The sequence below is a fragment of the Homarus americanus genome, unplaced genomic scaffold (genome assembly GCF_018991925.1).
Source record: "Homarus americanus isolate GMGI-L3 unplaced genomic scaffold, GMGI_Hamer_2.0 scaffold56333, whole genome shotgun sequence".
Classification (NCBI taxonomy): Eukaryota; Metazoa; Arthropoda; class Malacostraca; order Decapoda; family Nephropidae; genus Homarus; species Homarus americanus.
The window spans coordinates 6666135-6738223 of NW_024734940.1; the positions used below are offsets into that span (position 1 = coordinate 6666135).

The 72089-nt window shown below is 43.9% G+C and overlaps 1 protein-coding gene across 1 annotated transcript; it reads right to left on the reverse strand.

Moving 5' to 3' along the window:
* Positions 1 to 24787: 24787 nt before the first annotated feature.
* LOC121870563 (zinc finger MYM-type protein 6-like) lies at positions 24788 to 27840 on the reverse strand. The gene is made up of 3 exons (XM_042372394.1): positions 27825 to 27840; positions 25611 to 25881; positions 24788 to 25502 (listed from the first exon to the last, which is right to left on the reverse strand). Exons 1-3 carry the CDS (start codon positions 27838 to 27840, stop codon positions 24788 to 24790), a joined length of 1002 nt encoding a protein of 333 aa, XP_042228328.1.
* Between the last annotated feature and the right edge of the window lie 44249 nt (positions 27841 to 72089).

Here is a 72089-nt window from a genome sequence, read left to right on the forward strand (position 1 = left end):
TGGACGCAATATCAAGTTTAATTTCCAATATCCAGTCACAACCAAATGACGTAAAACTCAAGGCTTACATTCACACAACAAAAATTCCTTTAATACCCCCTCCCCCCCTCCCCCCAAAAAATAAAAAATAAAAAGAAAAAAACACACTAGACGGCATCCCTACAGAGGTCCCACATCTCTTCTCTTAACATCAGAAGATAAAGACGTTTTTCACCCTCAGTATTGAGAGTTTATGGCTACTGGGAGCTCTATAAGAACATAAGAATGGAGGAGCTCTATACACACACACACACACCATTAAGGGCACCAAAAACCAGACCTTCTATTCAGATTCAATCAAGTTTCCCCGAGATCCTGATTGTTGGGTCGTGGTCAACAAGCACATTGGAACAGAGATTACGAAAGCCAACTCACACAAAAGCTGGCAGGGTACAAATATACATACAAACCTACGCTGGTCGCTAATATACATACGCACACACAAACACGTTGGTCACATATATACATACACACAATAGCTGGTCACAAATAATAATAATAATAATAATGGTTACCCCTCGTGTAAAGGATGGCCGGCCAAAGGGCCGTCTGGGCGTGAATTTGTTTAAGGTGTAGAAGCTGTCGTCAACACAACAACCACACTCTAAGGTAACGAATTGTATGACCCAGTGTCAAGGAATTGTCCGAGAAGACCGGACAACTCGCCAACTGCACTGGCTAACCATTACCCCGGAACATAATCCGCAAATTGATTAACATCCAGGTTCCCAATTACTGCTGGGTAGACAGAGGCAAATGACGTAAAGAAACTTGCCCATAGTTTCACCCTGCCCGTGGATCGAACCCGGGTCCGCTTGCTTGCGAGGCGAGCATGTGGACCATTACACCACAAGACGCAAGTATACATAAACACACACGCTGGTTATAGATATACATACAAACATACAACACAAAAACACAATGGATAGATATGTACAAACAAACACACAAACACACCAATGGTCACACATAAAGGCGCTGCTGTTATGTTCTCCACCACTCACAAAGACAAGATGGCGGTGATGGTGGTGGTGGCGGGGAGGGTAGTGGTTGTGGGGGGAGGGTAAAGTTAGTGGGGGGGAGGGTAGTGGTTGTGGGGAGAGGGTAGTGGTTGTGGGAGGGGGGGAGGGAAGTGGGGGGGGAGGGTAAGTTGTGGGGGGGAGGGTAGTGGTTGTGGTGTTAATAATAGTGGTGGGAGGGTAGTGGTGGTGGCAGGATGGAGACGGTTGTGGTGATGGTTGTGGTGGGTAGTGATGGTGGTGGGGAAGGTGTTGGTGGTGGGTGGTGGTGGTGGTGGTGAGGAGGGTAGGAAGGAGATGGGGAGTGGTTATCGTGGTCCAACATCATCCGGAACAGCTGGACCGTCAACACTGAGAATTCTTGGACCAAATTGAGATAACAAGTGAGAGAGAGAGAGAGAGAGAGAGAGAGTGGAATAGAAAGATGGATAAAGAAGAAAAGAGTAAAACAGATAGACAGACAGATAGACAGACAGAGAGATAGACAGACAGACAGACAGACAGACTGAAGGATAGAGTATGAGAGAGAAAAACGGGAAATAAGTAGAGAGAAAGAAGGATGAATAGAAATATAAAGAGAAAAGGGGAGACGGAAGCAGGAAGAGGAATAAATATATAGACAAAGAGGGGACGAACGAAATGAGAAGAGAGAGAGAGAGAGAGAGAGCGAGAGAGAGAGAGAGAGAGAGAGAGCCTAACTTTAAGAAAGACACACTCTCCATCAGTGAAGACATACTGTTATACCTTCACCTAGAGCAGACAGCAAGGAGAGGGCCAGTAAACGAGGCAAGATGTAAGGGTGGTGGTGCAGCTCTCTTAAAGGCAGTCAACACAAGGGGGTGATAAGGTTACTGTATGTAACAACGGTGTAACCAAGAGTGAAATGAGTCTTTCTTTATTATCTCTCTTTCTCTCTCTCTCTTTCTCTCTCTGCTTCCTTCTCTCTCTCGATCTCTCTCTGTCTCTCTCACTCTGCCTCTCTCTCTCTCTCTCTCTCTCTCTCCTTTGTGTGGGGTGGATCAAGGGGTACAGAGACCTCAAGGAAGGGAGGAAATGAGAGGAGTGCAAGACAAGTATAGAAAGTCACAGTAAATTGTTAAAGTGAAGAATTAGAAATATCCATATTATATACTTGTCCTTATCCTCCAATAACATATAATTATAGGACAGACAGACAGACAGACAGAATCAGAGAGAGTGGGATAAAGGTAAAGAAAGGTAAAGGTAGAGAGGGAGACAGAGAACAATAAAAAAATATTAAAAGGGAGATATAAATAAAGAAATGAAAGAGAAGAAGGGGAGTGAGAGAGAGATAAGAATAAGCCAATGGGAAGAAATAAAAAGAAAGTGTTGCGATTCTGAAATGTAAATGGACGCATTGAAAACAACAGAGAGAGAAAGAAAGAAAGAAAGAAAGAAAGAAAGAAAGAAAAGCAACTAATCTGTCCAAGACGTGAGCGAAAGAGGAAAGAACCAACACGTTTCCCGACTACCTGTGTGTGTGTGTGTGTGTGTGTGTGTGTGTGTGTGTGTGTGTGTAATAATAATAAATAATAATAATAATAATAAACGGTATATTAATGGAGTTGCAGCCGGTGGCTGAAAATATACAAACTTACATGTGATTTAGACATAATGACATGCGTTGAATACATTTACAGGGCTGCACAGTACATAAATCAGGAGTTGTTTATTATTTTAACAATAGATGGGATGGTGCTATTCTTATATCTATCAGTGCGGGCTCTTATGGGCTGAATTTTGATGTAGTGGCGGACTGCGCGAGGTGGGCGGGAGACTACCGGTGGCAGGAGGTGGCGATGACGAGGATGGTGCAGTAGTCCACTGCCAATCCTTGCTAGTTCTTGGTGGTGGAGGTCACTGAGGGATGGCATTTCCAGGGTGGAGAGAGCGTTGTTGTAGCCGGAGTAGTCTGCGCCGAGCATGATTCTGCAGGCCCTTTTCTATACCTTCTCCAGCTGACGTTGTTTGGTAGAGTTGAGAGAAGACGACCAGGCTGGTGACGCACACGTTAATTTGGGGAGAATAAAGGCGTTGTAGATAGTCCTCAGCTGAGTCTCCTGAGTGACCTGAGTCGTCGTAGCATGTGTGTGTGTGTGTGTGTGTGTGTGTGTGTGTGTGTGTGTATGTGTGAGTGTGAGTATGTGTGTGTGTGGAAGGACAATAAGACATAAGGGAGATAAGAAAATAATAACTCACGTTAACTATCCTAATTCTCATTTCCTCGTATCACCTGCCACTATATACTGTAGATAACTTAAACGATTTGGGGCAACTCCTGAAACTGGTCTGTTGCGGATCTGCAACGCTTCCGCCAGGCTGGAGGAGATGAGGGGGAGACAATTGTTAAAACTAAGATCGCCAGCTTGAACGTACAAGTGCCTGTTACAACTCGCTAAAGTAAAAAAAAAAAAAATAACATGACCTAAACCATAACAACACGGAAATTGGAGAGAAATTTGCCACAAGGAGAATTGAAGGTTTTCTGGTAGCCCGCGTGTCGTTCCTGTAGCAGCCACGGCCCTTCCACGACCACCTCCACGACCACCTCCACGACCCCCTCCACACCTTCCTAATGTTACACCAACTTTGTGTTACGGCTACCTCGTTACACTCCTTGTCATCGTTACCAAAGGGAATTAGTGTTACTGCCTCTCCCGGTTTAAGGCGTCTCACTGTTTCTGCAACTTGCGGTGAGGAGGGAGGGAGGGAGGGAGGGAGGAAGGGAGGGAGAGGGAAACAAGAGAGGGATAAGGGTAATGAAGGATAAAGGAGGGAGGGAGGAGGGAGGGGGCAACGAGAGAGGGATAAGGGTAGGGAAGGATAAAGGAGGGAGGGAGGGTGGGAGAGAGGATAAGGGAAGGGAGGAAAACTTTCCAAGTCGTTCTCAGGTACAGTACAATATTATAAAGGACGTGCTGGAAACTCAAGGTGGTGTTTAAAAATCATTGAGAACCAAAACTCTTGTAAAACCATGATACATATTTTTTAACATGCACTAAACGTATACACTTGATTTAGAGGCCTGATACCGCTTCACTATATGGACACACTGGCTGACAAAAGGCTGATACTCGTTGTCACAGATACGCCAGACAACCACATGCCACATCACCACAATTCATTGTTTGATAGAAGGAAAAAAAAAGGTTAATCTAGAAGTCACAGAACAGATATAAAAAGCTGCAAATTATTTTGGGACACCCTTGTAAAAAATCATCTACAACAACAACAACAACAACAACAACAACAGTCTTTCTTAGTATATCAAAAGTTTATTTAGCGTTAAAACCCTCACTCTTATCCCTCTTGTTTACTCTTCTCCAATCTTTCTCTTTGATTTAAACAGTCTCAGCTATTGCATCAGTTCTTCTGTTACACCCACTCCCTTCTCCTATCCTCTTCTCTCTCTCTCTCTCTCTCTCTCTCTCTCTCTCTGTGTCGCCGCTGCCATCGTCTTACCTCCCAGACTTATCTTAACACACCGCCATTCACCACAGTCTTTCCTCCCAATTTTGTTCACTGTCTCCCAAAATGTCCGCTGTTTCCTCTCATATTTTGTCTCCTAAAACGTACATCTTTTTCTGTTCACCATCACTTGTTCACCATTATATTTACTCGCTGTTCACTATAACTTCTTCACCATTATATTTACTCGCTGTTCACTATAACTTGTTCACTATTATCTTTACTCACTCTTCACTATCACTGGGCTCACCATCAGCTTTACTATCTGACATTAGAGTATATTCTTCATTCTTCCTTTATTCTGTGTCATAGATAATCACCCAGTCCTTACCCTATCCTGTTCCTCTTTGTTTATACGCTTCTCTTGTCTCTTTTGTTGTTTTGTTTAGGTTTAGTTTGCACTCATTTACAGTTGTTCGCATATCCATATAAAACCACACACACACACACACACACACACACACACACAACCCCTCACACACACACACACACACACACACACACACACACACACACACACACACACAACACACAAAACCCTCACACACCCCACACACACCCACACACACACACACAGTAGTCCCTCTGACACACTTTCTTCCAGCCAGTGATGATCCTCCGTTTTTGCCCCTTCCCCATATCCCTGCTAGTAGACTCATTACTGTCGGATGAGGCCCTGGCACCTCTGAGCTAGGGAGGAGGAGGAGGAGGAGGAGGAGGAGGAGGAAGAGAAGGGGTGGAGGAGGAGGATGGGGAGGAAGAGGATAGGGAAAATGAGGAGGAATAGGGATAGGAGGAGGAAAAGAGGAGGAGGAGGAAGGGAGGGGAAGAGGTGGAGGAAGGGAGATGGAGAAGAGTAGTGGAGAAGGAGGGAGGGCGAATGGGAGAGGGAAGATGGGTGGTGAGGAAGGCAGTAGCAACGATGGGGTGAGGAGGAACTGGAGAAGGAGCAGGAGAAGAAGGAGGAGAAGGAGGAGAAGGAGGAGAAGGAGGAGAAGGAAAATAATTAGATGGATGGTGAAGAGGAAAGAGCGGAGGCAAAATTGTTGGTAGGAAGAATAGAAGGAGGAGAAAGAAGAGGGAGAGGAGGAGGAAGAGGAAGAGAAAGGGTAAAAGGAGAGAGAGGAAAATTATGACACACTAGGGTATGTTTTGACGTCTGGTCGAAAGACGAAGCGTAGCATCTTGGGAGAGTGTGAAAGGTTGGCAGTGTGAGAGGAGGACAGATGTTGGCAGTGTGAGAGGAGGACAGATGTTGGCAGTGTGAGAGGAGGGTAGATGTTGGTAGTGTGAGAGGAGGGTAGATGTTGGTAGTGTGAGAGGAGGGTAGATGTTGGTAGTGTGAGAGGAGGGTAGATGTTGGTAGTGTGAGAGGAGAGCAGATGTTGGTAGTGTGAGAGGGAGGCAGATGTTGGTAGTGTGAGGGAGGAGGTAGATGTTGGTAGTGTGAGAGGAGAGTAGATGTTGGTAGTGTGAGAGGAGGGTAGATGTTGGTAGTGTGAGAGGAGGGAGATGTTGGTAGTGTGAGAGAGAGCAGATGTTAGTGAGTGTGAGAGGAGAGCAGATGTTGGTAGTGTGAGAGGAGGCAGATGTTGGTAGGTGTGAGGGAGGTGAATGTTGGTAGTGTGAGAGGGGGAGGAGATGTTGGTAGTGTGAGAGGAGGCAGATGTTGGTAGTGTGAGGGGGGAGGAGGGCAGATGTTGGTGAGTGTGAGGGGAGGGTAGATGTTGGTAGTGTGGAGAGGGGAAGGGAGATGTTGGTAGTGTGAGAGGGAGAGCAGATGTTGGTAGTGTGGAAAGGAGAGCAGATGTTGGTGAGTGTGAGAGGGCAGATGTTGGTAATGTGTGAGTGGGGGCAAAGTTGATGAGAGAGGAGAGGCAGATGTTGGTAATGTGAGAGGGGGGCAGATGTTGGTAGTGTCAGAGGAGGCAGATGTTGGTAATGTGAGAGGGGCAGAGTGTTGGTAGTGAGAGGAGAGCAGATGTTGGTAGTGTGAGAAGAGAGAGCAGATGTTGGTAATGTGAGGGCAGATGTTGGTAGTGAGAGAGAGCAGATGTTGGTAGTGTGAGAGGAGGCAGATGTTGGTAGTGTGAAGAGAGCAGATGTTGGTAATGTCAGAGTGGGGCAGATGTTGGTAGTGTGAGAGGAGAGCAGATGTTGGTAGTGTGAGAGGGAGAGCAGATGTTGGTAGTGTGAGAGGAAGAGAGCAGATGTTGGTAATGTGAGGAGCAGATGTTGGTAGTGGAGAGAGGAGAGCAGATGTTGGTAGTGTGAAGAGCAGATGTTGGTAATGTGAGAGTGGGGGGCAGATGTTGGCAGTGAAAGAGGAGAGCAGATGTTGGTAGGTGTGAGAGGAGGAGGCAGATGTTGGTAATGTGAAGAGAGCAGATGTTGGTAATGTGAGGGGGCACAGATGTTGGTAGTGAGAGAGGAGAGCAGATGTTGGTAGTGGAGAAGAGTGCAGATGTTGGTAATGTGAGAGTGGGGGCAGATGTTGGCAGTGTGAGAGGGCAGATGTTGGTAGTGAGAGAGGAGAGCAGATGTTGGTAGTGTGAGAAGAGAGAGCAGATGTTGGTAATGTGAAGGAGGGGGCAGATGTTGCCAGTGTGAGAAAAGAGCAGATGATGGTAATGTGAGAGGGCAGATGTTGGTAGTGAGAGGAGAGCAGATGATGGTAATGTGAGAGGGTCAGATGTTGGTAGTGAAGAGAGAGCAGATGTTCGTAGTGTAAGAGGGGCAGATGTTGGTAGTGTGAAAGAGAGCAGATGTTGGTAATGTTAGGTTGGGGCAGATGTTGGCAGTGTGAGAGGAGGCAGATGTTGGTAATGTGAGAGAGGGCAGATGTTGGTAGTGAGAGAGAGCAGATGTTGGTAATGTGAGAGTGGGGGCAGAAGTTGATATTGAGAGAGGAGGCAGATGTTGGTAATGTGAGAGTGGGGGCAGATGTTGGTAGTGTGAGAGAGGCAGATGTTGGTATGTGAGAGGGGGCAGATGTTGGTAGTGTGAGAGGAGAGCAGATGTTGGTAGTGTAGAGTGGGGGCAGATGTTGGTAGTGTGAGAGGAGAGCAGATGATGGTAATTGTGAGAGGGGCAGATGTTGGTAGTGAGAGAGGAGAGCAGATGTTGGTAATGTGAGAGGAGAGCAGATGTTGGTAATGTGAGAGGGGCAGATGGTGGTGTGAGAGGAGCAGATGTTGGTAGTGTGGAGAGAGCAGATGTTGGTAGTGAGAGTGGGGGCAGATGTTGGTAGTGTGAGAGGGAGAGCAGATGATGGTAATGTGAGGGGGCAGATGTTGGTAGTGAGAGAGAGGCAGATGTTGGTATGTGAGAGGAGGAGGCAGATGTTGGTAATGAGGAGGAGAGCAGATGTTGGTAATGTGAGGGGGGACAGATGTTGGTAGTGAGAGAGGAGAGCAGATGTTGGTAGTGTGAGAAGAGGCAGATGTTGTGTGTGAGAGTGGGGGCAGATGTTGGCAGGTGAGAGGGGCAGATGTTGGTAGTGAGAGAGGAGAGCAGATGTTGGTAGTGTGAGAAGAGAGCAGATGTTGGTAATGTGAGAGTGGGGGCAGATGTTGGCAGTGTGAGAGGAGAGCAGATGATGGTAATGTGAGAGGGGGCAGATGTTGGTAGTGAGAGAGGAGAGCTGATGTTGGTAGTGTGAAAGGAGGAGGCAGATGTTGGTAGTGCGCGACAAGAACAGATGTTGGCAGTGTCAGACAAGAACATATGCTAGCAGTGTGAGAGGCAAGACCAGGTGTTGGCAGTGTGAAAGACAAGAAGAGATGTTGGCAGTATGAGGAGCAAGATGGTTCACGTGTAACAGCGAGTCGCTTCTTGGCTTAAACGCCGCCTCAAGGACCACTTTTCTCAGGATGAAGACTTGAAAAACTAAAAACAAGAGCCAGTCCCATCATAAACTCGTTCTTAAAAAAAATGGGTAGACAAAAAATCGGAATAACCCCACAACTGAGCCTCGGGAGTGATGCCACACATAATGGTCGAGAACAACAAGAGGACCACAAGACGCAAGACGGCATAGACTGACGCAACATTGAGAGACAACCAAAGGAACATTTTTGCTTTAATATATAAGAATATTATTGAGCCGGCAGCTTCAGACAAGAAATTTATTTATTTAATTATTTACTTATTTTGCTAACTGTAGACAATATAGATGATATCTGCTGAAATTTAGACTCAATTCTAAAAGAATATTATTCAGGGAGCGTGCCCGTGAAGCTTCCCCAAAACTTAAACTATAGATTTTGAAAAAAAAAAAAATGACTCACCACAACCGTCCAGATACAGTATTTGAACGATGATTTACGGAAATGTTTGTCATGTTAGTTTATGCTGGATCAACCTATGAAATTTGCCATCAAAATGTTGTCATGTTTCACCACTAAATTATCCTAAAACAAAAATAAAATGGGAATAGACTGATCAGTTTCCTCTTTCATTTAATCATATATCAATTATTCACATCAAAGACAATTTTATTTACCACAGCCAAACTAATTATCGATAATAATCAGTGTTGCATTACCAAGCAGTTTATATCTAAATTGAATTGTACAGTACATAACGAGTTTGTACACGTGAACAATTATTGTATCGTACATAATAGATCTTAAGAGTTAAGACAAACACACACACACACACACACACACACACACACTTTGCAGTCACTCGGAATGGAATATTACGATGATCCAGCTATGATACAATGGTATGAGTTATTAGGGATGTCACCTAAGATGGTAAATTCTGAGGTGACTATAGAGACCGATAGGGGACCAGCAGAGTCGTTCACAGATGTTGCGCATACAGTATGTATCGCTCCATCAAATGCGGGAGGGGCGGCGGCAGCGTCTTTCAGGCGCTGACGCTTGTCTGCCTCGGTTTGCAGTCGAGCTAATTCAAAAGTATTGACTCCTTTTCGTGTGGTGATCTTCCAAGCGTTACGGTGTGGAGTGATCGTCACCCAGGTGAGGGGTTCGATGTGTCACTTTTTCAGGTTTGTCTTAAGACTATCCTTTTCATTTGCCCGCCAGAGTTACGTTTGCTATTCGTTCGATGACTGTAAGGCAGCTGCTTTGGCAGTCTACTGTCGTCCATGCGGGTAACATGGCCAGTCTGACGTAGTTGTTCATGGATAATGGTAGCCTCGATGCTCCTATATAGGCATTTCTTCTCTTGTCTACACAGCGAATTCGGAAGATGGAGCGTAGACTACGCTGGTGAAAGTTTTCAAGTGCCTTGAGGTGCCTCCTGTATGTAACCCGCGTCTCACAGCCATATAACAGGGTGGAGAGGACCACTGCTCGATAAACGTGCAACTTTGTAAATAATCTCAGCTTCTTACAGCTGCAGACATGAGTACGGAGTCTGCCAATGCCTTAAGATGCACATCTGATCCGATGTTGAATCTCTTCATCGATGTCTGTGGTGGTGGACAGGTGGGCGCCGAGATTCTGAAACTGGATAACATTAGAGAGAGTAGTACCATTGAGCTGTATGGATGGTGGAGGTGTGGGTGAACCAGGCGCCGGCAGGCTGAAAGAAAATCTGGGTCTTTTGTACATTCACCTCAAGGCCGAAGTGTGGTTACACATCTGAGTAGGTGTTCAGGATTTCCTGTAGGTTACGTTCAGTGGGAGCAACAAGGGTGAGGTCGTCTGCCTACTGAAGTTCAGTCATGGAGGCTGCTGACACTTTTGTTCCTGACAGGAGTCGTCTTATTTTGAAAAGATCCTTCATCCGGCACTCAATGTCCCCTCCACCGGCTAAATTGGCACTAGCACGAGTAAGGAAGGCAGCCAAGAAAATGGGAAAGAGAGTTGGCGCCAGTAAACATCCTTGTTATACCCCCGTTTGGATGGGGAGCAACTCAGACTGAGTGACATTGTGCAGGACACTGCCATTCATGCCGTCGTGGAGTTGCCTAACAATGGCGATGAATTTTGGTGGGCAGCCAAACCGGCAGTACGTGTTTGCTGTTCAACACCTCAGCACACAAGATCTACGTGACCTCCATTGTAAACATTAATCTGTAAGTTCACTGTATGTTCCTTTAACTCTCTCGAATGAAGGCTTTTGTTAAACCACCAATGTATGTAAGAAGTCATTTGTGTCCAATGTATATGTTCAGCCTTCAGACTGCAGAACGTTTTCAATAAACCGTTAATTATTATTATTATTATTATTATTATTATTATTATTATTATTATTATTATTATTATTATTATTATTATTAATTATTACACACACAAAAAAAAGTAAATAAAAAAATATGCATCCGTGTTTTCCTCAGGGTAATATGATTTGCGCTTTAATCAATTGTGTTTATTTTTCATGTTGTTATAGGAAGAGCCAGTCTGGACGGACCAGTCAATATCTTGTGTAAAAACTTCCGTCCTAGCAAGCTGCTCTTCCTCAACAAGCCAAACGACCCACACGCTTGTCACAGCTGAGCTCCGTCCTCTTGCCGGTGTTTGGCCCTATATAAGGAAAACTGGCTGGTTTAACAGCGATTATTCTCTATCAGAATTCGCATTGCTAAGAGGTCTGACGTGTAGAGCCTTTAAGTAGGGAGAATTAGCTGACGTATTTTCGACAATTGCGTATTTTGTGATACAGGCATCAAATTTGACTGAGTTATAGACCAATATATTGTGAACAGATCTGGATTTTCGAGGCATCGTGTCTTTGGTCCCCGACGACACTGGCAGCTATTTTAAAAAATGGCCGAAGGTTTCAATTAGTTTAGTCTGGTGTAACAGTTGCTCTTGAACTTTCTTATGTACACGATCAGGGAGTACTTCCTTGGTAATAGGGACAGGTCACTCAAGGATTGGCACTTGTATTATAAAAAAAAATGCCTTACGACGAAATGCCATTATGTCGCTAGAATACCGGTTTCATGCTTGTAGGTTATGTATATAAGCTACTGTGCCGAGTAGCAACCCTGTACATAAGCTACTGTGCCGAGTAGCATGTATATATAGTATCACGTGGCAACACTGCACGTGTTATGTGGCAACATTGCCCCGAGGCTGCCATATGGCAAGGCGCCTCGGTCTGACTGTGTGAGCCGCGCATGGCACACAGCGTCACCACTTGTATTTCTCTCATCCACAATAAACGGACTCAGTGTTACACAGTGTTTCCCTAGCCATCACTGCATTCTTCAGGGCACACTAGTAACTTTCATGGCGCAGTGAGTAGGATCTGTGGACTTACAATGTGTGTGAACAATGCCGACAGTTACGTCTGCCGGTGATGCGCGTCGACTCAGTGTGTTGTGTTGTGTTGTGTTGCGCTGTGTTTCGCCGCGATGTGCAGTGTTGCTCCGTCACAGTGCGTTTTAGTGACGGTGGCAGTGTTAGTGTCAGTGTATTAGTGTGTGTCTAGAGCTGAGTTGTGCATTGGCCTGTTTCTTTGTGGTACCCACGGAGCACGCAGGCGCACACCCTTCTCGTGCGACATCCGGGGGACACTGACGGTCTTGCCGGACCACGCAGCTGTCCACGCTCCCTCCGCTCTCTCAGACACACACACACGCACGCACGCACGCACTCACTCACGGACAGAACAGTGGACCTGGACCATAAGCGTGATTTTTGTGCTGTTTATGTCTTATATATGTGGTTCGAGCTGTTGAGGCGCCACTTTATATATTAAACAGTGCAGTCCACGCACACACAAAGATGGGAGGTAAGAAGGGACAACGTCAAGATGGGAGACACGACTCCCCACCACCTTCCCCTCCACCGGGCGCAGACTCTCATCCTCCACCTCCAGTGACGGACATCGCCACAATTCTGAAGTGGATGGACGACCGGGACGAGCGACGTAGAGAAATGGATTTTCAGAGGGAGGAGACACGAAGAGAGGAGGAAAAGTTGCGTTTTGAGGCACTATTGGCGACCCTGGCGCTAACCCACCCTCCCTCACTCGCAGGTAGCGCGCTTCAAGGCACCAGTACACTCCCTCCTCCACCACACCAGCGTCCTCCAGCTCCCAAGGCATCTGTTCAACCCCCACCCGCCCTCTCACCAGACGTCACGTTTCAGCTTTTTCGTGAGTGGAGGCGGCGTTGGACAGATTACTCCACGATGGTGGACCTTGACAGCATGCCTCCAAACAAACAGCTCATCCAACTGCGGATGTGTTTGTCGCTGGAGACCCAGAGAGTTTTGGAGCACACGTTGCACGTGCCTCCCGACTCTACCTCTTCAGTGACGGATGTGCTCGACCTTTTACAGGAGCACGTTAAGGGTCGGAACAACGAGGCTTTGCGTCGCCGTGCCTTTACCAGCTGCAAGCAGGCGGAGAACGAATCCTTTGACGACTTTTTTGTACGTTTGAAGAGTTTGTCAGAGGAGATCGACGTCTGCAAGGCGCACAGCCGGGAATGTGAGGAAGCCTGGATCAAGCACGGGATCTTGACAGGTGTCAGGCACGAAGAGTTGATGCAGCGACTCATCCCCCTGGACGCTTCCTCCACACTCCAGGTGGTAGTGACTGAATGTCGGTCATACGAGGCCACCAAGTCCGCCACCTCTGCCTTACGGGCCCCACCTGCTATGAGAGCTATCTCACAATACAAGAAGGGTAAGAAGGCGGCCAACAACGCGAAGGCTGCCACACGTTCTTCCACACCTCCGCCTAGTGCTTCCTGTGGCAGCTGTGGAAAGCAGCACAGCCCCAAGACTTGCCCGGCCGCCGACGCACTGTGTCGTGGATGTGACCGTAAGGGCCACTGGTCTAACACAGACAGGTGCCCTGCACGAGGCCACAAGTGTCAGGCCTGCGGTCGCTATGGACACTACGACAAGTGCTGCCGCCAACCCAATCCCAAAAGCCCGAGACGAGGAGGAAAGCAGCGCACTTCCCTCGGGGTGGTTCGCACACAGCCCCCTCCAGATGGCCCACGCAGCCCCAAGCAGCAGCGGAGTCACATCAGGAGGGTGGAATCGACCACACGCCCCAGGGCTACCCCTTCCCCTACTATCCGCGTCGCCGTCACACACGGTGATGTGTCGGGTCACATCGAGGTGATACCGGACACCGGCGCCGATACTACGGTGATTGGGTTGAAGCACCTCCAGAAACTGGGCCTCACCAAACGCAGCCTGGGACCACCGCCGCAGCTGCAGTACTACAATGCGGACGGTTCCCAGATGCCGGACGCTGTGGGCTCCTTTCAGGCAGAGATCACCTACGGCGACAGGTCGTGTCACGGATGGATCGACGTGCAGCCTACTCTCGCTACACCCTTGTTGTCGTGGGAGCACTGCAAGGAGTTAGGCGTGGTGCCCAGAGACTTTCCCGAGCAGATCCCAGCTGCTCGGTACACCGCCAGCAGGGTGCGTGAGTCGACGAGCGACGCGCCTGGCGCTGCCACACGGAGCTGCCCAGAACCCGCGTCCACTCCCACCCACACAGGACGCTCCCCTGCCCAGATCCTGTATGGTCACCCTCTCCGCTCTTGCGTTCCTACACACGCCAAGGCCTTTGCGAAGGACTGGCAGACCAAAGCCGAGAGCTGCGACCGCCGCGCCGCTTCACGTGCCCAGGACGCCAAGGCTCGGTATGACGACCGTGCCCGCCCTCTTCAGCCACTGGAGATTGGTGCCCTTGCCCGCGTCCAGGACCCGACGACGACACGTTGGGACAAGGTGGGCATATTGATGGGCGTCGGCCGGTCGCGGGACTACAAGGTCAGGATGCCGAGCGGCCGTGTCTGGTGGAGGAACCGCCGCTTCCTCCGGCCAGTCCCACTCCCTGCTGCTGGCCCCCTGACCGAAGACGAGTCACCTACACCTCACGAGGATCCGCCCCACAGTGCACCTCGACGCTCGGAGCGACTAAGGACTAAGAAGTCCGCTCAAGACAAAGACTATGAGCGTGAGGGGGGAGGGAGATGTAGGTTATGTATATAAGCTACTGTGCCGAGTAGCAACCCTGTACATAAGCTACTGTGCCGAGTAGCATTTATATATATTATCACGTGGCAACACTGCACGTGTTATGTGGCAACATTGCCCCGAGGCTGCCATATGGCAAGGCGCCTCGGTCTGACTGTGTGAGCCGCGCATGGCGCACAGCGTCACCACTTGTATTTCTCTGATCCACAATAAACGGACTCAGTGTTACACAGTGTTTCCCTAGCCATCACTGCATTCTTCAGGGCACACTAGTAACTTTCAATGCTCTTCAGTGTGTGATTTAAAAAGATCCCCAATAAAAATTGTCTTCTTTAACCCTGCAGTGCTTAATTAACCTCACTTATGGCACCTACTTCCTCTTTCTTGATGAATCCCATCAGCAACTAACCTTATGGCCGAAAGTCCATTTATTAAAATACACGATGCCTCAATATCCAGAACTATTCACTATTCCTTGATCTGTCTCTTTGCCAAATTTGATGCTTGTATCTCAAACTGCACACCAAACTTGATAATCCGCCCCACTATGCGGGGGTTGCTTGTGAACTTGTGTGTTGTGGACCTGAGCAGCAAACTGTGTATTAACCGAGATGGCTACAGAACCGTAAGTTTATTAATATTTCTTGTCTGGTATCACCCTTATTATGTTGGTCCCTATTCTTATGTGGTGTTATGTTTAATGATGATTTTTGGCCTCAATGTTATGTCGGGTATTAAACCTATGTCCGTCTCGCTTACTGAGTTAAGATGTTAAAAGTTAAGAATAACATTTCATGTGAAAGCGAACACGACTGTTTAAAAGAGTAGGAGAGTGCTGAGGCAACATAATGTAGACGAACCCGAAAGCGGATGCCTAGTTTTTTTGTATACATTCATTGCTACGTTGAAAATGTGATGTTGCCAGGAGAGATTCGGCTACCAGCCAAAGTAAAACCAAGTATATTCACGCTGGTGGCTGGTATAATGAGAGTGTTAATGAAGGAAGAGGCTGGAAAGGACCCTATTTGATAGATACAACAAAAATTTATGTTTTGGTTACTTAACTTGTCCTCCTCCACAGTATAAATATATGTTCCAGGCACTTGTACTGCTCTCGAGTGGGATGCTTGACTAGGCTTGGGCATGCAACCTATAGGATTGACTTTTCGTGTAGGTTAGTATCATCATCAAAAGAGTATGTGATGTTAGTAGTGGTTAAAAGATGATTGGAGGAAGAACTACTGCTAAACGAACCTAATAGCAATAATTGATAACAGGAGAAATAACTGATAAGTGAGTCCATTAGTTATGTCTTCAGTAGTAATCGATCATCAGGCTCCACTTGTGTGTTAATGTCGTAAATATTTGGAAAGACCTGATAATTGAATCCATTAGGTGTTAAGTATTGAGTTGTTGACGTTGGGAAAACAGTCGATAGTGGTGTGTCATAATTAGGTTGTAATTATATTTATAATTAAAATGTATTTGTTCCATTTCTTATGTTTATATTTTATAAAACACTCAAAAGAGCGTTATCGTTATTAGTGTTGTAACTAATTATATTTTAACTTTATTGCACTTAATGCTATTTATTATTAGTATTGTTGCTATGACTACTACTGCTAATTATCATCATCATCATCAGTAATAGTAGTTAGTGTTTGATCTACAAACGGTTGAAACTTATTGGCATTATGATGTCTCCGAAATTTCCACAAAAAATTCGTCTTCATTCAAAACTTTTAACTACTGGCGCACTACAGTATGTCTTCTGACGTGTTGTGTGAATATGAATTGTCATAAAATACTGTACTGACATGACCTAATTTTTCCTTTTTAGATAAAGTGACCACGAGCTGCTTAATATATTTCGGGTTTTTTCTCGTTAGTTTACTATTTTTCGTTTCCTCTCATTATTTAGAGTATTATTTTTTCATTTACTTTCATTAACTTTCGTAAAACTTTTCGCTTGTTTTCACTAATTATAACGATATTTTTTTCGTTTCTTCTCATTAACTTTAGTTTTTTTGGTTTGTATAATTAATTGGATATTATTCTTTAAACGCACACACACACACACACACAGAGTATTATAGATGCATGTTACGACCGTAGGGTAGATCGTTACATAAACACAAATTACCGAAGTCTTTAAAATATATCATTATTTATTATTAGATTCTTAATCCCAAGTTCTCCCAACAATGGTCAAGTTAACAGGTCAAAACCTTAACAAGTCAATAAATATATGAATATTTAATAACTTATTCCCACCACCACATATGTACATAAAAAAAGATAAATAACAATAAAAATAATAAGATGTTTGGAACTGGCTCAGTAAGGACTGAAGGTCCAACAAGATCACACAAAATCAATATCAAGCAAAAACAAATCTCAATAGTCAAATGACAACCCCCAAGACACCAGAGAGAGGGTATTCTACTTAACTTAAGACAGCTGTGCCTAGACTGACTAGAGTGTACCAGCTTGCCACCGACGTCTCCTCTCTACCGCCAAATACTGAAACATATAGCCGGGTTGCCCAAAACGTAAATTTATCTAAATGGCCCTACTGACATTAGTTCTACTATCTTACCTACATACAAACATATTACAATCAATATCACATGAGAGACAACTGTTGCATTAATAAATACACAAAGTGATAATGTAATAAAACAAATTTAATACGTAAACGATGGCTCAGTCGGTGTGGGCGAGTAATGACCGAAACTGCTCGAGTCAACTACACACCATCCGAACCAACGAACTTTATACCCAGGACAGAAACTTATGGCGGACATTCGTAACAATACACTGCAATAAGAAACAGACAGACCACCCAAGAATAATGATGCCAACAGCTAGGGTCCAAAGCCCACTTGAGACACCCTCTGGAAGGTAATGAAGTAGTGTTAATGAAGAAAGCCTCGTACTTTAGGGCCAGTTTCTCGCGTCCTTTAGGAGTGATAACTCTTCCCTTAACTTCATAACTACTCTTGGGTTAATGTTTGTTTCGTTCATGTCATATTATGTTAAGTTAATAATAAGTACTTTTAAGTTTATCTTCAACCTTGATTTACCCTCTCGGTGCTGCCATGATAATCTGACCTAATATGAATCTACAGCCAACTACTGTAAATTGGTTGGTCATTCCTTTACCTCATAAGTTCAATGCTCAAATGCTCAATTGAAAGTATTTTCGGACCAAGTCAACAGAACTTATATGGTTTAATATGTTATGACTTGAGGTTTGTGGTATTCTTTATATTTAAATAAATCTCTAGAGCCTAGACGAACTTGGCTTCAGAGTAACTTCACAAATGACTCCAGGACTTAACAATATAAAGAGGCCAATATCTTGGCTTCATTAAACCACAGCATAAAATTCCACTTCTTAGATCAACTCACAATTAATCGAGACATCAACTCAACACAGCAATGAATTAAGAACATCAAAACCACCCAAACTACTATATTTCACCATTGATGTTTATATATATATATATATATATATATATATATATATATATATATATATATATATATATATATATATATATATATATATATATATATATATATATATATATATATATATATATATATAAGAGAGTTCTGCAGGTCAAGATTTCCTTTTGGACGAGAAAATATGTTATTAATTCCTGACACAAGACCTACTTTATGTGGATCAATTAGAACGGCGACTCTCCTTTTGAAGTTTACCTTTAATGTACAGTATACTCAGGTGCCTGAACAGTTGAAAGGGATTTAGTGTTCAAAGAGGAGTAAGGGTCAGTCCTCTCCCCTATGCTTATGTTGTGTGTGAGAGAGAGAGAGAGAGAGCAGAAAGAGGAGAATGGAAGATAAATTAAGTAAAAACAAGACAGGGAGGCAGTTATAACAAGAGAAACGGAGAAAGAGTATTAAAAAGTAGTTAGAGAAAGCTAAAAAAGTAGAAACACAGGGAGATAAAACAGAGGTAGAAGAAGGAGAGATAAAAGGGAGACAAACAACAGAAAGAGACAGACAGACAGACAGACTTATTCCTCAGAAGCAGCCGTAAACTGACACCAGTCTCCCCCTCCACTGAGAGTGACTGAAGAGAAAGACCAGAAAATTAGGTTTCACGCCTCGTCAGCAGTCATCAATATGGTGAGTGAAATCTTCTCGTCCTGGTCACTGTTAAGGGAGCTGAATCGCCAAGGTTGCCACGATATGTATGTTCTCTATAAATGATGATAATAATATTGGTCTTAACTTGTTGAATAAAATAGAATACAAGAGTCACTACCTTAACTCGATACATTCACTTAATACCAGTTAGGACACAATATTATACTGAGACTCTACCTTAACTAGATATAAGTTAGGAGACAATTTTATACTGAGACTTTACGTTAACGAAGAGAAAGTCAGAGGAATATTTTCAGGGTAACTTTCGACTGTGTTTTTGTCAATTAGTTTAAGTAAGTCTGGTCATTACATTCAAACGTGACACATATCACGACAGAATTTCAACAGAGGAACCACTGAGATTGTGGAGGCAGAGTTAATCAGTAGCTGCGGGTAAAGTTCCTGGTTTCTGAACACTAATTCACACCTTCATTAACAGTTCACAAACTCTGGCAGAAGTTCGTCTCAACTTTTAGGTAACTTGGAGTAGTGTTGCCAATACCCCCAGAGTAGCGGTGAGTCACGTTACACCAAAAAAATAACGAAACTTTAAAAAACATTGATTAAATTTTACCCCTATGATAACACCAACTAATATTAATCATCCTTTAGTAATAAATAATAAAACTTTTAAGATACTTTTCCCCAAACTACTTCAGTAAAAATAACATGATTGGCGTGAAAGGTGATCATAGTGGGTAAAAAAAAAATAATAAGGTAATGTCTAAACTATGCCATGACATTATAGAAGTTTTAAACTCATTTATAATTTAGTGATGACTTGGTCACCCTAAATGTCGCACACAGGACACAGGTTTAAATACTTTATAATTGAAAAATCTGCAACAAGCAGACGATGGGGTTAGCTTAGGAAGTTTATAGTTAAGGCGATCTTTCATGTATGTGTAGTGTGTGTGTGTGTGTGTGTGTGTGTGTGTGTGTGTGTGTGTGTGTGTGTGTGTCTGTGTATTCAGGATTTCCTGTAGGTCGTGTTTAAGTGACCGGCAAGGGTGAGGTAGTCTCCATACTAAAGTTCAGTGATGGAAGCTGCTTACACCTTCGTTCCTGCCTTGAGTCGCCTTATGTTGAAAAGTCCCTTCATCCGATACTGAATGTCCACCAAGCCGGCTAAATTGGCACTTGCACGAGTAAGGAAGGCAGCCAAGAAAATGGAAAAGAGACTTGGTACCAGTTCATGCCATCGTGGAGTTGCGTCATAATGGCGATGAATTTAGGTGGGCAGCCAAAACGGCTATGGGCTTCCCTGTTGACCGAGTCGAAGTCCTTGGTTAGGTCGATGAAGGTCATCTACAGGTCACTACGCTGTTCTCTGCACTTTTCCTGTATCTGGCGGGCAGCAAAGATCATGTCAGTGGTACACGTGATGGTCTAAAGCCACACTGAGATTCTGGGAGGAAGTTTTCTACCTAAGGAAGGAGTCTGTTTAGGAGGACTCAGGCGATAATCTTGCCAGCTACAGACAGCAGCAAGATCCCGATGTAGTTGCCACAGTCTGACAGGTCTACCTTGTTCTTATAAATATTGACGATGGAGGCGTCCTTAAGAGCTTACTGGATCTCCTCCCTTTCCCATATAGTCTCCAGGAGAGATTGGAGACGGCTGGTAAGTAGAGGTCCTCCTGGTATTCCATCAGGACCCGTGGCTTTGTTATTTTTCATCTGTTTAATGGCAGTAGCTACCTCATCCAGGGATGGAGAATAGCTGAGGTGGTTCAACTCTGAGTGCTGAGGGACCTGTTGAGTAGTCAGAACATCGACATCGGTGTTTCAGTTGAGCAGCGAATAGTAGTGCTCTTTCCAGCGCTGAAGGATGCCTTCTTTGTCTTTAATTAAGGAGTTATCGTCGGATGAGTGAAAGGAGAGCTGCTCTATGAGTGATTGACCCATAAAATGCTGAATTTGAATTGAAAAATTCTCGCCACTTGTTCGATCTGGAAGTTTTTGCGTTTCATATGCACACTTCGGCTTTCAGGTTAATGTACGTAAGACTCAGATTACCTTTCAGCCTGCTCCTAGTTCAACCACACCTCCGCCATCCATCTAGCTGAACGCTACTACCCTCTCTAATGTTACCCACTTTCAGTATCTCGGCTCATACCTTCCCACCAATGCAGAATCGATGAAGAGATTCAACATCGCATTAGATGAGCATATCAAGCTAAATTTATCTACAAAGCTGCTCGTACATCGAGCAATGGTCCTCCCCACCCTGCAATATGGCAGCGAGACATGGGTCACATACAGGAGGCGCCTCAAGGCATTTGAAAGCTTTCACTAACGTAGTTACGTCCCATCTTTCGAATTCGCTGGGAAAACAAGAGATCAATTGCCAGTATTCTCGCTGACACCAACTGTAGGACTAGGTGCATCAAAGCTACCATTATCCATGAACAACTACGTTAGACTGGCCATGTTACCCGCATGGACGACAGTAGACTGCCAAAGCAGGTGTTTTATAGTCACCTAATGAATGGTAAACGTACAGCTGGTAGGTAACGGAAAAGTTATAAGGACAGTCTTAAGACAAACCTTGAAGGAGCACTATACGAGAAGGTGTCAATACTTTCGATTTAGACCGACTGCATACCGAGGCAGACAAGTGCCACCTCCGGAAAGACGCTGCTGCCACCCCTCCCGCACTAGATGTAGCTCTCCATACGTGCCACATCTGTGGACGACCCTGCCGGTTCCGTATCGACCCCTCGAGTCACCTCAGAGCTCACCAACGAAGGTGACACCCTTAATAACGCGTATCATTGTATCACAACTGGATGATCGTCATACTCGATTCCGAGTCTCAGCAAAGTAGTAGTAGTAGTAGTAGTAGTAGTAGTAGTAGTAGTAGTAGTAGTAGTAGTGTGTGTTCGTGTACAGTATTGGAATTCAGTAAGTCCCCCAGCACACCTGATATATTGCAGGCGTGTAAACTATTGTGATTCACCTTTGTAATATATTGGTCAATGGACATACACATGAAAATATAGATAAATGAATGATTACGTAAATACATATATAAATAAATGGACAGATAAATAGATATATAGATACGTAAATAAACAGAGGAATAAGTTAAAAATAAGAAACAAATAAATAGAACAACAGAAAACAAACAAATCAGCAAATACAAAAATATATGAATTAGATATCAACGAATAAAAGATAAATAGAAAACAAAGAACAAACACACGTAGAAAATAACAATAAAATAATAATCTTGTTTTTAATCTTCATCATTCTTATGTGAGACTAAATAACATAGTGTAAAGTAATGCATAACAACACTAATTTGATAATGGATTTTGGTCAGGTGATTTACAGGTGTGAATGAAAGGGTTGATGTGGGGATTCTTGTAAATATAGTCTGGTAATAATAGTAGAGCTTCCCTGTTAAGGACACTGCCACTATCATTATCATTTTCTTTTGTGACTGGCTTGTATTTTTTCTTTTTCGTTGTTGTTTCTGTTGTTGTTTTGTGTGAGTATGAATAGTAACTTATTTGTCGTCCACTGTATCACACTCCTGCTTCGTCTGCCAAATTAATGAATTGTTTGTGTGTTGTGTTACCTGGCCTTAACAATTAATACAGGTGTAACACAGTTGTAGCGCACGTATTAGAACGCTAACAGAGGTGTAACACAGGTCTAACGCAGATGTAACACATGTTAACACAGGTGTAACACAGGTGTAATACAGATATAACACAGGTGCCATTCTCTCGCTGGGTCAATGTACTGCGGCTCAGACTAACATGTCTGATCTTGTTATTGCGAAATTATTTCGTGATCAAGTTGTTTATCGCTGAGGCTTACTGACGTCAGCAGCTGGTAATATCCTTTGGATTTATCCTCTTCTAGGAAGGAGCGACAGAGTCACAACACTCATTCATTCTCCAGGAGGTACAGTATAAAATGACACATTCTTGCTATTTTCCGCAGAGACCAGTTCTGGGAAAGGTTGACACAGTCTCAAGTTTCAAATTCGAAAGGCTTAGGTTTAAGCTAAGGTGTACTGACGGTAAAGAAGGTCGTGGAATATTAAAATGAGAGAAATTTACAGTAACAAGGGTGGAGGGGGCGGCCGAGATTAAAACTGATTAAAACAATATTATATACAATTCTATTGTCAGGCAAATAAGATGTTAAGTTTGTCGAGAGTATTATTGTTGTCAACTAAGAAGATGTTTTGTGGGTCTCCTTCACCCAACTTTGTGTTTATTTGTCTCTTTCTAGATCCAGCAGCGAGATTTAGAGTTGATAATTATAATAGTATGGCATGTCGTGTTGTGTTGTGTTATGAATCACAGAAAATTAATCTGAGCACTCCTTCATAGGTTTAAAAACACTTTACAAATCAATTTATCAAGTTTTTCCAGAAGGAGATATCCGACAGTTACTGGCGGTGAAGTACTCGACCCCCGCAAAAGTCTGAGGACCATCCAAGTTGAGATCATCCAGTAAGGAAAGTTGACCGCCGACTCACCTGACAACCGCCTCAGAACCCCGAATAAGAACGACGGATCCCGTGTTACCCTCAGGCTTCCATACGAGTACAAAAATATAGTAAAAACTGCCAGTCGATAATGGTGAAGCAGCCAAAACAAATCATTTCTACGAAGAGATTTGTCGTTCCTGTTATAGTACTGTGTTCTTCTGTTTTTTAAGCTGTTTGATAACATGTCTGAGAGGGGGGATAAGGGCTTTACATGTCCCTCCTTGACAGAGCTAATGATGTGGTGGGTTGTGTATGGAGGGGGAAGGGCGGACGGCTGATGCTGGAAGGTTCATCGCTCCTGGACGACAAGTGAAAAGTTCTGACTTGAGAGGACCTTTTGGAATTAAGATTTTTATATTGTTCTGTATCGCTCACTTTATTTCCCTCTTTAATTATTTTTTCTCTCTTTATCTCTCTCACTCTACTTTTCTCTATTTTTCTCTCTGTCTTCCATCATTGTTTACATTTCTTTTACTTTCATTTTGTCCCATTTTTACACTATCTTACAAGTCATGTAACCTAACCTAACCTAACCTAACCTTAAACAAAGATTTTAAGTGAGCGTTTAGAAAGATCTACACAGAAAACATTCATTTATCCATACAGTTCGAGGCAGGAGGTCTAAGACTCAGTGGTTCTCAACATTTTTAAATCTTGGTCAGACTTTTAACTTTTAGGAAAATTTGGGTCACACTTTACCTAAGAGCACTGTGAATCCTATTATCCATCTTTACAAATATTCCCAAGGATTCCAAGGAAACTATAATGTTAAGGAAGTTAATATTGTTACTTTATTTACTTTCCAGTGATCATCATATAATTCGCTATTATCCAAACAATGAAACCTTGCATAAAATAGTAGGAATCATATATATGAACTTTCATAGCTTCCATAATAATTAAAAAAAAATTCAGTAATGTAAAGAAGGAATCGATAGTTCGCTACTCTTTAATTTCATTGCTATAACCACGTTACTATTGAAGAGATTTTAAACATAAGTGTCATAATGAAGATTAAATTTTATATTCTAACAGCTAAGTGTTAATCCATAATGGGAAACAAATGCGTATACTTTTGTAATTTCTAACAAATTACAGCTTTTCTACAAAAAAATAACTGAAGACAGATTTGCAGATGTAATCACAACACACTGATTGATTTTATTACCTAATGACCTATTCTAATTTAATGGGATTTCTGCTGCTGCATTTTCCTTTAAAGTACATTAAATTTGGGCTCAGCAGTTTTTGTCACAGCGAGCCTTACACAAGCATGAATATTGATTGGTGGTAAATTTGCGCACTTTTTATAATTTTATGTTCAAAAGGTTTGAGAAGGCTCGCTCTAACAGATATGTACGATGAAAACCAACAAGGACTTTAAGGGCCAATGATGCCAAACTCTGGTAGTACTGATCTTTATAAACTGTGGCCCAAAACTCTGAACGTGATTTCATTTTGAACAATGATTTCATTTTTGCATCACAGTGAACTTCAAGGAGTTTCTCTCCTTCCAAATTTGGCAGACCACATCTTATCACATTCGCTTGAAGGAAAGGATGAATGATCCTGTTCTGTTTCTTTATGTTTTCCTCAGATCTTTTTGGAAAATACCTCTCAAAGTTTTCTCTTAAGACCCCCCAAGTGTTCAAGGATCAGTTGCCTCCTTTGATGTTCAAAATTTTCATCAGAACCCTCTGTTAGGGCTATTGGCAGTTGACTGAAGGCAGACAGATCGTTCCCTTCAACTCGTCTCTTCCATAATGATAATTTCATTTCGAATACTTCTATTTTATCTGATGTTGAAAATACATACATATCCTTTCCTTGAAGGCTCACATTCAATACATTTAACTTTTCAAACATATCAGCAAGAAACCCAAGTTTTGAGATCCACAAATCATTGTGGAAATGAACTGCTTTGGGACAATCAATTTCATAGAGAAACTCATACACACATTTCTGCAGATCAAATAGCCTCCTTAATGCAGTGCCCCGTGACAACCAACGAACTTCACAATAGTACAAAAGAGTCCTATCACATTCTTCAATGTCCTCACATAGTTGCTGAAACATCCCTGAATGTTTGGCTTTCGATTTAATCGAGTTGATAATTTTCACCGATTGCTCCATGACTTCGTCAAACGGGCGGTTTACGTTGTCATGTGACAGTTTCTTACTTGCTAGAATCTGTCTGTACAGGTCACAGTGTGAACTCGCACAGTCAGGAGCGTGTTCCTTGATCATTGCTGCTGACCCATTTCTGACACTAACCATCGCTGCAGCCCCATCCGTCGTAACACTGGAACACCTTTCAAGAGGAATATCATGACTGTAAGAGATTCAGTGTGGCAGTCCCAATCGCATTTCCTGTAGTTTCTACTCCAATGTCTTAACAAAAGAGGAAATCCTCATTAATACTTCCCTTCTCAACACCTACCATTCTAACAAATCCATCACTTGAACGCTGTTGCTAATATCAGTCGACTCATCGAACTGTAGTCCATACCAATGACTAGTACGTAGTTTTTCGACGACTTGATGAAGCAAATCTTCAGACAGCAATCGACTTCTCCTTTCAACAGTACTGTTCGACAATAGAATATTTTCTATCTTGGCTTTGGCAGACTGTTCCAAAAATTCTTCTGAAACAATACACATGGCTGGAACAATTATCTCCTCTGCTTCTGTGAATGGTTTCTTTTTTGTCCCTAGAAGGTAAGCAATACGCAGAGAGGCTCAAACTAAGAGTGCACTGAGCTCCGATGCTGTACTACTGTGACGTTCTTCAAAGCTATGGGATGAAATTGTCAAATTTCGTTTCAAGTTCTCAGAATTGGGTATTAAATCATCAGAGTTGGTAGTGTCTGTATCATCTCTATTCCTCTTCCCGTTTCTGATGACGTACTTATCCATTTTTAACTGTATACTGTATTTTCATTTAATTTGTCCTCATTCTATGTACCTGTAGCAAGAAAAACAACGTATTGGTATATTGATAAATTAGTGAAACACATTTGAAATCTGCATCTCAAAACTGCATACCCAACCCTGTGAACACAGTCTTTTTTTCAACTATGAACCAATGACTATGGTCATTATGCATGCAACTATCGTCTTCGCCAGTGCCATTCCCATTACTGTTACGACCGTCATTGCGATTCTGACTAAAGTAATCTTCTATCTATGGGATCTATGTATAATCAATTAATCATCTCTACATCTCTCGGATATTTGCAATAATATAGTAAAATTCATAGTAACTACATCACCGATGATTCAGTAACACTGCGTGTGATAATATTTTTCTTGTATAAAAATACACAATACATAATTGCCATGCACAATTTCTGTATAAGTTTATCACGAGTAACCTTAATCAATTACTTGATCAGTAGTTACAGGGGATTGCAGGAAATGATTTCAACCACTGGACTGGGCAGGTCAGCTTAACACAAATGCCAGCGTAGAACTGGGAAGAACCCCCGCTGCCTCCTCATAAACAGTGTCCCCACGAGTGGATGTGACCAATTCCTGTCGCACTTGTTTCCTCACCAGTTAATACGTTGATGCATTATTTTTTGTAGGACTTTTATCTTTACAATTTTTTTCATAATTATTTGCAGTTCACTGTACTTTTTGGTCACACCATATTTTTTGGTCACACTAAAAACTTGTTTTGGTCACACGGTTGAGAACCACGAGACTAAGGTCACTCCAGGAGACGGTAAGGTCCAGCTTGCTTTACAGTAGGTGGTCGCTGGAAAACTCGACGTCCGGCCGCTTGATGTTTGTTTCGGTAACCTAGGTGAGACTCTATAGTGGTTTCATTCCACACCACCATCATCAATACATACTCAACTTCCATCACCTCTCCACCCACACCCACCATCACCCCTCCACCCCCACCCGCCATCACTCCTCCACCCACACCCACCATCACCCCTCCACCTAACCCCACTCCACTTGACCCCCACTATCACTCTACCGCCCCCCACCTCATATATCCTCAGCCACTTACTAACACACACAACAAAGAAAATCTAACATCACACACCAACTTACACCAACATTCCGCCAGACACAACAGCTGTGTTGGGTTTGGTTCTTCTTTCTCTTATCCTGTCTGGTTTTATCAAGATTTATCGTCACGTTTCCATTGTGCATCTACATCATCATATATATATATATATATATATATATATATATATATATATATATATATATATATATATATATATATATATATATATATATATATATATATATATATATATACACACACACACAAGCCTCCCCCAGGATCATCCCTCACCCTGTTCTTCCCCTCCCAGAGTTATAGGTTCCTGTGCTCGTGTATCAACGTTAGTGTGGCCGTCACCTGTCCACCCCGCCCGTGTACGCCCATCACCATATATACTAGCCCACCGCACCCACTTTGCACCTATTGCCACATACACACACACACACACACACACACACACACTTCAACGCACTCACACGCTAACAGTCACCCACACACAGACACGCAGATGTTCTTTTGGGCTATTGTCAAAATAAATCAATAAATAATTTGCCTTTTACCATCTCCATTTTACTCACTATGGCCACATTCCACCCCCCTTATGAAGTACTGTACCTTACCACTACTCACCTGAGACATCCCCCATTGATTGTGGTAAAATAGGTACACGCGAGCCTGACCAAACCTAACATCCTTACCTGACCTAACCAAAACCATTCACCTCCTCATTAACCTAACTTAACCTAACCTAACCTAACCAAACCTAACTAACATAACTTACCCAAACCCTAACCTAACCAAACCTAACTAACTTATCTTACCCAAACCTAACCTAACCTACCCAAACCTAACTTAACCTACCCAAACCTAACCAAACATAACCAAACATAACCTAACCTAGCCTAACCTAACAAAATTAACCTATCCTAACCTAGCATAACATAACCTAACCTAACGAAATCCATCCCAACGTAACCTAATCTAACTAAACAAACTGGTAATCGGGTTTAGATTTCTGTCTAATCCACCATTAAAATTAATACTATCCTCGAAAAACTGGAAGGACAAAATATATCTTTAAATGGAAAGGCTGACTGGGACCATCTTGAAAGCTATCACCTCCCGACAGCTTGACTGATACGAACAACAGCGAAAGTAAACTATGTATCAATATGCAAATCTTGGAATAAAAAAGAAAGAAAGAGGAAAGGTGGGAGGGAGTGAATAAGGAATGGAAGGAAGGAAAGAGGGAGGAAGCAAATGAGGTAGAGAGGGAAGTAGGGAAGGAAGAGAATGACGGAGAGAGGAAGGGATGGAAAAAATGGGGAGGGAGGAAGTGAAAGAGGGAGGGAGGGAGGGAGGGAGGGAGGGAGGGGAGGAAAAGGTGAGGGATGGAAGAAGGGAGGAAATAAGGGAGGGATAGAGGAAGGGAGGGGGCCAGTAATGTCGGGAAGGAGGGCAGGTAGGCATGAGAACATAAGAACATAAGAAAGTGGGATACTGCAGGAGGCCGACTGGCCCATACAGGGCAGATCCCTTTCACACCCATCCCAGCACTTCCATGTGCCTATCCAACTTCGTCTTGAAGCTCCCTAGCGTCCCCGATCCTACTATAGCACTCGGTAGCCTATTCCACATATCCACAACTCTATTACCAAACCAGTGCTTTGGTTTATATCCTTTCTTGAATCGAATTTATCTAAGTTCAAGCCATATTTGTTCTAGTTATTTCTGTTATTACTGAGCTTCAGAACATCTTCCATTTTACCCTGTTAATCCCACTTTCAATTCAATTTCTGTACACCCTATCATATCTCCCCCAACTCTACGCCTCTAATGAATGTAAGCCTAAGCTTTTTCAGTCTTTCTTCTCATATGGAAGGTTTCTAATATTATGGATCATTTTGTCATTCTTCTTTGTACTCTCTCTCCAAAGAATCTATGTCCATTCTATAATAAGGACACCAGAACTGAACCGCATAATCCATGTGTGGCCTCACTAATGCTAGGTAAAATTTCAAGATAACGTCAGCAGTTCTGTTACTCACAGACCTAGATATGAACCCAAGAATCCTGTTTGCCTTGTTGCGAACGCTAATACATTGTTTTCTAGGTTTCAAGTCGTTGCTAACAAATACACCTAGATCTTTTTCACAAACTGAGTTATCTATTTCCGTGTTACCTAGTTTATACTTAACGTTTGTATTCGTCTTCCCCCATCTGTAGTACCTTTACTTGTCATATTAAAATTCATTTGCCAGTCTACTGACCACTCATGTATAGGTATCTAGATCTTTGAAGGTGTTCAAAGTCAATTGGTCTGAATTTATCACTTCCATTCTTGGTATCATCTGCAAATTTACTAATCCACTAGTTGAGGCCTAAATCAAGATCACAATGAATATAACAAACGGCGAGGAGGGCCTAATACAGATCCCTGGGGAACTCCGCTTTTGACCGCACCCCAGTCTGACTTTAATCCATTTATGCTGAGTCTTTGTTTCCTACCAGTTAACCATGACCTAATCCATTTTAATAATGATCCACCTATTCCATGTGCTTCTACCTTCCTTATCAATCTCTCATGAGGGACTCTATCGAATGCTTTACTGAAATCTAAATAAATTATATCATATGACTTATCATTATCTACCGCTTCATATACTTCTGAGAAAAAGCTAAGCAAATTTGTGAGACAAGAACGTCCCCCCCACCCCCCTTAGGTTGTATGATAAGTAGGCAGGTGTGTGGTACTGATCGTGGGAGGAGCACACTCAGACACCCACACCCCCCCCACGTGTACACCACTCATGTGTATATTTTTTTAATTCCCGTGTATATATATGGAACCTTCATACGCGTGTGTGTGCTCTCCCATGTTTACTCCAATGTATCTGAAACTTTTATGTGCGTATGTGAAAGCTTCATATGTGTGTGTCTTCTCTCAAGCCCCCATGTGCACACCCTTTTCAATTACAACACCTGTGCACTATCATGATAGCGCATGTAAGTTTTTATAAGTTAGTGTGCACATCTTTATGACTGTTTGTTCATTACTAAATAAATCACTTTGCTGGACATAACTTTTTTATTGATATATTGTGTTTGTTTTTTCACTAGCATGATTGTTTTGTTTGTTAGTCACAAACTGTGTACAATACTTCTGTTTGTCTTTGTAATTTTCTTGTGTGTCTCAACTCTTAACAGCTTGTGTGTCTCTCATCTATGCGTCCCTCATCTATGCATCTCTCATCTATGCGTGTCTCATCTATGCGTCTCATCTATGTGTTTCTCATCTATGTGTCTCTTCTATGCGTCTGTCATCTATGTGCCTCTCATCTATGCGTCTCTCATCCATGCGTCTCTCATCTATGTGTCTCTCATCTATGCGTCTCTCATTTACACAACTTACATCTTAGTGAAAAAATTTTCGAAGCTGAACATCTCTCCCTCTATTTCCCCCTGATCTCTCTCATTATGCCTAAAACATAAAGTCAGGTGAATTACATTAGATTCGTCAATATAGACATACAATATTTATCAAAGATTAACCCCACCCCCAAAAAAGCGGCCGGTTAATTGAATTGGTTAATTCAGTTCTCAGTAACAACACCTAATTGGTTCATACAATATGCAGGACTCCGTGTATACAAAGAGGGAAAAGTGTATTACATTTAACTGGTTAGGATATAAGAGGAAATATTATATCTACGGTGATGAAATAGTAAAATAGGGCAATTTAATCCCCATTTTAACCATATAATAGATTGAAATGAGGCTAACTATCTCATGTTTAATATATATATATGAAAAAATACTCAAAATAATGAGGAAGAATAATACACATTAAATCTGTTATCAGGTTCCAATAATATTACCTATTTTTTATGCACAAAATATTTTTTATGCCTGGAATTATTTTCACGTTATAAAAATACGGATTTTTCTAGTGATAAAACGAACAACAACAATAATAATAATAGTAATAATAATAATAATAATAATAATAATAATAATAATAATAATAATAATAATAATAATAATAATAATAATAATAATAATAATAATAATAATAATATTCCAGACTACAATTATAAAAAGATCAAAATATTTTTCAAAGGAAAAAATTCAATATCGAAAACACACGCAGAAAAAAATATTAATTTTCAGCTGACATGACCATTCTGAACCGCCTCCTACACTCACCTTTTAACCATTTTTGTGGAAAAAATTAGTGGAATAGTATAAATAGGCTGGAAACACCTCAAATCCCTACTAACCAATTTGGACAGACATACAACACACCTGTCAATCTTGCACACTCCTCTCCCCCACCTATTATTCTCCCTCTCCCCACCCTAACACCCATCTCCCCACCCCAACCTCCTTTTCCCACCCTAACACCCCTCTCCCCACCCCTAACACCCCTCTCCCCCACCCCTAACACCCCTCTCCCCACCCCTAAAACTCCCTCCCCACACCCCTCTCCCACTTAACACCCTCCCCACCCCAACACTCACTCTCCCCACCCCAACATCTCCCACCCAAAACCCTCCCCACCCCTACCCCACTCCACCTACTCTCACTCCTTAACCTCCCTCTCCCCTTTCTCTACACCTCCTCCTCCCTAAACAGACCTCTCCTTGCCACATTCTTCCTCTCTCCCTGAACACACACACACACACACACACCCACACACACACACACACACACACACACACACACACACACACACACACACACACACACACACACACACACACACCTCTCCCCATACCCCATCTTTCCCAACACTCTCTCCACTCTCCCACCCCCCTCTTATTTCCCCCCTCCCCTCCCCACCCCCCCCCTCTCATCTCCCCCCTTCCCTACTCTCCCTACCCCTCATCTCCCCATCCTACTCCTCCCTCCCTCTCAACTTTCCTATCCCACTCACCCTACCCTCTTAGCCATCTCGCCCATCCTACTAACCCTACCCCCTCTCACATCCCCCATTCCACCCTCCCAACCCCCTCTCATCATTCAAATTCCACTCACCCTACCCCATTCCCATCTTCTCCATCCCACTCACCTTAACCCCTTCTCATCTCTCCATCCTACTCACCCTACATCCCCTCTCATCCCACCCCACTCCCCCCACTCCCCCATCCCCATACTCTACTCCCCGCTCAACCTGATACAGCAAAAATCACTTAAACCATACAGGGGTTGAGCATTAAGAGCAGGTGGCTGCGTGTCACTCGGCCTTCATAAAACATTCATCTATTAAATACGTTTTACTCTTGTCGATATTGAACGAGTTATGAGGGGGGAATTTATTGCATGTCATGAGGGATGGGTGGAGATGGGTGCTGTGGGTGGCATGGTGATGTGGAGTGGTGTTGTGGGTGGTATGGTGGTGTGGAGTAGTGTGCTAGGTGGCAGGGTGGTGTGCAGTGGTTTGGTAAGTGGCATGGTGGTCTGGTAGTGGTGAGTGATGTGGAGTGGTATAGTGGGTGGCATGGTGATGTGGAGTGGTGTTGTGGGTGGCATGGTGATGTGGAGTGGTGTAGTGGCAGGCATGGTGGTCTGGTAGTAGTGTGTGGTTATGTGGAGTAGTGTAGTGGGTGGCAGGGTGATGTGGAGTGGTGTGATGGGTGACAGGGTGATGTGGAGTGGTGTGATGGGTGGCAGGGTGGCGTGGAGAGGGATGGTCGTGTGTGGTGGTGGTAGTGGAGTTGATGGTGGAATTAGTGATGGTGATGGTGGTAGTGGAGGATAGTATGTGGTGTGATAGTGGTAGTGCTGGTGCTGATAGAGATGGTGGTAGTATGTGGTGGTGGTGGGGGTAGAACGTAGAGGTGTGGTGGTGGTGGTGGTAGTGGTGGTGGTTATAGAAATAGTAGTGGTGGTGGAGATGGCAAAAGTAGTAGTATTAATGGCGGTGGTGGTGGTGGTAGTGGTGGTTGTAGTGGTGGTGGCGGTGGTGGTAGTATGGTGTTAGGTGGGTGAAGCATGTTAGTTGGGATGGTTGTTGTAGTGGGGATGATTGTGGTGACAGTGGTGCTAACAAGAAACAAACAACAGGATGTGGTTGTTAGGGGGAGATAGCTTATTACCCTCACTTTCATATTTATTTATTTATTTTATTTTATTTTGTCTTTTTTACTTCTCATCCATTTCCATCATTATATTTTTTTTACACATAAATCTACATTATTTTCAATTCATGTTATTTTCCTCCTTTATTTAGGTATATTCTCTTTTATTTTATTGTTTTGTGTCTGCATTTACCTCATCGTATTTTCATTCACTTCCCGTGTACGTGAGTAATTAGTGGTTGGTAACTTCCTCCGGCCAGTACTCAGACCGGACACATCCGCTCCACCATCTGTGTGTGTGTGTGTGTGTGTGTGTGTGTGTGTGTGTGTGTGTGTGTGTTTGTACATAACAGTAATAATAATAATAATAAAGATACAATAGTGTTTGTGTGTTACTCGTCTAATGATTTTTAAGTTGAAAAGTGACATTTCCTAAAACTAATACAATATACTCCAATGTACATTCCACCACGTGTGTTATGGTACACACACACACACACACACACACACCTCAGTGTCTTTTCTCTTTGCGGTTTTTCCCAGAATTCTCAAAGCACAAATCCATACAACCATTAACCTAAATGATCTACGATTTTAGGAAAGGTGTTATCATTTTTTTTTCCATGGTCACGGTCCTACACTTGAAGAAAAGTACACAGTGGAGCCTCGACTGGTCATTCTTCCCTTCTGATGAATTTTGACGGATCGTGTGAGAGCGTGTATGTCTGCCATGAGTCACTGGTGTAATATGAGTTATGGAGGTGCATGCGTGCGTGGGTGTGGTGATGTGAGTGTGGTGATGGTGTGGTGGTAGTGTGTATAAGAAAGTGGTCAGGTTATGGTGGTGGTATGTATGTGTGAGGTGGTCATGTGGGTGTGGTGGTTATGTGTGCGATGGTGGTGAGAGTTTGGTGGAAGTGTATATGTGTGGTGGTTGTGTAGGTGTGATTATGGTGTGGGTATGGTGGTGGGTGTGTGTGTGTACGTGTGGGGTAATGTGTGTATATGTGTGGTGATTGTGTAGGTGTGGTGGTTGTGTGGGAGTGGTGGTTGTGTGGGTGTGGTGGTTGTGTGAGTGTGATGGTTGTGTGAGTGTGATGGTTGTGTGAGTGTGATGGTGGTGTGGGTGTGGTAGTTGTGAGGTGGTGCGTGATGGTTGTGTGTATGTGGTGGTTGTGTGAGTGTGGTGGTTGGGGTGTGGTGGTTGTGTGAGTGTGGTGGTTGTGGAGTGTGGTGGTTGTGTGGGTGTGGTAGTTGTGTGGTGGCGTGTGTGAGTGTGATGGGTGTATATGTGGTGGTTGTGTGAGTGTGGTGGTTTGTGGGTGTGGTGGTTGTGTGAGTGTGGTGGTTGTGAGTGTGGTGGGGGTGTGTGTGTATGTGTGGTGGTTGTGTGGGTGTGGTAGTTGTGTGGGTGTGTGGTGGTTATGAATGTGTGGTGGTTGTATGAGTGTGGTGGTTGTATGAGTGTGATGGTTGTGTGGAGTGTGGTGGTTGTGTGAGTGTGGTGGCTGTGTGGGTGTGGAAGCTGTGTGAGTGGTGGTAGTGTGAGTGATGGTTGTGTGTATATGTGTGGTGGTTGTGGAGTGTGGTGGGTGTGTGGGTGGTGGTTGTGTGAGTGTGGTGGTTGTGTGAGTGTGGTGGTTGTGTGAGTGTGGTGGTTGTGCTAGTGTGATGGTTGTGAGTGTGATGGTTGTGTGAGTGTGATGGTTGTGTGAGTGTGGTGATTGTGTGAGTTTGTGGTTGGGTGAGTGTGATGGTTGTGTGTATATGTGTGATGGTTGTGTGAGTGTGATGGTTGTGTATGTGGTGGGTGTGAGTGTGGTTTTGTGAGTGAGGTTGTGTATATGTGTGGTGGTGTGTGGGCGGTGGTGGTGAATGTGTGTGGTGGTTGTGTGAGTGTGGTGGCTGTGAGTGATGGTTGTGTGAGTGTGGTGGTTGTGTGAGTTTCATGGTTGTGTGGGTGTGGTGGTGTGTGAATGTGATGGTTGTGTGTGAGTGTGATGTTGTGTGAGTGTGGTGGTTGTGTGAGTGTGATGGTGTGTGAGTGTGGTGGTTGTGAATGTGATGGTTGTGTGAGTATGGTGTTGGTGAGTGTGATGGATGTGTGTGGGTGTGGTGGTTGGAGTGTGATGGTTGTGTGGGGTGTGGTGGTTGTGTGAGTGTGATGGTTGTGTGTATGTGTGGGTGGTTTGTGTGGGTGTGGTGGTGGTTTGTGGAGTGTGATGGTAGTATGGGTGTGGTGGTTGTGTGAGTGGTTGTGGCATTGTGTGGGTGTGGTGTTTGTGTCGGTGTGGTGGTGGTTGGATGGGTGTGGTGGTGTGTGAGTGCGATGGTTGTGGAGTGTGATGGTTGTATGTGTGTGATGGTTGTGTGAGTGTGATGATTGTGTGAGTGTGATGGCTTGTGAGTGTGGTGGTTGTGTGAGTGTGATGGTTGTGAGTGTGATGGTTGTATGAGTGTGATGGTGTGTGAGTGTGGTGCTGATGAGTGTGATGATGTGTGAGTGTGATGGTTGTATGAGTGTGATGGTTGTGTGAGTGTGATGATTGTATGAGTGTGATGGTTGTGTGGAGGATGGTTGTGTGAGTGTGATGGTTGTGTGAGTGTGGTGGTTGTGTGAGTATGGTGGTTGTATGAGTGTGATGGTTATGTGTGGAGTGGTTGTGTGGGTGTGATGGTTGCATGGGTATAGTGGTTGTGTGGGTGTGGTGGTTGTGTGAGTGTGGTGGTTGTGTGGAGTGTGATGGTTGTGTGGGTGGTGGCTGTGAGCTTATGGTTGTGTGGGTGTGGTGGTTGTGTGGGTGATGGTTGTGTGATATGTGTGGTGGTTGTGTGAGTGTGGTGGTTGTGTGTGTGATGGTTGTGTGGGTGGTGGTTGTGTGTGTATATGTGGTGGTTCTGTGAGTGTGGTGGTTGTGCTAGTGTGATGGTTGTGTGGGTGTGGTGGTTGTGTGGAGGTGATGGTTCTGTGAGTGTGATGGTTGTGTGAGTGTGATGGTGTGTGAGTGTGGTTGTGAGTGTGATGGTTGTGTGGAGTGTGGTGGTTGTGTGAGTTTCATGGTTGTGTGGGTGTGGTGGTTGTGTGAATGTGATGGTTGTGTGAGTGTGATGGTTGTGTGAGTGTGGTGGTTGTGTGAGTGTGATGGTTGTGTGAGTGTGGTGGTTGTGTGAATGTGATGGTTGTGTGAGTATGGTGGTTGTGTGAGTGTGATGGATGTGTGGGTGTGGTGGTTGTGTGGAGTGTGATGGTTGTGTGGGTGTGGTGGTTGTGTGAGGTGATGGTTGTGTGTATGTGTGAGGTGGTGTGTGGGTGTGGTGGTGGTTTTGAGAGTGTGATGGTTATGGGTGTGGTGGTTGTGTGAGTGGTTGTGTGGTAGTTGTGTGGGTGTGGTGTTTGTGTCGGTGTGTGTGGTGGTGGTTGTATGGTGTGGTGGTTGTGTGAGTGCGATGGTTTGTGAGTGATGGTTGTATGAGTGTGATGGTTGTGTGAGTGTGATGATTGTGTGAGTGTGATGGTTGTGTGAGTGTGGTGGTTGTGTGAGTGTGATGGTTGTGAGTGTGATGGTTGTATGAGTGTGATGGTTGTGAGTGTGGTGCCTGGAGTGAGTGTGATGATTGTGTGAGTGTGATGGTTGTATGAGTGTGATGGTTGTGTGAGTGTGATGATTGTATGAGTGTGATGGTTGTGGAGGGGATGGTTGTGTGAGTGTGATGGTTGTGTGAGTGTGGTGGTTGTGTGAGTATGGTGGTTGTATGAGTGTGATGGTTGTGTATGTGTGAGGTTGTTTGTGTGGGTGTGATGGTTGTATGGGTATAGTGGTTGTGTGGGTGTGATGGTTGTGTGTATATGTGTGGTGGTTGTGTGAGTGTGGTGGTTGTGTGAGTGTGATGGTTGTGTGGGTGTGGTGGTTGTGTGTATATGTGTGGTGATTCTGTGAGTGTGGTGGTTGTGCTAGTGTGATGGTTGTGTGGGTGTGGTGGTTGTGTGAGTTTGATGGTTGTGTGAGTGTGATGGTTGTGTGAGTGTGATGGTTGTGTGAGTGTGGTGGTTGTGTGAGGTGATGGTTGTGTGTGAGTGTGATGGTTGTGTGTATGTGTGAGGTACTTGTTTAGGGTGTGTGTGGTGGTTGTATATTATGTGTGGTGGTTTGTGAGTGTGATGGCTGTGAGTGTGATGGATGTGTGGGTGTGGTGGTTGTGTGAGTGTGATGGTTGTGTGAGTGTGATGGCTGTGGGAGTGTGATGGATGTGTGTGGGTGTGGTGGTGTGTGAGTGTGATGGTTGTGTGGTTCTGGTGGTTGTGTAAGTGTGATGGTTGTGTGTATGTTTCAGGTGGTTGTGTGGGTGTGGTGGTGGTTTTGTGAGTGTGATGGCTGTGTGAGTGTGATGGATGTGGGTGTGGTGGTTGTGTGAGTGTGATGGTTGTGTGGGTCTGGTGGTTGTGTAAGTGTGATGGTTGTGTGGGTGTGGTGGTTGTGTGAGTGTAATGGTTGTGTGTATGTGAGGCAATTTGTGTGTGTGTGGTGGTTGTATATTGTGTGTGGTGGTTGTGTGAGTGTGATGGCTGTGTGAGTGTGATGGATGTGTGGGTGTGGTGGTTGTGTGAGTGTGATGGTTGTGTGAGTGTGATGGCTGTGTGAGTGTGATGGATGTGGGTGTGGTGGTTGTGTGAGTGTGATGGATGTGTATGTTTCAGGTGGTTGTGTTGGTGTGGTGGTGGTTTTGTGAGTGTGATGGCTGTGTGAGTGTGATGGATGTGTGGGTGTGGTGGTTGTGTGAGTGTGATGGTTGTGTGGGTCTGGTGGTTGTGTGAGTGTAATGGTTGTGTATGTGTGAAGTGGTTGTGTGGGTGTGTGTGGTGGTTTTGTATGTGTGGTGGTTGACTGGTTGTTTGAGTGTGATGGTTATGTTTATGTGTGATGGTTGTTTGAGTGTGGTGGTTGTGTGTGAGTGTGATGGTTATGTGAGTGTGGTGGTGGTTCTGTGAGTGTGATGGTTGTGTGTATGTGTGGCGGTTGTGTGTGTGTGGTGGTTGTGTGTGTATGTGTGAGGTGGTTGTGTGGATTTGGTGGTTGTGTGAGTGTTGGTGGTTGTGTGAGTGTGATGGTTGCGTGGGTGTGGTGGTTGTGTGTGTGTGATGGTTGTGTGGGTGTGGTGGTTGTGTGTGTGTGATGGTTATGTTTATGTGTGTGATGGTTGTGTGTGATGGTGTGTGGGTGTGGTGGTTGTATGAGTGTGGTGGTTGTGTGAGTGTGATGGTTGTGTGGGTGTGGTGTTGTTGTGTGTGTGTGATGGTTGTGTTTATGTGTGTGATGGTTGTGTGAGGTGTGGTGGTTGTGTGGGTGTGATGGTTGTGTGGGTGTGATGGTTGTTGTGTGTGTGTGATGGTTATGTTTTGTGTGTGATGGTTGTGTGAGTGTGGTGGTTGTGTGAGTGTGATGGTTGTGTGAGTGTGGTGGTTGTGTGGAGTGTGATGATTGTGTGAATGTGGTGGTGTGTGAGTGTGATGGTTGTGTGGTGTGGTGGTGTGTGAGTGTGATGGTTGTGTGGGTGTGATGGTTGTGTGATGTGATAGTTGTGTGGGTGTGATAGTTGTGTGGGTGTGATGGTTGTGTGGGTGTGATGGTTGTGTGAGTGATAGTTGTGTGGGTGTGATAGTTGTGTGGGTGTGGTGGTTGTGTGGGTGTGATGGTTGTGTGTTGTGTGTGTGTGGTTGTGTTAGTGTGATGGTTGTGTGTATGTGGGAGGTGGTTGTGTGGTTGTGATGGTTGTGTGTATGTGTGATGGTTGTGTGAGTGTGTGGTGGTTGTGTGAGTGTGATGGGTGTGTGTGTGTGTGTGTGTGTGTGTGTGTGTGTGTGTGTGATGGTTGTGTGCATGTGTGTGGTGGTTGTGTGGGTGTGTGGTGGTTTTGTGTGTGTGTGTGTGTGTGTGTGTGTGTGTGTGTGTGTGTGTGTGTGTGTGTGTGTGCGTGTGTGTGTGTGTGTGTGTGTGTGGGTGTGATGATTTTGCGTATATGTGTGATGGTTGTGTGAGTGTGGTAGTATAAATATAAAAACAAGATGACCACCATATCAACATCGCCAGTGCAGGCATTCAGCAACACTTGTCGCTCACGTGTCTCCACCCAGACAGTAACACTCTCTCAACAAAATACAATAATGCCAGGCGAAGTCCCGCTCATCCACGGGCTCACACTAGATGCTGTATTAATAACAAAACAAACAGAGCCATCAAGGATCTCTCCTAAACACTCTATAAGCTCTATTAAAGCTCTAATGGTCTTGTTTTTTTTCTCTGTTTACTGGGTTAAGAATACAAAAACAAGAGTGGGTGAAATTATTCCACTTCTTGTCCCTCTGAGTTAGTGTGTGTTGATGGCTGCCATCCATCGTCTCCCTGTCGCTACCAGAGGCCACCTGTGTTGTGTGGTGATCACGCAGGAGTGGTGCACGTGCACCTAGTGTGGTGATCACAGAGGAGTGGTGCACCTAGTGCGGTGGTCACGGATTGGTGCACCTAGTGTGGTGATCTGGAGTGGTGCACCTAGTGTGGTGGTCACGGAGGTGGTGCACCCAGTGTGGTGATCACAGAGGGTGGTGCACCTAGTGTGGTGATCACAGAGGAGCGGTGCACCTAGTATGGTGATCACAGAGGTGGTGCACCTGTGTGGTGATCACGGAGGAGTGGTGCACCCTAGTGTGGTGATCACAGAGGGTGTGCACCTAGTGTGGTGATCCAGAGGGGCGGTGCACCTAGTATGGTGATCACAGAGGGTGGTGCACCTAGTGTGGTGATCACGGAGGTGGTGCACCTAGTGTGGTGATCTGGAGGTGGTGCGCCTAGTCTGGTGGTCACGGATTGGTGCACCTAGTGTGGTGATCACGGAGGTGGTGCACCTGGTGGTGGTCACGGATTGGTGCACCTAGTATGGTGGTCACGGAGGTGGTGCACCAAGTGTGGTGGTCACGGAGGTGGTGCACCTAGTGTGGTGGTCACAGAGAAGTCGTGCACCTAGTGTGGGGATCACGGAGGTGGTGCACCTAGTGTGGTAGTCACGGAAGAGTGAGCCACCTACTGTAGTGTGGTGGTCACGGGGGCGGTGCACCTAGTGTGGTGGTCACGGGCGGTGCACCTACTGTAGTGTGGTGGTCAGGAGGGCGGTGCTCCTAGTGTGGTGATCACGGAGGAGTGGTGCACCTAGTGTGGTGGTCACCGAGGAGTGAGGCACCTAGTGTGGTGATCATGGAGGAGTGGTGCACCTAGTTTGGTGGTCACGGAGGTAGGTACCTAGTGTGGTGATCCGGAGAGTGGTGCACGTGCACCTAGTGTGGTGATCCTGGGGAGTGGTGCACCTAGTGCGGTGGTCACGGTTGGTGCACCTAGTGTGGTGATCACAGAGGGTGGTGCACCTAGTGTGGTGATCACAGAGGAGTGGTGCACCTAGTCTGGTGGTCACGGATTGGTGCACCTAGTGTGGTGATCACGGAGAAGCGGTGCACCTAGTGTAGTGGTCACGGATTGGTGCACCTAGTTTGGTGATCACAGAGGGTGTGCACCTAGTGTGGTGATCACGGAGGTGGTGCACCAAGTGTGGTGGTCACGGAGTGGTGCACCTAGTGTGGTGGTCAGGAGGTGGTGCACCTAGTGTGGTGGTCACGGAGGAGTGGTGCACCTAGTGTGGTGGTCACGGAGGGTGAGGCACCTACTGTAGTGTGGTGGTCCTGGAGGTGCTCCTAGTGTGGTGGTCACGGAGGGTGGTGCACCTAGTGTGGTGGTCACGGAGGTGGTGCACCTAGTGTGGTGGTCACGGAGGAGTGGTGCACTGAGTGTGGTGGTCACGGAGGTGAGGCACCTACTGTAGTGTGGTGGTCCTGGAGGAGCAGGTGCTCCTAGTGTGGTGATCACGGAGGTGGAGCACCTGAGTGTGGTGGTCACGGAGAAGCGGTGCACCTAGTGTAATGGTCTGGTTGGTGCACCTAGTGTGGTGGTCACGGAGGGTGGTGCACCAAGTGTGGTGGTCACGGAGGTGCACCTAGTGTGGTGGTCAGGAGGTGGTGCACCTAGTGTGGTGATCACGGAGGCGGTGCTCCTAGTGTGGTGATCACGGATGAGTGGTGCACCTAGTGTGGTGGTCACGGAGGAGGAGGCGCCTACTGTAGTGTTGATCACGGAGGGCGGTGCTCCTAGTGTGGTGATCACGGAGGTGGTGCACCTAGTGTGGTGGTCACGGAAGCGGTGCACCTAGTGTAGTGGTCACGGATTGGTGCACCTAGTGTGGTGGTCACAGTGGTGCACCAAGTGTGGTGGTCATGGAGGTGGTGCACCTAGTGTGGTGGTCAGGAGGTGGTGCACTTAGTGTGGTGATCACGGAGGGCAGTGCTCCTGGTGTGATCACGGATGAGTGGTGCACCCTAGTGTGGTGGTCACCAGAGGTGAGGCGCCTACTGTAGTGTGGTGGTCCTGGAGGAGCGGTGCTCCTGGTTTGGTGATCACGGAGGAGTGGTGCACCTGGTGTGGTGATCACGGAGGTGAGGCACCTAGTGTAGTGTGGGGGTCCTGGAGGAGTGGTGCACCTAGTGTGGTGATCACGAGGTGGTGCACCTAGTGTGGTGATCACGGAGGAGTGGAGGCGCCTACTGTAGTGTGGTGGTCCTGGAGGGCGGTGCTCCTAGTGTGGTGATCACGGATGAGTGGTGCACCTAGTGTGGTGGTCACCGAGGTGAGGCACCTAGTGTGGTGGTCACGGAGAGTGGTGCACATAGTATGGTGATCATACACACAATACAATATATACACACAACAAAAACACGCACACGCAGTATAATAAGCAAGCGCTCAACACACTGACCCTTTCAACTCTCACTGACCATCACCACGGCCTCATCTGCAAATTTGTAAGAAGTTTCTCACCATCCCCGACACCGGCTCCTACTACCACCTGAGATCCCTTGCCCGAGAATTTGTACGACACCACAACCGCATCCAGCCCATACGTGCATGAACTGGTCGCTATAAGAACAGCCCAGTCCCAACCATTGAAAAATTATCAATAACTTGTAATAAACCAGTGTATTCACTCCCAGTAAACACTGCCCTTTGCACTGTCACTATGTTGAAATGAACTGTAGGTTGAGCTTTTCCCCATCTAGTTATTATATGTCTTATTTGTATCACTTATGTTACTTGTATATTATTTGTAATTTAACCCATTCCCCAAATATGTAACTGTATATTTTCAGCCTTCTGGCTAGCAAGCTCTTTCAATAACCGTTAATATTATTATTATTATTATTATTAAACAAATATAACAACACACACACACACACAACAGACACACACACAACAGAAACATACACACACACACACACACACACACACACACACACACACACACACACACACACACAAAAAAAATATAAATACACATAACACAATATAGAAACACACACAATGCAATATAGACACACAAAAAACATACACACACGGCAAAATATACACATATAACACAATACAGACACACAGACAATGCAATACAGACACACAAAAAACATACACACACACACAACAAAATAAACACACACAACACAATACAGACACACAGACAATGCAATACAGACACAGAACAAAACATACACACACACAACATTCGCAATATTGCAAATAAAAGATTTCTCTGCTGGTAATTTTCATTTCTTTCTCTCTTGTTCCGTCGTTATTGGCACTTCTGTCCATAACATGCTAACACGATATCACGAGAGGAAGAAAAGAAGATTACGAAGATTATGCTAACAACATGAAGAAATAATACTAAGATAAAATAGTAAGATAACATGATAACAAGGGTAAATGATAACAAGAAAAAATGATAACAAGAGTAAATGATAACAATATTAATAATAAAAAGAAAACAAGATAACAAGAATAAATGATAACAAGAAAAAATATAATATGAGAACATGATAACCAGAATAAATGATAACAAGAGTAAATGATGACCAGAGAACATGATAACAAGGGTAAATGATAACAAGAAAAAATTATAACAAGAGTAAATGATAACAAGATTAAATAATAAAAAGAAAACAAGATAACATGAGTAAATGATGACAAGAGTAAATGATAACAAGAGAACATGATAACAAGATTAAATAATAAAAAAGAAAACAAAGATAACTGAGTATTGGCAAGTAAATGATAACAAGAGAACATGATAACAAGAGAACATGATAACAAGAGAACATGATAACAAGAGGACACAATAACAAGAGGACACAATAACAAATAAAATAATAAGAGATAATTATAACAAGTCAGGTGTTGGTGTGTGTCTGTGATTATTAAGTAAAGTGATAACTCAGAGGCCAGGTGGTGAGGAGAGTGAATCGTGGTATACAAGTCTCTCTCTCTCTCTCTCTCTCTCTCTCTCTCTCTCTCTCTCTCTCTCTCTTTATGTGTTGCTTGTTTCTCTTGTTATTTTTTCCTTCCTCTGCCCTTTTTCCAGTCCTTTCTTGGTTCCTCCTCCCTCCCTCCCTCCTTCTCCCTCACTCCTCCTTCCTCCATCCTCCCTCCCTCCCTCCCTCCTTCCCTCCTTCCCTCCCTCCCTCCTTCCCTCCCTCCTTCCCTCACTAAGTCATCAGGTCTCCCCCATTCACCACCCATCACCCCATGTTGTCCCTAGAGGAATATTGACCCATCATCGCCTACATTATTCATCCAGTGACTCATGAAGCCTAGACTACAGGTGGATGAAGCCTAGACTACAGGTGAATGAAGCCTAGACTACAGGTGAATGAAGCCTAGACTACAGGTAGATGAAGCCTAGACTACAGGTAGATGAAGCCTAGACTACAGGTAGATGAAGCCTAGACTACAGAGTGAATGGAAGCCTAGACTACAGGTAGATGAATCTATAGACTACAGGTAAGGTGGAAAGGCCTAGACTACAGGTAGATGAATCCTGGGCCACCCAGGTAGATGAAGCCTAGACTACAGGTGAATGGAAGGCCTAGACTACAGGTAAGATGAAGCCCTAGACTACAGGTAGATGAAGCCTAGACTACAGGTAGATGAAGCATAGACTATAGGTAGATGAAGCCTAGACTACAGGTAGATGAAGCCTAGACTACAGGTGAATGAAGCCTAGACTACAGGTGAATGAAGCCTAGACTACAGGTAGATGAAGCCTAGACTACAGGTAGATGAATCCTAGACTACAGGTAGATGAAGCATAGACTATAGGTAGATGAAGCCTAGACTACAGGTAGATGAAGCCTAGACTACAGGTAGATGAAGCCCTATAGACTGGCCAGGTAAATGAAGCCTAGACTACAGGTAAATAAAGCCTAGACTATAGGTGAATGAAGTCTAGACTACAGGTAAAGATGAAGTCTAGACTACAGGTAGATGAATCCTAGACTACAGGTAGATGAAGCCTAGACTACCAGGTAGATGAAGCTATACTACAGGTAAGATGAAGCCTAGACAGCTACAGGTAGATGAAGCCTAGACTATAGGTAGATGGAAGTCTAGACTACAGGTAGATGAAGTCTAGACTACAGAGCAGATGAATCTAGACACAGGTAGATGAAGCCTAGACTACAGGTAGATGAAGCTATACTACAGGTAGATGAAGCCTAGACTACAGGTAGATGAAGCTAGATTATAAGTAGATGAAGCCTAGAGTACAGGTAGATGAAGCCTAGACTATAGATAGATGAAGCCTAGAGTACAGGTAGATAAAGCCTAGACTATAGATAGATGAAGCCTAGAGTACAGGTAGATGAAGCCTAGACTATAGATAGATGAAGCCTAGAGTACAGGTAGATGAAGCCTAGACTATAGATAGATGAAGCCGATATTACAGGTGTAGATAAAACCTGGATTATTCACAGGTAAAGTGTGTACTGTAGATTACCCAACAGGATCGATATAAGCTGGGTTTCACAAAATACATATACAGGATTTGAGTGTGTGTGTGTGTGTGTGTGTGTGTGTGTGTGTGTGTGTGTGTGGGTACATCGACCCTTACTGGCTTGTTATTCTGTTACAAACTCCCCTAATCTACCGCTTACTCCCCCTCCTCCTCACCCTTCTCTCCCCCTCTCCTCTCCCCGTTTCCTTTCCTCTCCATTCTCCTCGCCCTATCACCTGGCCGTAATTACAGGTGGGGTGATGCGTAATGACACGTATTGCCATGTTAAGTTGCATGTGCCAGTCACTGTGTGTGTGTGTCAGTCAACAGAGGACCAGGTTGGCATGTCCTCACTCAGCAGCTACCCGGTAACCTCATGTCCCGGTGCTGTTAGTCATGTCCTGATACTGTCAGTCATGTCCAGGTACTGTCAGTCATGTCCCGGCACTGTCAGTCATGTCCCGATGTTTTCAATCATGTCCCGATACTGTCAGTCAAGTCTCGATGCTGTTAGTCATGTCCCGATACTGTCAGTCATGTCCAGGTACTGTCAGTCACGTCCCGGCACTGTCAGTCATGTCCTGATGTTTTCAGTCATGTCCCGGTGCTGTCAGTCATGTCCCGGTACTGTCAGTCATGTCCCTGTGCACTCAGTCATGTCATGGTACTGCCGGTCAAGTCATGGTACTGTCAGTCATGTCATGGTACTGTCGGCTATGTGCTGTCAGTCATATCATGGTACTGTCAGTCATGTTATAGTACTGTCGGTCATGTCATGATACTGTTAGTCATTTCATGGTACTGTCAGTCATCCCATGCTACTGTCAGTCATGTCATGGCACTGTCAGTCATATCATGGTACTGTCGGTACATGTCACGGTATTGTCGGTCATGTCACTAAGGTTAGGTCACGTCACTCTCAGGTGCTGGTTGAGGTATATACAGGACAGCTCACCTCAAGTGCACCATGTCGAGAACCCTTGTTATGTGTAACCATCTGATGCTGACCTCTCTCTCTCTCTCTCTCTCTCTCTCTCTCTCTCTCTCTCTCTCTCTCTCTCTCTCTCTCTCTCACACACACACACACACACAATACGGAGATCAATTTCAGCGCGGGAAAAATAACAGGCGCAATAACTCACTCGCTAAACATGTAATATTTTCCCCAGCCCGCGTCGATAACTGAACGGGAACAGCTGATCGCAGTTCTTGTTTGAGGGAGGATGATGATAATTCACACTCTGATGACCTGATCGTTCGCTGCTGCTGCTGTTCGTTTCCCTTAATTAGCGAAGCTTTAGATAAACTATTCGATTTAGTAATTACGATCGAATAGACGTGGATCGGCTTGCAACATGCGCTTTCGTAGTTAATTATGTAAAACACCTTATTATCATGGGGGTGGGTTTAGGGGAGGGAGTGGGGAGGGGGGTCACTGTAAAATCAATAGGTTGTATTTTGGACGGAAGTGAGTGAAATGGTGTCGACGTGTGTGTGTGTGTAGTAGTAGTGTATGTGTGTGTGTGTATGTGTGTGTGTGTGTATGTGTATGTGTGTATGTGTGTGTGTGTATGTGTGTGTATGTGTGTGTGTATGTGTGTGTGTGTGTGTGTATGTGTGTGTGTATGTGTGTGTGTGTATGTGTGTGTGTGTATGTGTATGTGTGTATGTGTGTGTGTGTATGTGTATGTGTGTATGTGTGTGTGTGTGTGTATGTGTGTGTGTGTATGTGTATGTGTGTATATGTGTGTGTGTGTATGTGTGTGTATGTGTGTGTGTGTATGTGTGTGTGTATGTGTGTGTGTGTGTGTGTGTGTGTGTATGTGTATGTGTGTATGTGTGTGTGTGTATGTGTATGTGTGTGTGTGTGTGTGTGTGTGTATGTGTATGTGTGTATGTGTGTGTGTGTGTGTATGTGTGTGTGTATGTGTATGTGTATGTATGTGTGTGTGTGTGTGTGTGTGTGTGTGTGTGTATGTGTGTGTGTATGTGTGTGTGTGTGTGTGTGTGTGTGTGTGTGTGTGTGTGTGTGTGTGTGTGTGTGTGTGTGTGTGTGGAACGGTGGGGAAGGGAGATTATTTATTCCATGATGAATTAGTCTATTTGTCTTCAGATCGTTGTACTGGGAGTAATTAATCCACCTTTGTGTCACTCACCTGTGGACTGACTCATACACGAAGTGTGAGTCAGAAGGTGAATGAGTGAGGAGAGGAGAGAAGGAGGAGGGAAGAGGGGAGAGGGGGAAGGGGAAAGGAGGGGCTGAGAGTGATGAAAAGGGGGAGAGAAAGAGGGACTTGGAAAGAGGCTGGGGAAAACGGGGAGAGGTGGGGAAGGAGGGAAGGAGAGGGAAAAACGGGGAGTGAGGCAAGGAGACAGGGGGAAGGAGAATCAGAGAGAGAGGGAGCCGTTGGATGAGAGACGAATAGAGAGGGAGGAAATGAGGTACCGAGAGGGAGGAAAGGAGGAGAAAGAAGGAGGAAGGGGGAGAGGGAGGGAGGGAGGGAAGAAGGGAGTTAGAGAGATGAGAGGGAGGGAGAGGGTGAAAGGAGGATGGATGATAGGAGAAGTGAAAGGAATAGAGAGGAAGAGGGGGTGGAGAGAGAGAGAGAGAGAGAGAGAGAGAGTGAAAGCGAAGGAGGGAGAGAAAAATTTGCGAACGAGAGAGGGAGGGGAAGGATAGAAGAGAGAAAAAGGGAAAAAGTGAGAGGGAGGGAGAGCGGAAAAGTGAGGTAGGTAGTAACGTCGTCATCACCTGGTCAATACTATTTCCGGTCAGTTGGATCCAGGTGTCCTTAATGGTAGTAGCCGGTGATAGTGGTAGTGGTGGTTGTGATGGTAGCCGGTGATAGTGGGAGTGGTGGTGGTGGTGGGAGCAGGTGATAGTGGTAGTGATAGTGGTAGTTGTGGTTGTGATGGTAGCCGGTGATAGTGGTAGTGTTGGTGGTGGTGGTGGGGAGCCGGTGATAGTGATAATTAATTGGTGTGATGGTAATACATTGATAGTAGTAGTGGTGAGTGGGGAGCCGGTGATAGTGGTAGTGGTGGTGGGAGCCGGTGATGTAGTGGTAGTGGTGAGGTGGAAGCCGGTGATAGCGGTGGTTGTGATGGTAGCCGGTGATAGTGGTAGTGGTGGTTGTGATGGTAATGGTGATGGATAGTGAGTGGTGGTGGGGAGCCGGTGATAGTGGTAGTGGTGGTGGTAGCCGGTGATGTAGTGTGGTAGTGGTGAACAGGAGCCGGTGATAGTGGTAGTAGTGGTTGTGATGGTAGCCAGGGATAGTGGTAGTGGTGGTGGTGGTGGTGGGAACTGGTGATGAAGTGGTAGTGAGTGGTTGTGATGGGAACCGGTGAGTGGTAGTGGTGGTTGTGATGGTAGCCAGTGATAGTGGTAGTGGTGGTTGTGATGGTAGCCAGTGATAGTGGTAGTGAGTGGTTTATTGATGGTAGCCGGTGATAGTGGTGAAAGTGAGTGGTGGTGGTGGGAAGCAGGTGATAGTGTGGTAGTGGTGGTTGTGATGGGAGCCGGTGATAGTGGTAGTAGTGGTTGTGATGGTAGCCGGTGATAGTGGTAGTGGTGGTGGTAGCCGGTGATAGTGGTAGTGGTGGTTGTGGTGGTAGCTGGTGGTAGTTGTAGTAGTGGTAGGTGGTGATAGTGGTAGTAGTTGTACTAGCCGGTGATACTGGTAGTAGTGATAGTAACCGATGATAGTGGTAGTGGTGGTTGTGGTGGTAGCCGGTGGTAGTTGTACTAGTGGTAGGCGGTGATAGTGGTAGTAGTGGTAGTAGCCTGTAATAGTGGTAGTCGTGGTAGTAGCCGGTAGTAGTAGTAGCCGGTAGTAGTAGTAGTAGTAGTAGTAGTAGTAGTAGTCGTAGTAGTCGTAGTAGTAGTAGACAGTCTGTACTAATAGTGGCTGCGGTGGTATCATAGTACAGGTGAGTATGTGTGTGTAACGGGATGGTGGGGGGGGGTGTCGAGGGGAGTGACGGGGAAGGGTGGTGGGGGGTGACGGGGGAGGAGTAGGGGGGAGTGACGGGGAAGGGTGGGAGGGAGTGAAGGGGGAGGGTGGCAGGTGACAGATGGCAGACGGAAGGAAGGGAAGCTGATTGTATACGACAATTGTTTAAGTATTTATTCTTCCCCTTCCCTCCCCTCCCTCCCCTTTCTATTCTTTCTCCTCCTCTCCCCTTTCCCTCTCCTCTTCCCTCCCTCGTCTCCACGTCTTTTCTATACTTCTCCCGCCCTTCATCCCCCTCTCCTCCCTGTATTTCTTATTCTTTCTCTCCTCCTTCCTCCCTTCCTCTCCTCTTTTCCTCTCTCTTTCTCTTCTCCGTCTTTTATTCGTCTCCTCTCCTACCACCTATTCCACCCCTTCATTCCTCAGTCTTCTTCTTGCACCTTCTTCTCCACCTTTCCTCTCCCCTTTCCTTCTGTTTCATCCGCCTCCAACCGCCCTCCCACCCTCCTTTCCTCCTCCTTTCCTCCTCTTCCTTTTCCTCTTTCCTTTTCTTCCTCCTCCTCCTCCTTTCCCTTTCTCCTTCTCTCTCCACCCGTTCCTTCCTTTGCTATTCGCCTCTTCACCCTTCCTCCTCCTCTCCCCTCCTACCATTGATCAGATCACGTGTGTTCTTGACATGACTCATTCTGCTCAATTCATATTTTTTTTTATTGTATATTTAACGAAACAGTAAAAGTCTTCATATAGATCATAACACCCCTCCCTCCCTCCCTCCCTCCTCACCTCCTCCCTCCCTCCTCCCTCACCTCCTCACTCCCCTCCTCCCCCTCCTCCTCCTCCCTCACCTCCCTCACTCCCCACCTCCCTCCCCCCCCCTCACCTCTCTCACCCCCTCTCTCACTCTCCCTCCCTCCCCCTCCCCCTCCTTCCTCATATAAAGTCGACACTACATCACAATACCATCTCTATAATTATTTTATTTACTTGATCTAATTTACTTGTATTTTCCTATTTTAATATTATGTATTTAATTTCCTTAATTATACTAATATTCTTATCCAAATTTATTCCTATATTTGAGTCTAATTTACTCCATATGTTTATCTATAAAATATTTGTATCTAATTTATTAATTTCTTTAATATTGTTTATCTTATTCATTATAATCTTCCTACTTTAGTTTATTGATTATCTCCCCAGTAATGTATCCCTGGGTGTTATTATCCTCCCCCTTGATCAATAACTCTCCCCTTCTATAAATCCAACACTTGATCTTAATTCCTACTTATAAATGTATAATTTTCCTGTCACCGTCACCATGTTGCCGTCCCAGCCAAGGTGAGTCACTCAGGTAAACATTAATTTATTTTCACCTGGAAATAATAATTGATTTTTACCTGTAGATATAAAGAAATTCTTACCTGTAAATATTAATTAACTCTTATACGTAAACATTAATTTAATCTTACCTGTAAACAATAAATAATTTTTCCATGTAAACATTAAATAATTCTTACTTGTAAACATTGATTCTAACATGTAAACATTAAAAAATACAAGTAAACATTGATTAATGATTGCTTTTAAACATCAATTAATTCCTACCAGCAATTTCTTTATTTATCTCTTTTTCCGCTCCCCAGTTTCTCTATCTCTGTCTCTGTCTCTTCCCCGGTCTCTCTTCTCCTAGTGTCTTCCCTCACCTCTCTCCGACCTGGAAGAAGTTTATCAGAATTCCAAGACGAGAAACCTTCCGGCAACTCGCAGAAAGTCATGGCCTCGGAAGTCCCCCGAACGAAAGAGAGAGAAAAGAAAGAGAGAGAAAAGAAAAGAGAGTGTTAGTGAGAGCGTAGTGATTTGAAAGAGACCCTGGAGAAAGAGGTTGTCCTGGATGAGAGAGAGAGAGTCAGTGTGTGTGTGTGTGTGTGTGTGTGTGTGTGTGTGTGTGTGTGTGTGTGTGTAAGTGAGATTAAGAAAGATGGTCATGGATAAGGAAGAGAGAGAAATAGAGAGAATTAGTGAATTTATAGTGATTAGAAAATGAATGGAGAAAGATGTTATACTGGATGAGAGAGAGAGAGAGAGAGAGAGAGAGAGACGTCAAAGCGCAACAATCTGCCAGCAAAAGCGACTCATTCTCGGTTTTGTAAAGACTGTCAGCTGAAGGTGATGAGGATACTGCTGCTGGTGTTGTTATCAAGGCGAAGGTGTTGATCTGTGTCGTGCGTAGACATACTGGCGGCTGTTTTAAGACGATGGTGAAGCAGTGGGGAGATGACGAGGGAAGACACCTCTGAATGTGGGTGTGTTTGTTTGTTTATACTTGTATTTGTTTCATTTTGTGTTTCATAGTGTTTGTGTTTGTATTTCTGATTGTGTTCGTTTTTGTTGGGTTTGTTTTTTCGTTTGCTTGTTTGTATATATTTGTGTTTGTTGGTGTTAGCGTTTGGAGTAGTCGTTCCACTAAGGTTAAATTGTGAAAGCAAGAGAGTGTGTGTGTGTGTTTGTGTGTGTGTGTGTGTGTGTGTGTGTGTGTGTGTGTGTGTGTCTATAACTAGTTTATTCTCTCTTGTGTCTATTCCATTACATCTTCATACTTTTCTTGAGATAGATAGATAGATAGATAGATCAAGACAATGTTGTTTCGGTTCAAGCCAAATTACTTTAGGCTGAAGATAATGTTAATTAAGCTATAAGGATTAACCAACACACCGAATATTAAACCTTTGTTTGTGTTTGAACTTCACTAAAGAAACAAAATAGCTCCCCCCCTCCTGGGCTGAATACTGTGACGTAAAAACCTAAGACAACAACTTGGGTCTTGTTGTCTGTATAATACTCTTGTTGATGTTATGAAGAGCGAGGTCCTTAACCTGCTGTAGAGTCTCACATGAATGATAAATCAAAGAAAGTTGAGATTAATACCAGTGATAGGCATTATGTTGTGTGTGTGTGTGTGTGTGTGTGTTTGATATTAAATTTGATGACTGGTAGAATATACACTTAAAGACTTCAGTTGTTGAAGCGTATTAAGATATCAACAGATCTTGAGAGGACTTAAGGTATTAAAGTTAGGGGAGTTACATGGTTTATTGAGTTATTCAACACTGATTACAAACAGAGTCTTCTTCACAAAGTAAATCAATCTGCGTCAACTGTCAACTTAGGACGGGATAACCCCGAATTTAATTTAGCAGCTACTTATGAACAATTTATTGAGACAATCAATAATGACCAAAATAAACACATCCTAAAAAGAAAATTCAGATCGATACGGAACCAACCAAAATGGATGAATAATAGACTCTTAGATCTTCTAGGGAAAAAAGAAAATTATATAGAAAAAGTTAAGAAAAGGCGAAAATCACTTACTTGGTTGCCTATCAGAACCTAACAAGACAGGTAAAAAACAGAATTAGGAAAAGCAAAGAGAAATTATGAAATCAAGGTAGCAAACAGATCGAAGAAAATAACCCAACTTTTTATCAACTGTAAATCAAAGGTTAGAGATACAATAGGTCCCCTTAAAACTACGACAGGAGAAATGGCTGATGATGAGTTAAATGTAGTACATTAATAGTCATTTTCGCTCCGTATTCACAAATGAAAACCTAGCACAGTTTCCAGAAGTTCTTAAGGTATATAACGACGAGTATAGAAAATATGTTGATGAATATCAATATTACTAACGATGTGCTTAAAGTAATTAACAAACTGAAGCCTCATAAATCGCCTGGTCAGACGGGTATATGCTAGAATATTAAAGAATGTGAGAGATGGTAGGTAATCCATTAGCAGTTTTATTTAATAAGTCATTAGAATCGGGCCTAGTGCCAGAAGCTTGGAAACTTGCAAATGTAGTTCCGATTTCAAAAAGGTGATAAATCAATAGCATCAAATTACCGTCATTAGTCTCACGTCAATCATAGGCAAGTTGTAAGTCGAATTATTGCTACAAAAATCAAGCCACCTTGGAAACATTCAGCAATTCATTCTTCTCAGCACAGGTTCACCAGGAATGATTCTTGTCTCACAAATTTGTAGCTTTTTTCTCCAAGAAGTATATGAAGCGGTAGATAATGATAAGTCTTATGATATAAGGCTTTATTTAGATTTCCGGTAAAGCATTCGATAGAGTCCCTCATGAGAGATTGATAAGGAAGGTAGAAGCACATGGAATAGGTGGATCCATTATTAAAATGGATTAGGTCATGGTTAACTGGTAGAAAACTAAAAAGAAGTCCAGCATAAATGGATTAAAGTCAGACTGGGGTGCGGTCCATGGAGTTCCCCAGGGATCTGTAATAGGCCCTCTGCTGTTTATTTATATTCCATTAATGATCTTGATTTAGGCATAACTAGTAGGATTAGTAAATTTGCAGATGACACCAAAATGGGGAAGTGATAAATTCAGACCCAGTGACTTTGAACACCTTCAAAGAATCTAGATACCTTACATGAGTGGTCAGTAGACTGGCAAATGAATTTTAATGCTGATAAATGCAAGGTACTACAGATAGGGAAGACGAATACAAACGTTAAGTATAAACTAGGTAACACGGAAATAGAAAACTCAGATTGTGAAAAAGATCTAGGTGTATTTGTTGGCAACGACTTGAAACCTAGAAAACAATGTATTAGCGTTCGCAACAAGGCAAACAGGATTCTTGGGTTCATATCTAGGAGTGTGGGTAACAGAACTGCTGACGTTATCTTGAAACTTTACCTAGCATTAGTGAGGCCACACATGGATTATGCGGTTCAATTCTAGTGTCCTTATTATAGAATAGACGCCATTCTTTGGAGAGAGTACAAAGAAGAATGACAAAAATGATCCATAATATTAGAAACCTTCCATATGAAGAAAGACTGAAAAGCTTGAGCTTACATTCGTAGAGAGGCGTAGAAGTTAGGGGAGATATTAGAGGTGTACAAGTGGGTGAAGTAGAGTTAACAAGGGGTAAAATGGAAGATGTTCTGAGCTCAATAACGAAATAACTAGAACAAATGGCTTGAAATTAGATAAGAATTCGATTCAGAAAGGATATGAGCAAGCACTGATTTGAAGTAATAGAGTTGTGGATATGTGGAATAGGAAGGCTACCGGTGCTATAATGGGATCGAGGGCGCTAGGGAGCTTCAGCTTCAAGACGAAGTTGGATAGGCACATGGAAGTGCTGGGATGGGTGTGAAAGGGATCTGCCCTGTATGGGCCAGTCGGCCTCCTGCAGTATCCCACTTTCTTATGTTCTTATGTTCTTATGTAGGTATTTAATCTGAGGTCCACTTAACTTTTTTTTTACTTTTACTCTCATGTAGTGGCCTCGTGTAGTGACTCTGTGTAGTGAGTCCTGTAGTGACCCCATGTAGTAACCCCGTGTAATAGCCCAGTGTACTGAGTGACTCGGTGTAGTGATGCGTGTGGTGACTTCGTGTAGTAACCCTAAGTAGTAACCATGTGTAGTAACTCCGTGTAGTGATTCCATGTAATAGCCCCTTGTAGTAGCCGTGTGTAGGAACCCCATGTAGAAGCCACGTGTAGTGAGCGACTCGGTGTAGTGGCCTCGTGTAGTGAGCGACTCAGTGTAGTGGCCTCGTGTAGTGATCTCGTGTCGCAACTCAGTAACCTCGTGTAGCAAGCCCGTGTAATAAGCCATTGTGGTGCCCCCCTGTTAGCGACCCCGGTAATAAGCCATTGTGGTGACCCTGTGTAGTGATCCCGTGTAGTGACCCCGTGCTACAGTACCTACCCACACCACACACCAATATTAACAGACGCAGTAAATCACAAAGTAATTACACAAGAATTATATACATTACTATACAGGAAATATCTCTATCATTATTAGAGTAATATCGCCATGTAATATTACCCTTTTCACCGCGTGTCACGCACTTGCCATTTTATTTTGGCTACCGCCAGACAATTTTATTCAGCTTAACATACATAAGAACATAAGGAGTCTGCAATAGGCCGGTTGGCCTGTGCATGGCAGCTCCTGTCGAGAGTTACTACCACTCTCTATCATCCATGAATCTATCTAGCCATCTTTTAAAACTTTCCAGCGTTCCAGCACTTACTACAAAGTTGGTAAGCTTGTTCCACTCGTCCACCACCCTATTTGTGAACCAGTTCCTTCCTATCTCCCTCCTAAACTTAAACTTATCCAACTTAAATCCGTTGCTTCGAGTCCTATCCTGCTCGGATATTATAAGAACTTTATCTATATCCCCTTTATTGATTCCTTTCACCCACTTAAATCCTTCTATCATATCTCCCCGCACTCTTCGTCTTTCTAGGGAATGCAAGTTTAGTTTCTTTAACCTATCCTGATATGGAAGGTTTCTAAGTCCCGGAATCATTTTCGTCATTCTTCGCTGCACCGACTCGAGTGAATTGATATCCATTCTATAATAAGGGCACCAGAACTGAACCGCATAATCGAGGTGCGGCCTGACGAGCGCAAGATATAGTTGCAATAAGACCTCTGCACTCTTATTACTTACACTTCTAGATATAAACCCAATACTCTGTTTGCCTTATTTCGAACATTAACGCACTGTTTTCTAGGCCGTAGGTCCGGGCTTACAAGTACCCCTAGGTCTCTTTCACAAGTCGACTTCTCTAGGTTGATGTTGTTAAGGCTGTATACATTGTCAGTATTTGTTCTTCTAATATTAAGTACGCTGCACTTGCTGGTGTTGAATTTCATTTGCCATTTTTCAGACCACCCCTGCAGTTTATTTAAATCCTCCTGTAATGCATTTGTATCCTGCCCTGAATTAATCTGCCGCCCTATTTTGGTTTCATCCGCAAACTTGCTTATGTCACTGCTGATCCCAGTATCTAGATCGTTTATGTAGATTATGAACAAGAGTGGGCCTAGTACTGACCCCTGGGGAACCCCACTGTGAAAGGGTTAATGACTCTGACTAGTGTCATTATTTAATACTCGTTATCAATATTTAGTAAGAGTAGTTGTTTGTCATTATTATTATTATTACTACTATTTTTATTATTTTTATTATTATTATTGTTTTTATTATTATTATTATTATTATTATTATTATTATTATTATTATTGTTGTTATTATTATTACATCATAAACGTGAAAACAAAATGGATAAAATCAAGTTATCTCAAATATACTGACAGAGGAATCAAACTCGCCGTCAGGACTGAAGGAGGAAAAGAGGACCAGCCAACACAGTCCTGAAGCAGCTCTCACACCAACGTCCTCCACCTCTCACCCTCACACTCCCTGACATAAGAACTCTCTCCCTCTACACGTCTTTCCTCTCTACGTAGAACCACGACCTACCCCTGAGAGAGCTCTTACAGGGGGGAGGAGTGGAGTGAAGGTGAGTCAGGTTTCAGCACATTTATTTTGAAATATATCGACATGTATATGTTTCAGGTACAAAGTGTAGGTATGATATTTAGTAATCAAACACTCATACAGACACACATGCAAATACACACCCACTTACACCCACACAGGCACTTACACCCACAAACCACACACTCACACACACACACACACACACACACACACACACACACACACACACTGTCTCCCTCTCTTTTACGACTTACGTGACCAAAATAATGTCTTCCAATGATCGGTATGGCTATTCTTCTCTGTAAAGTGAATAATACGTGTTAGAGTCTTTAGCCAGGTAATTAAGTGTGACACCCACGACCTCACCTGACATATTGACGCCTTCAGAGACCAAGACGTGAGTGAGATATTTTGAGTGACCTGGAACAATGTGAAGTGAGTCTGAGTGATCTGGAGCAATATGTAGTGAGCCTGAGCGACCTGGGACAATATATCGTGAACCTGGTTGACCTGGGGCAATATGTAGTGAGCCTGAGTGACCTGGGGCAATTTGTAGTGAGCCTGAGTAACCTGAACAATATGCCGTGAAGTGACCTGGGGCAATATGTCCTGACTTTTACTGACCCCAAGGAATCAAAAGAAAGCATGATCTCTCTCTCTCTCTCTCTCTCTCTCTCTCTCTCTCTCTCTCTCTCTCTCTCTCTCTCTCTCTCTCTCTCACAGAATAAAAAAAAATTACCGTTGGTAGTGTCACGGAATGAGAAGTGGTTTACATTAACAGACCTCAGGTGGGTGGCAGTATGCGTGAGTGAGGCGACACGGAACACCCTCCCTCCCCCTCCCTTCCACGGTCCCTGATCCCTTTCCTCCCCGCGTCCCTGACCCCCACTAACCACCTATCTCCCCTTCTAGTCCCTCCACGCCCTCTCACCCCCCCCCCCCAGGTTTCTCAATTACGTGTCAGAGGTACGAGCTCCTTAGAAGATGTGAACGAGAGTCTTGGCGTGTCAGCTCGATAGTTCGTAGGTATGGTTGAGAGTGGACGTCAATCAATGTAATAACAGCTTTTTTTACGTAATTTCTTCACCATTTTTCTAAGGTATCGTAAGAATTGACCATACTAGACTCGTTTACCCTTAAGAATGCACTTTGTAAAGATACTAACGAGAGTCTTAGTATAGCAGGTTGACTCGTTCTTATGTGGAGAAGAGAGAGAGAGGGTGAATTTTCTTGTAGATATTTCCTTAAGATTTTGACAAGCTGCTTATAAGGTAAGCAAATAGACAAACTAAAGCCTAATAAGTCACCTGGTCCCGATGAGATATTTGCCAGAGTATTAAAGGAATGTAAGGAAGAGCTTAGTATGCCCTTAGCAAAGTTGTTTAACATGTCCTTAAAAACAGGTGTAGTACCAGAATCCTGGAGGATAGCGAATATAATACCGATTTTCAAGAAGGGGGATAGATCACTATCCTCTAACTACCGCCCAATCAGTCTAACATCAATAGTAGGCAAATTACTGGAAGCAATCATTTCAAACTCTATTCGAAATCACCTGGAGAAGCACCGATTGATCAATGATTCCCAGCATGGCTTCACAAGCGGACGTTCTTGCCTAACTAATCTATTAACATTCTTTTCATCAGTTTTCGAATCGGTGGACGGGGGGGCACAGTTATAAGAACATAAGAACTTAAGAAAGTGGGATACTGCAGGAGGCCGACTGGCCCATACAGGGCAGATCCCTTTCACACCCATCCCAGCACTTCCATGTGCCTATCCAACTTCGTCTTGAAGCTCCCTAGCGTCCCCGATCCTACTATAGCACTCGGTAGCCTATTCCACATATCCACAACTCTATTACCAAACCAGTGCTTGCCTATATCCTTTCTGAATCGGAATTTATCTAATTTAAAGCCATTTGTTCTAGTTATTTCGTTATTACTGAGCTTCAGAACATCTTCCATTTTACCCTTGTTAATCCCACTTACCCACTTGTACACCTCTATCATATCTCCCCTAACTCACGCCTCTCTAGAATGTAAGCTACGCTTTTCAGTCTTTCTTCATATGGGGGTGAAGTAACTGGCAACGATTCTATGGCAACGACTACCTGTACTGTCGCGACGGGTACACACTTGTCTCGTGAGGGGGTAAAGACGTTGTCTCTGCATCCCTGGGGCGTGAGGTGTGCTCCGAAGGGGGTTCTGCAGTAGGGGTCTAGGGAAAGTGGGAATCAAAAACAAGCAGGTCCTGGGAAGTAAAATTAGTTGCTCAGGGCAAGGGAGGTAAAACAAGGACCAGGGGAAGAGTAGGTTTAAATGTATACTATACAAACAGTAGGGCGTTACAGAAATAAAATAGACTTGCTGAGAGCGATTTGTATGTACCGGGGAATGTAGACGTCATAGCAATCACCGAAACCTTGGATGAATCTGGCGAGCAAAAATTTTTTATCAGGTTCCACATGAAGAATTTAACCTTTTCACAAGGACAGGGAAGGTAGGAAGGGGAGGGGTCGCTGCACTCTTCGTCAAGGATACATTAAAATGTTGTACTAATAATTCAATAAAGGGTGAAATAGGAACCGAGTCTGTGTTGGTAGAAATCACGGAAGAGGAAGAAAAAACTAGTATGGGAGTGATTTACAGGCCCCAAGTCTTAGCAAAGAAGCAGCTCAACCCATATGGCAGGAAATGAGTAAGAAGACAGCAAAATATAACAACCTATATGCATTATGGAGATTTCAACTTTAGAAATATTGACTGGGGACAACATTGTGAGCGACTATGAATCTGAAGACTTCCTAGACGCAGTGCAGGACAATTTTGGAAACAACTAATTACAAGACCTACTAGAGGTGACAATATAATAGGCTAGTATTAACTTTCGTGAAAATACTGTCAGAGATATCACAGTAGGGGAAGAACTAGGTAACAGTGATCACAGAGAAATCAGGTTCACCTAAATTGGGAAACGAAAAACAATGACAATATGGTCGAGTCCCAAACTTTTCGGGCGGATTATCAGGGGTTAAGAAAGGTACTGGGGTGAGGTCACCTGGGAACAGTCACGTCGGTCCCAGTAGGAAGGGGTGAGGTCATAGATGACACAACAATTGATCATGACTACATAATATATTCACTAGTAGTATACTACATAAAAGCACAAGAACAAAATATACCATACACACAGAAAAATTAGGTCAAATAGAATGAGCCAAGGTGGATGACCAGAAAACTTAAACATGACATAGGAATAAAAGAAAGGAATATATATAAGAAATTAAAAGGGAGGGAGGAGCAGCTCAGAAACGGGTATAATGAACTATCTAGGAATGTTAGAAAAATGTAAGGAAAGCAAGAAGGGGCCTTTATAAATCAAATAGCAAAGAGAATCCAAAGGCGAATCCCAAGGGATTTTTCAGGTATATAGGACAAAGGTCAAGGACAAGTTGGGCCTTTAAAGTCAGGGAGGGAGAATTGATAAATGGCAGTGAAGACAGGCAAAGCATTGAACAGCTACTTCTTATCAGTTTCACAGAAGAAATTTGCGATGAGAGGGTGCCGGAGGTGGAGCTGATATTTAAAGGGAAAGGAAGAGAGAGAATTAAGAATATCACCATCAGAAAAGGATGTTCTTAAGAAGATAAATAAACTAAAAAGAACACAAAATCCCAGGAGCCGGATAGAGGGTACCTCGAGTCTTAAAAGTGGCAAGGAACAGATTGGCGGACCCCTCGTAACTTATTTACAAAATCATTAGACACTGGGTTATTGCCAGAGTTGTGGAAACAGGCGAATGTGGCGCATATTTAAAGGAGACAGAGCATCAGCGTCAAATTACCGGCCGATCCTAAGTTTGACGTCAGTAGTGAAATTTCTTGAATCAATTATAGCAGATGGCATCCGATCTGTCTAGAGAAAAGCAAATTGTCTACGACTCTCAACATGGGTTTTCAAAGGAAAGTCTTGTCTAACAAATCTGCTAACATTTTTTGGGGAAAGTCTTCGAGGTAGTAGATAATGACGAAAATTACGATGTTATTTACTTAGACTTTAGCAAAGCATTTGACGAGAGTGCCGCATCAGAGGAGCTTCTAGCAGAAAAATTAAGGCTCATGGTATCGAGGGGAAAAGTTTTAAGTGGATAAAATCATGGCTCACCGATAGAGACACGCAGAGGGTCAGCGTAGATGGTGTTAAATCTGAGTGGGGCCGTGTAACAGTGGGGTTTCCCCAGGGGTCAATTACTAGGCCCACTCTTGTTCATAATCTACATAAACTTGATTTAGATACTGCAGGTCCAGCAGTGACATAAGCAAGTTTGCGGATGACACACCAAATAAGGGTGGAAAAGAAAATTAATTCAGGGCAGGATGCAAATGCATTACAGGATCTAAATAAACTGCGGTGGTCACGAAAAATGGCAAAATGAAATTCAACACCAGCAAGTGCAGCGTACTTAATATTGGAAGAACAAATACTTATAATGTATACAGCCAGAGCAACATCAACTAGAAGTCGACTTGTGAAAGAGACCTGGGGTATATACTTGGACCTACGGCCTGAAAACAGTGCGTTAATGTTCGAAATAAGGCAAACAGAGTATTGGGTTTATATCTAGAAGTGTAAGTAACAAAGTGCAGAGGTCTTGTGCAGCTATATCTTGCGCTAGTTAAGGCGCACCTGATTATGCGGTTCAGTTCTGGTGCTATTATAGAGATGGATATAAAATTCACTAGAGTCCGGTGCAGCGGAGAATGACAAAAAATGATTCAGGACTTGGGAAGCCTTCCATATCAGGATAGGTTAAGAAACTTAACTTGCATTCCCTAGAAAGGGCGAAAGAGTGCAGGGGAGATATGATAGAAGTATTTAAGCGGGTGAAAGGAATCGTAAAGGGATATAGATAAAGTTCTTATAATATCCGAGCAGGATAGGACTCGGAACAACGGATTCAAGTTGGATAAGTTTAGGTTTTAGGAGGAGATAGGAAGAAACTGGTTTACAAATAGGGTGGTGGACGAGTGGAACAAGCTTAGCAACTTTGTAGTAAGTGCAGGAACTCTGGAAAAGTTTCCAAAAGGAGGCTAGATAGATTCATGGATGATGGAGAGTGGTAGTAACTCTCGACAGGAGCTGCCATGCACAGGCCAACCGGCCTGTGCAGACTCCTTATTTTCTTATGTTCTTATGTTAATATTATGGATCATTTTTGTCATTCTTCTTTGTACTCTCTCCAAAGAATCTATGTCCATTCTATAATAAGGACACCAGAACTGAACCGCATAATCCATGTGTGGCCACACTAATGCTAGGTAAAGTTTCAAGATAACGTCAGCAGTTCTGTTACTCACAGACCTAGATATGAACTTAAGAATCCTGTTTGCCTTGTTGCGAACGCTAATACATTGTTTTCTAGGTTTCAAGTCATTTGCTAACAAATACACCTAGATCTTTTTTCACAAACTGAGTTTCTATTTTCCGTGTTACCTAGTTTATACTTAACGTTTGTATTCGTCTTCCCCTATCTGTAGTACCTTGCATTTATCAGTATTAAAATTCATTTGCCAGTCTACTGACCACTCATGTAAGGTATCTAGATCTCTTTGAAGGTGTTCAAAGTCACTGTCTGAATTTATCACTCTCCCCATTTTGGGCATCATCTACCAAATTTAATCCTACTAGTTATGCCTAAATCAAGATCATTAGAATATAACAAACAGCAGAGGGCCTATACAGATCCTAGAGAACTCCATTTTGACCGCACCCCAGTCTGACTTTAATCCATTTATGCGCGACTCTTTGTTTCCTACCAGTTAACCATGACATAATCCATTTTAATACTGATCCACTATTCCATGTGCTTCTACCTTCCTTATCAATCTCTCATGAGGACTCTATCGAATGCTTTACACTGAAATCTAAATAAATTATATATCATATGAAGCTTATCATTATCTACCGCTTCATATACTTCTGAGAAAAAGCTGGCAAATTTGTGAGATTAAAGAACGTCCTGGGTGAACCCGCTGAGGGAAAGAATGAATTAAGTTGGAGGAGAATGTTTCAAAGGTGGCTTCTGATTTTTGTAGCAATAATTGACTCTAACAGCACTTACTATGATTGACGTGAGACTAGTAAGGACGGTAATTTGATGCTATTGATTTTATCACCCTTTTTGAAAATCGGAACTACATTTGCAAGTTTCAGAAAACTGCAGCACTAGGCCCAATTCTAATGACTTATTAAATAAAAGCTGCTAATGGATTACTCAACTCATCTCTACATTCTTTTAATATTCTAGCATATACTTCGTCTGGACCAGGCGATTTCTGAGGCTTCAGTTTGTTAGTACTTTAAGCACATCGTTACTAGTATATTGATATTCATCAACATATTTTTCTATACTGTCGTTATATACCTTATGAACTTCTGGAAACTGTGCTAGGTTTTCATTTTGTGAATACAGGCGAAAATAACTATTTAACGTACTACACATTTCTAACTCATCATCAGTCATTTCTCCTGTCGTAGTTTTAAGGGGACCTATTGTATCTCTAACCTTTTGATTTACAGTTGATAAAAGCTTTGGGGTTATTTTTTCGATTCGTTTGCTACCTTGATTTCATAATTTCTCTTTGCTTTCCTAATTTCTGTTTTACCTGTCTTGTTAGGTTCTGATATGGCAAATGATAAGTGATTTTCGCCTTTCTTAACTTTTTCTATATACTCCTTTCTTTTCCCTAGAATCTAGAGTCTATATTCATCCATTTTGGTTGGTTCCGTATCGATCACCGAATTTTCTTTTAGGGATGTGTTTATTTTGGGCATTATTGATTGTCGCAATAAATTGTTCATGGTAGCTGCTAAATTAAATTCGGGGTTATCCGTCTAAGTTGACAGTTTCAGGTGTGGGGAAGTTAATCTTTTTGACCATAGGGTCATCCCTTGGAGTCTCTCCTTAAGCTACCGTAATTAGCCTTCTAAAATCGGGATCAAGGCCGAATTTTCCTTCTTCCTGCTATCCGCATTATGTTGAAATATATGGCTTTATGATCACTGTTTCTAGTTCGTCTCCAATCCCAACATCTTTTACTAGATTTTCATTATTACTGAGAACTAAATCGAGGATATTATTTCACTCTAGTGGGCGAGTTTATGAATTGATATAAAAAACTATCTTGTACTACTTCACAGAAAATCTTCAGATTCATTATTGCTAAGTTGATTTTCCACTCTATGCTTACCAGAAAGTTGAAATCATATAGAATACATACACATTGTTTCTATCAGATGCCTTCTTTATTTCCTCCCATAGCAATTTACCATCGTTCCTACTCAAAATTAGGTGAATTATAACATAACACCAATGACTACGGATTCACTGCCCTCACCAATCTCTACCCCCAAAATACTTTCATTGATAACTATTTGTTTTAATGTTTGATTTAATGCAGCTTTTTATGACACCCACAATTATACACTGCTACACCGCCACCTCTCCTTCCTACTCTGTCAAATTTAAATAGGTTATATCCTGTGGAATATGAAATTCTGCTAAAAATGCTTGCTGTTTGAATTTATCCACGTTTCCGTTATTGCAATTATATCTATGATTTCTCTTTACTAACAGTGGCCTTGAGCTGGTCCATTTTGTTACACAGGCTTCTACTATTAGTATAATAAACACTCAATATATTTCTTCCGTTTCTATCTGTTTTACATTTATTACTTTGATGTTTGTTATTATGACTAACTATATTTTCAGCATTATCTACTTCTGTTTCACTACTTCCCAGAACCTCCTTGTTTCTTGACTCCCATTTTCCCCGACCCCGCTCTACTGCAGACAACGTCTTTACCCCCTCACGAGACAAGTGTACTCCGTCGCGACAGTACAGGTAGTCGTTGCCATAAAATCGTTGCCAGTCATCAATGAATGCCCAACCATTGTTTGCACAATGCTTCTCCAGTCGGCAATTAATAGCAATTGCCCTGGACAGCCATTCACGACCAACCCCTCTTCTAGGCAAGACACCACATACTATCGGATCCCTCCCCTATCTCTAATCTTCCCCAGCGCCTCCCTATACCTCTTGAAAAGTTCCTCACTCCTAACCTTACCTATGTCGTTTCCTCCCACACTAAGACACACTACTGGATTGGTACCCTCCCCTGACAAAACTCTGTCTAACCTCTCGGCTACATGCCCTATCCCAGCCCCAGGAAAACATACCCTAGTCCTACGTTTCCTATCTCTCGCACACAAAGCCCTATCCATAAACCTCACCTGGCTGTCACCAACTACCACGACCTTACCTGTGGGCAGGGTTTGTACAACTGCCCTTTCCTCTCCTTGATCCATACCGTCCTGCCTCTTCTCTTCCTCTCCAGCTTCCTGCAGCACCTGGTAAGGGTTGCTGCACTCCACACCCTGGTCAGCTTTCCTAAGCCTGACCCTAGTCCCCTTGGAGACAACCACTCTCCACGCCTGCTCCTCCTTCGCAGGTGTCCTGCTAGGCAGGACACCTACCTGAAGGAGTTCCGTCCTGAGGGCTTCATTTTCCCCCTTTAGAGTGTCAACCTCACTCCTCAACTGCCCCAGCTGCCTTAACACCGTCGTCCTTCCCCACACTCCCCTCCTCTTCCCCCACGGCACAACGATCCAAAGCGGCCATTTTCCTTGGTCTCTAGCGGGAGCACGATCGGCACGACCTTCTCCAAGCTGGTGACCGTGGTAGTGTGTACAGTAACTTCAGAGACCTGCCGCTGCTCTCTTATGATGTGGTATATCTCGACTTTGGCAAAGCCTTCGACAGAGTCCCCCACGAAAGACTAATTAGAAAGGTAGAAGCTCATGGCATCAAAGGTGACATCCTTAAATGGATTAGGGCGTGGTTACAGGACAGGAAACAGCGAGTGAACATTAACGGCACTAAGTCCCATGGGAGCAACGTCACAAGTGGAGTTCCCCAAGGCTCAGTACTTGGACCATTATTATTTATTATATACATAAACGACATAGATATCGGCATAGACAGCAACATAAGTAAATTTGCTGATGACACTAAAATAGGACGTGTTATCAAATCTGACGAGGACTTGGCAAAACTACAGGAAGATCTAAACAAATTTTTCGAATGGTCTGAAAAATGGCAGATGAAATTCAACGTCGACAAATGTAAAGTACTCAGTATAGGAGATGTAAACAGGAAACCAGATACCAGATGAACAACGATGCCATAGAAATCCGACTGCGAGAGAGAGATTTAGGAGTAATGATAAGTAGAACCTTAAACCAAGTAAACAATGTGTTTTTGTTCGTAACAAGGCTAATAAAGTACTTGGGTTCATACAAAGTGTTAGTTACAAGACTGCGAGGTCATCCTAAAACTGTATCTTGCTCTTGTGAGACCACACCTGGATTACGCAGTTCAGTTCTGGTCACCGTATTACAGAATGGATATAGAATCCTTGGAAAGAATTCAGGAGAATAACAAGACTAATCCGGGCATTAGGAACCTTGAGTATAAAGACAGGTTAAAGCATCTTAATTTACTCCTTGAGAGACGTAGAGGCGAGGGCGACCTGATAGAGGTGTATAAGTGGAAGAGCAGGGCTAAACAAAAGGGACATTACAAAAGGTACTCAAATTATCCAACCAGGAGCGAACTCGTAACAATGGTTTTAAATTAGACAAATTTAGATTTAGGCGTGAAATAGGTAAACACTGGTTTGGAAACAGAGTGGAAAGAATGGAACAAGTTCCAAATATCATCATTAACTCGAATACGCTGAATTGCTTCAAACATAGGTTGGATCTTCATATGAGCAATAGGGGTTGGGTGTAAACGGGACTGCCCAGTATGGGTATAGGCCCGCTGCAGTTTCCTCCATTCTTATGTTCTTATGTTCTTACTTTAGTGAGCCAGTTTGACCCATGACCTTTGATCGCTGACCTTGTTTAGATGTTGGAAGTTAAATACCACACCTACTACAATTATCACCACCACTACCACCACCACCACTATCACCACCACCACTATCACCACCACCACCATCACCTGCATAACCACCACCACCACCACCACCACCACCACCAAGTGAGTAAATGACCACCGCCAGCTTACCTGACCATTACTCAACCCCTCTACCGTAATACTTCCCTATTCCGGTCTTTTCTCTCGTTATATATAAATTCCTGTTTTATTCACCTTTACTCTTCTTCGACCTTACCATTCATTCCTTTGCTTTCTCACCTCCTCACCTGCTTGCCTCTTTGTCACCTCACCACCTCACCTCTAGTTTTCCTCACCTCATCACACCTCACTTCCTCTCCTCCTCACGTCAGCACACCTCAACCATCCCTCACCTCACCTCACCTCACCTCACCTCACCTCACCTCACCTCATTTCATCACACTGCACCTCATCTCACCTTACTACTACCTCTTCACCTCACCTCACATCACCTCACCTCACTTATTCTCACCTCCATCACCTCACCTCACTTATTCTCACCTCACCTCACCTCACCTCACCTCACCTCACCTCCTCCCTCTCCCTTACTACTACCTCTTCACGTCACTTCACATCACCTCACCTCACTTATTCTCACCTCACCACACCACACCACACCACACCTCACCTCACCTCTCCTCACCAGACACGCTAATTCCCTCAGAAAAAAAATAAATTAAAGATTTGTCGTGGGCCGGGCGTCTCAAGGGTGAATTACTCTACCTCAAGAACGTTCACGCGATCGGCTGTCATAGGAACGGCGCCGAACTGTAAGGTCGTGAAATTGGGAACTGAGTCCATTAAAGTTAAATAGTGATTTCTTTTCCCGGTTTATGGCGACTAAGTGTGTCCTAATTAGAGGATTAATTGGCGAATGCAGCCATTTTATTTCATAAAATAATTGGCAGTGATATAGACTATTTGAGTGTTAATTGGAGGTTGAGATAATTTATGTTATGGTATTAATTAGAAAGTAAATTCATCCAGTTAGAGAATAAATTAAGAACTAGCCCATTCCACTTAAAATAGAAACTGGCCCTATTCCAGCTAGTAGACTATTTCCCCTAACCCTTACACTACGGGGACCACACTCTTAATATTTAATTTGGTTAACGCCAGTCAATTTTATTCAATAGAAAAGTTACCCCCGTACACAAGTGGTTAAATTGAAATCTGACCCAATTCCAGCTAAAAAAACTGGCCTAATTCCAGCTCAAATAAAAACTAGCCCAATTCCAGCTAAACAAAAATCTGGCCCCATTCCAGTTAAAACATAAATGGGGAGGTTAATCCATTCCAATTACTGGATAAATCAGGGGGTCACACGCAGCCACCATTAAGGCACTACTCTTGACACCACTCTCTCTCTGGTTGTATTTATAGCCAGAGAAAGAGAGAGAGAGAGAGAGAGAGAGAGAGTGACGGATATAAAGATAGAAGAAAATACATATAAAAAGATAATTAGATAAAATAATATACGGGAAAACAATTAAATATAAATGACGGTAGAAAGCGAAACACACAGAGAAAAGAGAAATTAATGAGATAAACGAAGAATAAAAGAAAGAAGTAGAGTGGGGCAAAGAAAAGAAAAGAAAAGAAAAGAAAGAAAGCAAACGGACGATCACTTCCAGTTCCTCACCCTCTTGGCAATGAGTGACGGATAACAGGACCTGAGTGACAGGTGCCAAAACCTGGGTGACAGGTGCCAAGACATGAGTGGCGGGTACTGAGACCTGAGTGACAAGTGCTAAGACCTGACAAGTGCTAAGACGGATAAAAAAAACTGAGTAACGGATAGTAAGGCCCAGTGACGGTTACCGAGACCTGAGTGACGGGTACCGAGACCTGAGTGATGGGTACCAAGAACTCGAGTGACAGGTACTGAGACCTGAGTGACGGATACTAAGACCTGAGTGACGGGTATCGAGACCTGAGTGACAGTTCGAGACCTGGTGATGGGTACCGAGACCTGAGTGACGGGTACCGAGACCTGAGTGACGGGTACCGAGACTTACAGTAAGTGACGGGTTACCTAGACCTGAGTGACGGATGCTAAGACCTGAGTGACAGGTACTGACACCTGAGTGACGGGTATTGAGACCTGAATGACGAGTACCGAGACCTGAGTGACGGGTACTGACACCTGAGAGACGGGTATTGACACCTAAGTGACGGGTACCGAGATTTGAGTGACGGATACAGAGACCTGAGTGACGGATACAGAGACCTGAGAGACGGGTACTGACACCTGAGAGACGGGTACTGACACCTAAGTGACGGGTACCGAGACTTGAGTGACGGGTAATGAGACCTGAGAGGCGGGTACCGATAACTAACTCTCTCTCTCTCTCTCTCTCTCCTTCCTTCCTTCCATATGTTCCCCTCTCCTTCTCCTCCCCTCTTCTCTTCCTCCATATATCTCCCTTTCCTTCCCCTCTTCTTCACCCACCCCCCTTTCCCTATGATTATGAACAGTGAGAAAGTAAGGAAGGGGAGAAAGGGAAGAAATGAGGATGCGCGAAACAGGAGAATGGAGAGAAGAGGGGAAATATGGGAAGGTGGAGAAGAAAAAGGGAAAGAGAAAGGGAGAGGGTAGACGAAGGAAATTAGTGAAGGATCAGTGAATTTCGAGATATAAATTCGTACCAGAAGTGAAAGTTAAGGCAGACAAACAGACAGATAGACAGATAGACAGACAGACAACCAGACAGACAGAAACGAATAGGTAAATAGACAGAGTTACGGAGAGACAGCAGCAAGAGAGAGAGGAGGTTTGAGATAAATATAAAACATAGAGAGGAAGAACAGACAGACAGACAGACGAACAGACAGACAAACAGACAGACAGACAACAGACAAACAGACAACAGACAGACAACAGACAGACAGACAGACAGACAAACAACAGACAGACAACAGACAGACAACAGACAGACGGGCAACAGACAGACAACAGACAGACAGACACGACAGACAACAGACAGACAGACAGCAGACAGCGAACAGACGAACAGACGAACAACAGACAACAGACAGACAGACAGACAGACAGACAGAACAAGCAGAAAATATAGACAAACAGACAGACAGACAGACAGACAGACAACATTATACATACATCATTCCGGAAATAACATCAACAATATAAAATAAAAGTCAGTACAGTAATTTCAGACGTTCAGATATAGTGTAAACTTGTACCAGGAGAAAGGGATAAAAGCAAATACAGTAAATATCAGGGGAAATTTTATTGTTGCAGAGATCTGTCGTGGAGTTGCAAATGATTATCAACGTATATAAAGGGGATACTGGGTGAATATATATATATGTATGTTGTGTTTTTTACAATTGTTTTACCTTAAAATTCCCTGGTTTTATTGGTGTTTTTATTCGTATTTGAGACTAATTTCTAGCCACCATTACTAATCACACTGATAATTTTTTTCATCAATTGCAGCTTTTAACACAACTAATATTTAACTAATTCTTGATTACTTAATTCTCTTATCACGAGAATTAATTAATATATGATTGGCGAGATTTATTATTGAATTATCATACCAGAAAAACAAAAATTTATCCTGAAATATAGTTTGTGTTATGTGATAGTGTTAAGCCAGGGTAGGGCACATGTTGTGGAAGGGAAACACTACAGCAAAACACACTAATTACTGCAGTTAGGGTGAGTGATGGGAGAGTGGGTGATGGGATGGAATGGGAGAGTGTGTAAAGGGATGGATGGAAGAGTGTGGGATGAGATAGAAGAGTGTGGGGCGCGATGGAAGAGCGGGTGATGGGGTGGAAGAGTGTGAGATGGAATGGGAGAGTGTGTGGTGGGGTGGGAGTGGGTGATGGAATGGGAAAGTGTGTGACGGGAGAGTGAGTGATGGGAGTGTGAGTGATGGGAGAGTGTGTGATGGGAGTGAGTGATGGGAAAGTGAGTGATGGGAGGGTGTGTGATGGGAGAGTGAGTGATGGGGTGTGAGTGATGGGAGAGTGTGTGATGGGGGTGAGTGATGGGAAAGTGAGTGATGGGAGGGTGATGGGAGGTGTGTGATGCGAGTGAGAGATGGGAGGTGAGTGATGGGAGTGTAGTGATGGGAGAGTGTGTGATGGGAGAGTGAGTGATGGGAGGTGAGTGATGGGGGAGTGATGGGAGGGTGAGTGATGGGGAGTGAGTGATGGGAGGTGAGTGATGGGGGAGTGGTGATGGGGTGTGAGTGATGGGAGGTGTGTGATGGGGAGTGAGTGATGGAAAGTGTGTGATGGAGGGTGAGTGATGGGCCATCACCACATTAGGTGCACTACACCTCTATCATTTCCATACTCTCTACACCACGCCTCAGTTTTCACCACACTGCACCACTCACCACACTGGGTGCACCAGGTCCCTGCCATCGTCACATTGTGTGCACCACGCCTCAGCCATCACCACACTGGGTGCACCAGGTTTCTGTCATCACCACACTGGGTGCACCAGGTCCCTGCCATCGTCACATTGTGTGCACCACGCCTCAGCCATCACCAGACTGGAACCACGCCTCTTTCATTTCACACTGGGTGCACCACGCCTCAGTCATTACCACACTGTGTGCACCACTCATCAGTCATCACCAAACTAATTGCACCACGCCTCAGTCATCACCATACTGGGTGCACCAGGTCTCTGCCATCACCACACTGAGTGCACCAGGTCTCTGTCATCACCACACTGGGTGCACCAAGCCTCAGTCTTCACCACACTTGGTGCACCAGGTCTCTGCCATCACCACACTGGTGCTCCAGGCCCCTGCAATCACCACAATGGGAGCACCGAGTATCTTCCATCACCACACTGGGTGCACCAGGTCACTGCCATCACCACACTAGGTGCACCAGGCCTCTCTTATTACCACACTAGGTGCACTATCCCTGTCATCACCACACTAGGTGCACCAGGCCTCTTTCATTATCACTCTAGATGCACCACATCTCTATCTTCAACACACTAGGTGCAGCAGCCCTCTTCCTTCCCTATACTAGGTGCGCCATGCCTCTTTTGATCGCCACACTAGATGCACCAGGCCTCTGTCTTCACCACACTGGGTTCACCAGGCTTCTTTTGATCACCACACTAAGTGCACTAGGCTTCTCTCATCACCATTAGATGCACCAGGCTTCTCTCATTACCACACTAGGTGCAGCAGGCCTCTGTGATCAAGCACACACTCTTTCTTTGGTAATTCTCGGCAGGTGACGGATCGGTGCAATTCGCTCGAGTTAATTTAGGAGTGAAAGAACGGGAATAGTGCCTTGGTTGGCCCTCGGCAGTTCCAAACAACTCCTTGAAGGGGCAATAAGAGCTGTGTTCTTGGCGATGCAAGCAACTTACAGGCACCAGAGGCTTGTCTTTCGTCTTTTAATTTTGTTTTGTAGCGAAGACAAGTGAAGAAAGTTGAATGTTCATAGATGTGTTAGTGTGAGACAATATGTTAATGGAGTTGATTTCAGTTATTCTTTATTAACTAAACATGTATTAATATTATTCATAAAGTATTCTCGTGAAATATATTTTAAATAATACAGTAATATATTC

Bases quoted from the DNA above. Each gene is read 5' to 3' on its own strand.
- LOC121870563 (XM_042372394.1), bottom strand. The intron at 25,503-25,610 runs GTAGGTGTTGAG...AATCTCTTACAG, and splicing joins GTGATGGATTTGTTAGAATG to TCATGATATTCCTCTTGAAA.